Source organism: Zalophus californianus, chromosome 9 (assembly GCF_009762305.2).
Source record: "Zalophus californianus isolate mZalCal1 chromosome 9, mZalCal1.pri.v2, whole genome shotgun sequence".
Classification (NCBI taxonomy): domain Eukaryota; kingdom Metazoa; phylum Chordata; class Mammalia; order Carnivora; family Otariidae; genus Zalophus; species Zalophus californianus.
In genome coordinates this window covers 64,602,177-64,665,437 of record NC_045603.1, presented here as the reverse complement: position 1 = coordinate 64,665,437, position 63,261 = coordinate 64,602,177, and the positions used below count along the sequence as shown (strand labels likewise).

Genomic DNA, 63,261 nt, shown 5'->3' with positions numbered 1-63,261 from the left:
CACATTCAGTTGATGTCATGCTGATAGCTTGAAATTGGCCATGGTGTGGGTGTACTGGTAAATTATTAACAACCAGCTATCCAGAAAATTATTGTATCTGTATTTATACATACATAATTTCAAACATGAACTTACTGATATAAAGGATGTGTAGCACACATTTATAAAAAATATACAATCTTTATTATAAATTTCGTATAGCCAGTTGATTCTCATAGAATGCTTTTGCTCAGTTTTGCCAACTTCTTGATTCAATAACCAACCTGTGATTGCATTTGACAAATGAGAATAGTTTTTTTTTTCAAAGATTTATTTATTTATTTGAGAAAGGGAGAGCATACAAAGGAGGAGCAGAGGGAAAGAAAGAGGGAGAGAACCCCAAGCAGACTTCCTACTGAGCGCGGAGCCCCATGCAGAGCTCGATCTCAAGATCCTGAGATCATATATGACCTGAGCCGAAATCAAGAGTCAGGTGCTTAACAGACTGAGCTACCCAGGCACCCCAGCAAATGAGAATAGTTTTGATTGTTGGTTGACATTTTCATTTGCATTAATCAGTAAGATAAAAGTGAAACAATAAGGGGCCAAGCATGGAGCCTGCTTAAGATTCTCTCTCCCTCTCCCTTTGCCCCTCCCCTCTCCAAAAAAAAGTGAAACAGTGAGACTTAAGTTGGAACTTATTTGTCAGTGATTGAGCAACATCTTTGCTGAATTGGATAATAGTTTTTGAAAACCGGAAGAACCTTTCAATTTTTTGTGCTCTTGACAATGTAATGGGCATAGACACAACATACTTTTAAACTTAATCTACATTATTTACATACTAAGTCAAGCTTTTGTTTGCAGCATTTACCATTTCTGTAGTCTAAATTCTCCCGTTATGGCCAGTTTCAAGCTACCAACATGACATCACCGAGCATGGACTTGGGAAGAGATGAACACACCATCACATAATATTTCCTCCATATAGATAAAATAGACAGGGACTTCTGGTTTCCAGTCTGATATGTAAAGAGCTTGGAAGTCATTGCTTCTGTTCTTATAACAACAACAACAAACCTGAATAAACTGAAAATCATCAACCCTTGTTAGATCGAGCAGAGAATTAAGGGGACAGGGCAAACCTCTACCACAAAACCTGGAGAGACAGGCAGAATCAGAAGAGGCAGAACAGAGACCCATGGCTTACTGAGAGCAAAAACTACTATTGAAACCAGCAACTGATAGGAATACATAAAAGGCAATTGACTAATTGCTGGAGACTGAACTTGGCCTAGATTGAGAGACTAAAAGCAAACAAACAAAAAAAACCTTTTGAGGGCCCCCACACTTTCATGAGTTTTACTTCCAGGAGCCCCATAGGTCTTAACTATGAAGATTGGAGAAAAATCCCCTTGTCCTTCTGGGAGGGAAAGGGAAAAAAGAGCTACTTAGACCCAGAGAATTCAGTTGTCCTTAACAAAAACCTGTCCTCAGTGGAAGCTACTTAACAGAGCCTAACCAATGTAGGAAAAGGAAAATAACCAACTCCAGCATTTGTAAGGGTCACAGTCTGGAGGGGACAAGCTCACTAAAAAACTGAGACCTGATATGATTATAAAGCACTTTCCTCACCTGTCCCCCTTAACACTTCAATAGATCTCCTATATAATAACGGGATTACAACAGAAAGAACTACAAACTCAGACCCATTTAAGGAGTGTGTAAGGAAACCCATAGACAACAGGGGAGACAAAGACGTCAGAGGAAATTTTAGCCTCTGATACCTACAGCCATAGCAAACAGTTAACACCAACCAAACCCGCAAACAGTTAACAGCAACCAAACTCACAAACAGGAAACAGCAACCAAACTCCCAAACAGATAAACGTAAAACATCTATTCCTTTTACCCAATATGTCATGTCTAGCTTCCTGCAAAAAAAAAATTATAAGGCACGCTAAAAGGCAAAAAATACAGTCTCAAGAGACAAAGCAAGTATCAGAACCAGAGTCATGGCAGAAATTTTTGAATTGTCAAACTGGGAATTTAACTGATTAATATGCTAAGAACTCTAATGGAAAAAGTGGACAACATGCAAGAATAGATGAGTAATGAAGCAGAGAGATGAAAACTAAGAATAAAAAGGAAATGTTAGAAATAAAAAACCCAGGGGCGCCTGGGTGGCTCAGTTGGTTAAGCGACTGCCTTCGGTTCAGGTCATGATCCTGGAGTCCCTGGATCGAGTCCCGCATCGGGCTCCCTGCTCAGCAGGGAGTCTGCTTCTCCCTCTGACCCTCCCCCCAAATCATGTGCTTTCTCTCTCATTCTGTCTCTCAAATAAATAAAATCTTTTAAAAAAAAAAAAAATCTAAAAAAAAAAAAAAGAAATAAAAAACCCATAACAGGGTTGCCTGGCTGGCTCAGTCAGTAGAACATGTGTGACTCTTGATCTTGGAGTCGTGAGTTCAAGCCCCAGGTTGGGCCTAGAGCTTACTTTAAAAAAAAAAAAAAAGCCCACTTGGAAGGAAATGAATGCCATTGATGGGCTTATCAATACACTGGACACAACCAAGGAAAGAATCAGTGAGTTTGAAGATATATTAATCATTTGGGAAGACAACTTCCCAAACTGAAAAGTAAAGAGAAAAAAGAATAAAAACAGCAGAATATACACATACAATAGATATAACTTCATGAGCATAGATAATAGTAAAATGTAGTAAAATAATTAGAAAGAGATGAGCTTTTAGTATTTACTACTTTTATTTTTCATATTTATTCAATTGTAAGTTTAGATAATTTTAAATAATGCCTTGTTTAACAACCAGCTTGCAAAATTCCTGAAAATTTAAGAGGCAGCTCAAAAATCAGTATGAACTGATTCAACACACCACTGCTTGAAATAACTTAAAGACTCATCGGAAGTACTATATTCACATTTAAATACTGTTTATGTTTCCATTATATGCTGAACACTATGCTAAGGAAATTTGCATACATTATCATTTAATTCTTATGACTCTGAAATAGATACCATTGCCATTTTTTAAAAAGGCTTAACCTATTCAAACTCAGATACTGAGAATATGGCAAAACTAATACTTGAGCCCAGGTCAGTGCTCTTTCTATTCACTGCCTTCTGAAACTTACGGTATAAAAAAGACTGGGGCAAGAAAAAGGGTAACTGGCACTTGATACCCACGTTTTTCCAAAGTTATTTAGCCCACTCCCACTCTAGCTCTGCTGTGAACCCATAAATCCTGTGTCTCCTTAGACAAAGGGAGTGTTAGTCATAGTAATTCTTTAGGGCATTACCATGGTTACCAAACACAGAGTCCAGTGCTCCAGCCTGAATGTTCCAGAAGAGGACGGGGAAGAGTTGAGATGGCCTTCTTCAACTTGTATCTGTTGGGATATCAAAATTCCTTTCGGAACAAGAAAAGGGACACAACTGAAGAAACAAGTAAGGGGAATATAGGGTAGAGGATTAGAAGAGCTTCTTGGCCATTTCCTTTTCTACCTTGAGTTAGAGCTTTATCGCCCATAATTAACAATTACACCGGTCACCAGTTAAAATTATGGAGTAGGGAGATTATCCATTGAGTTTCCCTCTTCTGTCATTTAATATCCATATTAAGACATTCAATCTGTTTAACTGAATAAATGTTCATTATTATTCATTTGCTCATTTAGTTAACATTTACTAAATACAGTTTTGTGCCAGGCTTTCTGTTGGTGACTGGGGATGGATGGGATAAGATCGCTGCCATACAGTGGCTATTGGATAAAGATAAATATGCAAACAAAAAATTTGCAATATAGTCTGAATAAATTAAATATGGTAAATTAAATATGGAATGATGTGGGACCACAAAAGAGGAAGTACCTGATACTATTGGATTTGAATGAGCACAGGAGAATCCTTTAGAAAAGACTTCACACAATGCTGCCAGGATGATGGGAGTTCGCCAAGTAGACAAAAAGGGAATATTGCACAGACCAAGGAACAGAAGGTTGAGAAAGAGCCATATTCATTGAACTCCAAGTCCTTGGGTACAGATAAAGTGTAAAGAAGACAGGTGCTGGGAAGTAAGCCTTGTAAATTTGGCAGGGGCCAGAAAATTGATGCTATTAGCCATGCTAAGCATTTTAATTTTATAGGGAACCACTGAAGGATTTTTAATAGGCAGTGAGTAAATATCTGATTGTATTATACCCACAATGCCTAGCAGTGCCTAATACATAATGCTCTAATGCTCTAATACATAGAGATTTAATATATACTTGTAGGTAAAAAATTAATAAATGATATTTGAATGACTAAAACAGGAAGTTAGAGGAGGCTTTGGAGGAGATGTGACAATTGGTTAAGGTCTTAAAAGATAAATTGTTTGAAAGCACAGAAATAGAGGAGAAAGGGTATTTCCAACAGAATGGAGAACATATGTGAAGGAAAAAAAGTGTAGGCAGGTACTAAAGCAAAGTTTTATTGGGATGAGGGTAGGGGGTAACTGGTAAGTATAAAACACAAAGTTAAGATTGAGAGAGACTAATATTGTATAAGACTCTATCAGGCACTTTCTATCCTTTTTCTAATGACAACAAAGCTCTGTTTTACATATCCAGCTTTCAGGTAAGGTTTGTATAAAGGGTCCCACTGGTGGACCCTAGAAATCCCCCTAATAGCCCCACACCAGCCCTCCCCCGTTGGCCCCCACCTGTCCTAGCATTATGCCATGGGGCTGCTATTGTCTCCAAATAAGAAGCTCTTCACCCTCTCTCAGAGAAACACACTTGACCTACTCCATAAATTTTCCTTGTTTCAAGAATAGGCCTCTCCTGGCTGTTCCAACCCTGCCTGCCCCTACCAGATGGGACTTCTCACTATGAGAGAACTGAGCACCAAGCCTGGGGTTTTCCTACCCAGTTCGCTACCTAAACTCTAGTAAACAAGACTTGGTACCAATCCAAAGAGGTCTGAGTCTCATTTCTAATTAATTTCATTGTAGGCTGGGCAGAGAAAGACTTCACTTTATTAAAGTATGGGGCAGGGGCACCTGGGTGGCTTAGTAGGTTGAGCGCCCAACTCTTGATTTCGGTTCAGGTCATGCTCTCAGGGTCGTGAGATCAAGCCCCATATCAGGCTCTGTTCTCAGTGAAGAGTCTGCTTGAGATTCTCTGCCTCTCCCTCTGCCCCTTACACTCACTTGCACATGATCTCTCTCTGTTCTCTCTCTTCAAAATAAATAAATAAAATCTTTAATAAAAAATTAAAAAAAATAAAACTATGGGGTAATAGGAAATATCCTGATATCATCTGCTTGCCCAATTTTTTTTCATTCCAGCGGCAGGCTATCAGAGGCTGGAGGTTTGGCCAAACTGTTGGCCTAAAATGTAAGGTTAGAAGGAAGACTGGACATCAAATTTGTCACCCCTACAAACTGTTCCCCCTCCTCCCTCAATTATACCCTCTGCTTACTTCAAGATTTGGACAGAGGAGGTCCACTTGCTGACTTCTATTTAAAATCCCTAATTTTGGGGCGCCTGAGTGGCTCAGTCGTTAAGCGTCTGCCTTCGGCTCAGGTCATGATCCCAGGGTCCTGGGATCAAGCCCCGCATCGGGCTCCCTGCTTGGCAGGAGGCCTGCTTCTCCCTTTCACACTCCCCCTGCTTGTGTTCCCTCTCTTGCTGTCTCTCTCTGTCAAATAAATAAAATCTTTAAAAAAAATAAAATAAAATTCCTAATTTTGTTGGTTCAAGCACTTAATAATATGAAGCTATCTATTTAGTATGTAACTGTATGCCAGGCATTGTGCTGAGCATTCCACATGCATGATTCCATTTAATTCTCTCAACATGCCTGTGAGGTAGGTATTACTAGTCCCTTTTTACCAATAAAAGGCTCAAACAGGTTAACACAAGGTCAGTGATAGAGCCAGAATTTGACTCCACATTACTGCTTGTGCTCACTTTTAAACGGTAATGGGGGGGGGGGGGCGCCTGGGTGGCTCAGTCGTTAAGCGTCTGCCTTTGGCTCAGGTCATGATCCCAGGGTCCTGGGATCTAGCCCCGCATCGGGCTTCCTGCTCAGCGGGAAGCCTGCTTCTCCCTCTCCCACTCCCCCTGCTTGTATTCCTGCTCTCGCTCTCTCTCTCTGTCAAATAAATAAAATCTTGAAAAAAAACAAAACAGTAATGGGGACAAATGACACAGGTCTTTTGCTGTGAGCAGGGCACTATACAAGTGATTGATGATCAGCCTTTCTAGGAAAATCTGTTAACTCCTAAACCCTGAATTTGAATGTCAGGTGGGCTTTATGTAAAGTTGTTCACTATTCCCTAACAGGTGGTTCTCAAGATTCCCAGGAGCCCACCATTCACTGAAACTGAATGGTAACTTTTTGCTCAGCTAATGGGGAGAATTGTTGACTTGGGAACTCTTCCATGGAGTCAGTGTCTTATAACCTTCTCTCATAGCCTCTGGACAACTTCCCAAGAAAGTTAAAATTCTCCAGCCTCAGAGTGGTGTTCTGCAAGCATGGGAAAAAGTAACTGGGTGGGTTCCTCCTTCTCTTTGTCCCTCAGGCACACACATCACAGAGTCGTCATTATGTGGTCTATTATCTGCAGATATCAAAACAATAGTTTGATGTTTTCTGTGCTTAAAACTCAAACTTTGCTGGAGTTACTGGTGAAACCCAGTGCTAGAAGTTTATCCACATCTTATTGCTCCATAGAAAACTAGGAAGTTTCACTTCTGGGACAAGAATTTAGTGAAACCACCATTTGACAAGGCAACTACTACACTGATTCCATCATTCCAAGAGGCATCTGACCCTGGAGTGTGGCTAACCTAATCAACACCCATAAACTCCTGACCACCAACTACAAATCCCTGGCATAAAGGGCATAAACCTGCTAATAGATATCAAGCTAGCAAGTTCAGATCAGTTAATAAGTACTATATAATGCAAGTTGAATATAATTACAGTTGACCCTTGAACAAAACGGGTTAGGGGCACTGACCCCCCCCAGTCAAAAATCTGCATGTAACTTTTGACTCCCCCAAATTTTTTTTTAAAGATTTTATTTATTCATGAGAGACGGAGAGAGAGAGAAGCAGAGGGAGAAGCAGGCTCCCAAGAAGCAGGGAGCCCGATGCGGGACTCGATCCCAGGACCCTGGGATCATGACCTGAGCCGAAGGCAGACGCTTAACCATCTGAGCCACCCAGGCGCCTGACTCCCCAAAATTTAACTACTAATAACCTACTGTTGACCAGAAGTTTTACCAAGAACATAAATTGTCCAATTAACACATATTTTGTATATTTTTGTATGTTCTTACAGTAAAGGTAGAAAAAAGAAAATGTTATTAAGAAAATAATTAAGAGGGGGCACCTGGGTGGCTCAGTCAGTTAAGCCTCTGACTTCAGCTCAGGTCATGATCTCAGGGTCCTGGGATCGAGCCCTGTGTCAGGCTCCCCACTCAGCGGGGAGCCTGCTTCTCCTTCTCCCTCTGCCCCTCCAGCCATTCAAGCTCGCTCTCCCTCTCTCTCAAATAAAATCTTTAAAAAAAAAAATCATAAGAGAAATTACATTTACAATATTTAATTTTCTTTTGTTGTAGTGTATTTATCAAAAAAACTCCACATAGGGATGCCTGGGTGGCTCAATCAGTTAAGTGTCTGCCTTCGGCTCAGGTCATGATCCCAGGGTCCTGGGATCGAGTCCCACATTGGGCCCCTTACTCAGCAGGGAGCCTGCTTCTCCCTTTCTCTCTCTGTTGTACAGTAGACTCTTAGATAGTTGGTCAAAGATTACATTGTAAATTGGGAAATCAAGAAAAGATACATACCTTATACATTTTAGTTTCACTTAATATGTGTAACTGTAGATTCACCAGTTTTATATGGTGCCAATTCCATTTCTTTGAAAATGTGTCTATTGATGAGTACCATGACCTCTTTTGCCCCCACAGTGCATCATGTATAATTTCCGTTTGAGTCTATTTAAAGTGGAGTCAAGCATTTGCAAAGCAAACTTATTTTTCAAACCTTTTAGTTATTTTCTTCATGTCTAATCAGAAGTATTTAAAAGTTATTTATAATTCTTGGGGCACCTGGGTGTCTCAGTTGGTTAAGTGTCTGACTCTTGGTTTTGGCTGAGGTGGTCATCTCAGGGTCATGGGATCAAGCCCCACACTGGGCTCTGCACTCAGCCCAGAGTCTGCTTGTCCCTTTCGCTCCCCCTCTGCCTCTTCCCCAGACATGTGCACATGCTTTTTCTCTCTCTAAAAAACAAATAAAATCTTTAATAAAGAGTAATCTTTGTAATTCTTTTTCAAAATATTAAATGTAATAGTGCTAAAAAGCTAATAATGAAAAACGAGTCCCCTACCCCAATCCTCTCACCTCCACTCTCCAGAGACAAATTTTCAACTCTTCTAGTTGTTTCTTTTGGTACTTAACCTTCCTACTTCTAAAGAAAATGCTCATATGATATGCAGTGATTTATCCATTTTTGGCTATTATATATTGCCTTCCTCTTTTGACAATTGAGAATTTAGCTTTCTTATGCCATACATACCCTGTGCTTCTCCTCTCCCACCCTGATTTTTCCAGTATAGTTATATCACAATTTTAGGTTTGTGGTAGGCAAAATTCTAAGAATGACCCACAATGAACTTTGCCTCTGTATAATCCCCTCCCTTTTGAGTGTGGGTGGAACCGCTGAATATTATGGATAACACTCTTGATTGTTACTTTATATGGAGAAAGGGAGATTATCTGAGTGGGCCTAATCTAATCACACAAGCCCTTTAAAAGCAGAGTGTTTTCTCTGCCCAGCCAGCAGCAAGAGAGGAATTCAGAGATTGGAAGCATGAGTGGAATTTGACACATCAGTGCTGGCTTTGAAGATGGAGGGGGCCACATGCCAAAGAATGTGGGTGGCATTTAGGAGCTGAGAGTGGCCTGGCTGACAAGCCAGCAAGGGCTCAGCCCTATAACTGTAAGAAACTGAATTCTGCCAACAACCTGAATAAGCCTGAAAATGGATTCTTCTTTAGAGCCTCCACATAAGACCCCAACACAGACAACACCTTAGTTTCAGCCTTATGAGATTAAGCAGAGGACCCAGTCAAGCCTGCCCAGAATTCTGACTTACAGAACTGTGAGGTAATAAAAGAATGTTTTAAGCCACTAAATTTGTGATGCAGCAATAAAACATAAAAAAAGTTTAAGTCAAGTCTTGTAGTCTTAAAAATATGTAAAAATTGTTCCCTGATGGGGCACCTGGGTAGCTCAGTCAGGAAAGTTTCTGACTCTTGGTTTCAGCTCAGGTCATGATCTCAGGGTCATGAGAGCAAGCCCTGCATCAGGCTCCATGTTCAGTGTGGAGTCTGCTTGAGATCCTCTGCCTCTCTCTCTAAAATAAATAAATAAAATCTTCAAAAAAATTCTTCACTGCTAGACCAAATAATGTCACAATGATAACTTTTGTTCAACCTTTTCCTTACCTCTAGAGTTAAGAATTGCTAACTATTATTACTTTTTCCCCCAAATATTTCAACAGCTCTGTCAAATGCCCAATATATTTTTTTTCAATCACCCAAAATAATAAATCCATTCTATTTTTTTCCCAACTGCCTCTCTCCTACTCCGTCTGGACTGTTCACTGTCTAAACCTGGTGCATAGCTCTTGTCTATAGAATTTGCTTTTGCCTCTTTCCAAGGTTTTATTCCCTATTTCCTGGATCCCATGTTTTCTTTCTTGGTTTACTCCCTCCCTTTCCTGGAATATATCCTTGAATAGCTTTCTAAGAATGTGTAGGAGGTATATTTTTGAAGCCAAAATGGTTTTATTCTGCCCTCACACTTGATTGTCAGTTTTTCCAGATGTGAAATTCTAGGTTGGAAATTCTCATTTTCTGAGAATTTTGAAGGTATGTTTTTATTGTCCTCTAGCTTCCAGTTGGATTCTTTTGTATGTGACTTATTTCTCTCTGGAAGCTTCTAATTTTTTGTTATTGTTCCTTGGTGTTCTGAAATTTCATAATGATGGAATTTGCTGTAGGTCTTTTTTCATTCACTTCAGTAGATACTGCATGAACTTTTTCAATCTGGAAATTTGTGCCCTTCATTTCTGAGAAATTTCCTTTAATATATATTAATTTATTCTATTTTCTCTCCTCTCTTTTTGGAGCTTCTGTTTTAGGGATGCCTAGGTGGCTCAGTCAGTTAAGCCTCTGCCTTCTGCTCAGGTCATGATCCCAGGGTCCTGGGATCAAGTCTCACATCAGGCTCCTTCTTCAGCAGAGAACCTGCTTCTCCCTCTGCCTGCTGCTCCCCCTGCTTGTGAGCTCTCTGTTGCTATCTCTCTCTGGCAAATAATAAAGTCTTAAAAAAAACAAACAAACTTCTGTTTTGTCAGCTATAAAACCTGAGATGATCCTCTAACTTAACTAATATTTCTTTTTATTTTCTTTGGGTTTTTAAAAATGCATTCTTTGGGAGATTGCCCAACTTTATCTTCATATTTTCTGTATTAATTATCTACTGCTGTGTAACAAAGTATCCTAAAACAAAGGCTTAACAAACATTTATTACCTCACAGTTTCTGTGAATCAGGAATCCAAGGAACAACTTAGCTAGGTAGTTCTGGCTCAGGGTTTCTCATGTGGTTGAAAACAGGATGTTAGCAGCAGCTTCAGTCATCTGATGGCTGGAGGCCTCTCTGGCTGTTGATAAGACACCTCAGCTTCACATCACATGGGCCTCTCCATAAAGCTGCTTCAGTGTTCTCACATGTCAGCTAACTTCAGAGCAGATGGTCCAAGAGACAAGGAAGCCACAATGCCTTTTTATGACCTAGTCTCAGAAGTGACTGTCACTGGGCGCCTGGGTGGCTCAGTTGGTTGGGTGACTGCCTTCGGCTCAGGTCATGATCCTGGAGTCCTGGGATCGAGTCCCGCATCGGGCTCCCTGCTCCGTGGGGAGTCTGCTTCTCCCTCTGACCCTCCTCCCTCTCATGCTCTCTCTCATTCTCTCTCTCACAAATAAATAAAATCTTAAAAAAAAAAAGTGACTGTCACTTCCACCTTATTCTGTTTGTTAAAAGAGAGTCACTAAATGCAGCCCACATTCAAGGGGAGGGGAAATAAGCTCTACTTCTTCAAGAAATATCTAAGAAGTTGTAGATATATGTGAAAAACACCACACCTTTGTATCAGAACATTTTATTTTGCTTACTTTGTTTAAGTTCCAAGGACTATTTTTGGTCCTCTGGCTTTTCTTGTCCATATCTTCTCTCTTTTCTTCATGGATATTATACTTTACTTGAAGTTCTGTTCCCTGCATTAGTTCTATCTCCTCTGTGCTCTTTTTCCTATGAGTTTATTTTGGTCTCTTTCTCACGATGACTGTTGTCAAACAACTGGTGATCCTTGGCTCTCCACTATAAGAGTGAGGAACTAAAAGCCTATGTGCGGGAGTCCATTGTGGGCTTCACTGGGAGCTTTCCTCTGGATATTTACAATTTTTCCGGGGAAGGGATCCTATAATTGTTTCCCTGGGGATTGGTTAGATGCTTGTCTGCTAGCATACTAGGACCAGGATAGGAGAATGGGGTATTGAGAGTCACACTTTTGAGGATCTCGATTTTCACTTAATCATCAGATTTTTAGTCCTGCACCATATGCCATCCCTGTGAATCCTTGCTAGGAGTGGAGTGCCTGTTAGATTCAGTTCCTCCAAAGAAGTCCCTTTTTCCAGTTTTATTGAGTTGTAATTGACATATAACATGTAAATTTAAGGTGTACAACATGTTGATTTGATATACTTATGTATTGCAAAATGATTACCACCATAGTGTTAGCTAACACCTCCATCTCATCACATAATTACCTTTTCTTTTCTGTGGTAAGAACATTTAAGATCTACTCTCTTAACACCTTTCAAATATATAAAACAGTATTATTAACTATAATCACTATGCTATACATTAGATCCCCAGAACTTATTCATCTTAAACTGGAAATTTGTACCTTTTGACCGACATTTCTTCATTTCCCTCACCCCACGTCCTTGATAACCACCATTCTACTCTCTGTTCTTATGAGTTCAGCTTTTTTAGATTCCACATGAGATCATACAGTATTTGTCTTTCTCTGTCCAACTTACCTGACAGTGTAATACCTTCAGGATCCATCTGTGTTGTTGCAAATGGCAAGATTTCCTTCTTTCTTGTGGCTAAGTAATATTTCACTGTGTATATATATACCACATCTTCTTTATTCATTAGTCCATTGACAGACACTTAAGTTTCTACATCTTGGCTATTGTGAATTGCTGGAATGAAAATGAGAGTGAAGATAACTCTTCAAGATCCTGTTTTCATTTCCTTTGGATATATACCCAGAAGCGGGATTGCTGGACAGAGAAATCTTTTATATCTTTGTTGGGGCAGTGGTTTGTCTGCTTGCGCTACATGTTCTGTAGACAGAGTTTCAGTATCCACCTTCCTGTTCTCAGACATATTTTTTTTTTTTTAAAGATTTTATTTATTTGACAGAGTGAGAGAGGGAACACAAGCAGGGGGAGTGGGAGAGGGAGAAACAGGCTTCCCGTGGAGCAGGGAGCCCGATGCGGGGCTTGATCCCAGGACCTTGGGATCACGACCCGAGCCGAAGGCAGACACTTAATGACTGAGCCACGCAGGCGCCCCCTCAGACATATTCTTTACTCCTGCCTTCTATGGTACCTGTTACATTCTAAGGTTTTTACCTCTCAGATGAATTAGCCCAATTCTAGTTCTATCCTCTACTGCAGAAACTTAGAACTTTTTGCATTCTGAAAGGTTACTACCCCTCTGTCCACTTTCTATTTTCTAAAAGATATTTCTCCTGAAATGCATCATCTGCTCTTGTATCCTTTCTCTGTCTGTCTTTGCCCTTGAAGGTTAATGCCATTGTTGTTATTTTGGCATTTGGCAAATTTGGGAGAGGAAGAAAACTTATATGGTCAACTATTTTTTAAAAACTTTATTTGGTGATATAATTTCAAAGTTATAGAAAAGTTGTAAGATTAGTACAAACAAAGAAATTCCCTACACTGTTTACCTAAATTAGCCAATTGTATTTGGCCACATTTGCTTTCCCTCTCCCTCTCATTCTCTCTCCAAATATATATATGTATGTATATATCAACAGATATATTTCTCAGTTGAGAATAAATTGCTCATATTATATTCCTATACCCCCAAATATTTAAATTTGTATTTCTTTAGAATAAGAACATTTTCTTAGATAACAACCCACAAGATAGGTATTAAACTCAGCAAATTTTAATAGTGACACAATACTATTATCTAATTATCTATAGTCTACATTACAATTTTGTCAGTTGTCCCATTAATGTCCTTTAGAGCAAAACTTTTCCTTCCAGAATCTGATGAAGGATGAGCATTGCAGGGCGCCTGGGTGGCTCAGTAGGTTAAGCGACTGCCTTCAGCTCAGGTCATGATCCTGGAGTTCCAGGATCGAGTCCAGCATCAGGCTCCCTGCTCAGCAGGGAGTCTGCTTCTCCCTCTGACCCTCCCCGCTCTCATGTGCTCTCTCTCTCTCAAATAAATAAATAAAATCTTAAAGGAAAAAAAAAAGGATGCGCATTGCATTTAGTTGGCATACCTCTTCAGTCTCCTTTAATCTGGGAAAATTCCTCTGTTCCTTTGTGTTTCATGACATTGACATTTTTTTAATAGTACATACAAGACATTTTATAGAATTTTCTTTAATATGGGTTTGTCTGATGTTTCTCATAATTAGTTTGGGTATAAATATTTTTGGCAGGAATAAGCAGCAGTATGTCTTCAGTAGGTCACATCAGGAGGTTCATAATGTCATCTTGTCCCATTACTGGTGATGTTGACATTGGCCTTTTGATTAAGGTGGTGTTTGCCAGTTTTCTCCACTGTCAAGTTATTATTTTTGTGTTGTAATTTGTCAAGTTATTATTTTTGTTTTGTAATTTGTAATCACTTCTAGGAAGATACTTGAAAAAATGTAAATACCCTATTCTTCATCAAATTTTTACCCACTAGTTTTAGTATCTGTTGATGGTTCTGAGTAATATTATTTCTGTGATAGCTGCAAAATGGTAATTTTCCAACTCAAATCTATTTTACTCAAGGTTTACAGTAATTTGTTACATTTTGAGTTTTTCTAAAACATTGGACTCAGTTTTTATACACATCACTGCTCTTTTAAACATAATCTATTAGTTTAATATTTAAATTGCAAAATTGTAATCACAAAGTAACCTAGCATAAATTGTTTGGGGAAAAAAAAACACGACACTACAGACTCTTGGTAACCATGCAGTTTAATTTGTGAGAGCAGAAGTATGCAGGTATGCTGAAGAGTAGCTCTCAGCAGCAACTGGAATGTTGCAGGCATCTTTTAATGTTTTTCAGAGGAAATGAAGAACATTAACTAACCTAGCAAGCCTATTCAGTGGAGCTTCTACTATTTATAATAGTGAGCTATTCACATTTAATGTTCTAAAATACATGAAGAAATTAAAGCATCTTAAAAATTACTTACTAATAGAAACTTAGATAACCTTGTCCGGACCAAGTTAGAGATGCCTAATGTTTGCCAAATTCAATATGTGAGTTAGGATGTAGGAGAGGGATAAGTTTGAGATCCCTTTCTAGATGCAATTTAGATTCTTAGAATTCTTTGTGCTGACATATCATCCAAAGGTAATGGTTCCTGGCAAAAATTGACAAGATTTCCTGAATTTCAGGAAATACAAAGGACCTGGAATAATCAAAGCAATCTTGAAAAATAACAGTGTTGGAGGACACACTTCCTAATTTCAAATCTTCTACAAAGCTGCAGTAATCAAGACAATGTGGTACTAGCATAAGAATTGACATATATAGATAGATCAATGGAATAGAATTGAGAGTCTAGAAATAAACACTTATAGTTATAATCAATAGACTTTCAACAAGAATGCCAAGACAGGAACGCTGGGAGGGGGCTCAGTCAGTTAAGCGTCTGCCTTCAGCTCAGATCATGATCCCGGGGTCCTGGGATCAAGGCCTGCATTGTGCTCCCTACTCAGTGGGGAGCCTGCTTCTCCCTCTCCCTCTGCCTGCCATTCCCCCTGCTTGTGCTCTCTCTCCGACAAATAAATAAATTTAAAAAAAAAGAATGCCAAGACAATTTAATAGAAAAAGAATTGCTTTTTCAACAAATGGTGCTACAAAAACTGGAAATTCACATGCAGAAGAATGAAATTGGACCCCACGTCACACCATATATAAAAGTTAACTTAAAATAGATCATAGACCATAAATGTAAGAGCTAAAACTTTAAAACTGTTATAAGAAAAATCTTCATGACCTTAGATTAGGCAGTGGTTTCTAAGATATGACACCAAAAGCCTAAGTGACAGATAAATTGGATTTCCTCAAAATTACAAACTTTGTGCTTCAAAGAACACTATCAAGAAATTGAAAAGTTTGTGGAGTTTTGTTTTGTTTTGTTTTTGGTAAATGTTTGGATTACAAGACATTTAAAATAAATAAGTATGGGGCGCCTAGGTGGCTCAGTCAGTTAAGCTCCTGACTATTAATTCTGTCTCAGGTGATGATCTCAGGGTCATGAGATCAAGCCCCGCCTCAAGCCCCACATTGGGCTCTGCACTCAGCAGGGAGTCTGTTTGAGATTCTCTCTCTCTCTCCTTCTCTCCCACTCTCTAAAATAAATCTTTAAAAAAAATAAAGTATAAACCCATGTTAAATCACTGACCACAAGAGAAAAACTTACTAAATAGTTGCTTGGAAAAAAGGCTGTGTGCAGTTTTGTTTTGTTTTTTAAGATTTTATTTATTTATTTGACAGAGAGAGACAGCGAAAGAGGGAATACAAGCAGGGGGAATGGGAGAGGGAGAAGCAGGCCTCCTGCAGAGCAGGGAGCCTGATGCAGGGCTCGATCCCAGGACATGACCTGAGCCAAAGGCAGACAATTAACGACTGAGCCACCCAGGCACCCCTGTGTGTGCATTTTTTTTATAAATTTTTTTTTTTAAGGATTGTTATTTATTTATTGAGAGAGAGAATGATAGAGAGCATGAGAGGGAGGAGGGTCAGAGGGAGAAGCAGACTCCCTGCTGAGCAGGGAGCCTGATGTGGGACTAGATCCCAGGACTCCAGGATCATGACCTGAGCCGAAGGCAGTCGCTCAACCAACTGAGCCACCCATGCGCCTGGTGTGTGCAATTTTCATAGGGAATTTTTTCAAAATTTTGAGACATAATGTTAAGACATAATTCCATTTTTAAAAGCACAAAAATCAGTGAAAATAATTCTGTAATACTAACACAAAACTGATAAAATAACATAAAACATACTATAGAATACAGTACAAAAGAGGAACCCATAGACCAATGTAAGTATAAATGGACAAATCCCACTATCAGATCAAATTCAAGAATATATTAAAGATAATCATCTACCATCAAGTAGGACTTATTCCAGGAATACAATGACTTAATATTGGAAGAGATTAATACATAATACCTACGTCAAATTAAAAGATAATGTATAACTATCTCACTAGAAACGAGAAAGGTAGTGGCGCCTGGGTGGCTCAGTCTAAGTGTCTGCCTTCGGCTCAGGTCATGGTCCCAGGGTCCTGGGATCTAGCCCTGCATTGGGCTCCCTGATCAGCGGGAAGCCTGCTTCTCCCTCTCCCACTCACCCTGCTTGTGTTCCCTCTCTCGCTGTGTCTCTCTCTGTAAAATAAATAAAATCTTTTAAAAAAGAAAGAAAAAGAAACTAGAAAGGTATTTGGGTTTGGGGTTTTTTTTTAAGAGAGCACACAAGCTGTGGGGGGTGCAAAGGACCCAAGCCAAGATCAAGAGTCAGACACTCAACAGACTGAGTCATCCAGGTACCCCTGCTCTTGCTATTTAAAAAAACAAACAAAAAAAAAACACACTTCGTAGGGACGTCTGGGTGGCTCAGTTGAGCATCTGCCTTCAGCTCAGGTCAAGATGTCAGGGCCCTGGGATGGGGTCCCACATCGGGCTCCTTGCTCAGTGGGGAGTCTGCTTCTCCCTCTGCCTGCCACCCACCTGCTTGTGCTCTCTCTTTCTCTCTCCCTCTCCCTCTGACAAAATCTTTAAAAAAAAAAAACACTTTTAAATTAAGAATGAAATCATAATAAGGACCTCCCACTTCACATCATACATAAAAATAAATTGCAGATGGATTAAAGAGGTAAATATATAAAACAAAACTATAGAAATATTAGAGGGAAACAATATTTTTACAATCTTAGGGTGGTTTTGGAAAACTTTTTTCATAAAACCAGGAAGCCTAAAAATCAGGACATAAAACCAGGAAGCCTAAAACGATTGACAATTTGTACTAAATAAAAAATTGTAAATTGTGTAACAAAAAACATTATAAAGTTAAAAGGCAAGAAAGAGACTGAAAGAAAATATTAGCCATATATAGATGTGTGTATATATGAATACATATATACATACATATCCTCATGTATATAATTCATATGCATAATAATATTCAAAATATATAAAAACCTCCCAAGTAAGGCACCCATCCAGACTCTCCTTCTCATCCAACATCAGACATTTATTTATTAGGAACTGACTATGCGGGGCACCTGGGTGGCTCAGTCATTAAGCATCTGCCTTCGGCTCCAGTCGTGGTCCCAGGGTCCTGAGATCAAGCCCCACATCAGGCTCCCTGCTCAGCGGGAAACCTGCTTCTCCCTCTCCCACTCCCCCTGCTTGTGTTCCTGCTCTCACTATCTCTCTCTCTCTGTCAAATAAATAATAAATAAAATCTTAGGAAAAAAAAAAAAGGAACTGACTGTGCCAAGTACTGTGTTAAGCACTGGAAACACAACAGTGACTAACAGACAATAAATAAGTAAGTAAGATTCACAGATGATAACAAGTGCTGGGAAGGAAATAAGGGGAGGGTAATGCAATAGATCAGAAGTTGTAAACTGTTGACCAAAGGGCCAGATTCAGCCTGCAGTGTTCTTTTCTTAAAAATTTGGACCAACATTTAAAAATTAGGAGATTTTATGTAAAACCCACATGTCTGACCTCTTAAAAAAGTTAGAACTGGTCACACTGGCCCTAAATTCCCACATAATCACAAACAGCAAAATAGCAGCTGCCCCTTTAGATGGAACAGGTTTCTTACTGTTTGCTTTACTCATAAACATTATCTGCCTGGCTCTTACAGGCAACTGAGTTTGCAGATCCCAAAATGGAAAGTAACTAGGAAAGGCCCACTTAAAACAGAGTAATCCAGGAGGTAATGTTTGAGCTACACCCTAAAGAATGAGAATGACCCAGCCATGCATAGAGCTGAAGCTAGAGCTTTATCTTCATAGCAAATTTTAAAATCGAGATGCAATTCAAAGCCAAAACTAGCAAAGCACCTGCAACCCCCACTTTGATCAGAGACTGCTTTCACTGCATCCCAGCCAGAAGCCTGCAAGCCATCTTTCACTTCTGAAAAGCCATTTTAATCATGTATACCCTGAAGTATCTATGCACTCTGCCCATTGTTCATGACCTCATAACAAAAGGAAACTTAGAACAATATTTCTGGTACTACTACCCTTTCCACAAAGACATTTGGACAATGTGGTTGCCCTCTGCCAAGTTTGGCTTCAACCATGTCATTCAGACTTCTACCTAAAATTCCATTCAATAGTAATTATATTCTACTTCTAGTACTTCCTTGAAGCCTTTTGAGCTGCCCCAGGGCTGAAGTCTAGGCCCACATGGCCAAGGTCTGGGGCACATAGACTGACTCTAGGAGCAGGAAGTTGGGAGTGTTGAGCTCCAGAGAAACCTATCAAGACAAAGATGCATATATTTGGCTCTCCACCTAGGCCATTAATCTTCTTAGAATAATTAGTACCATCACCACAAATCTCAGGTGGGCACTCAGGACTGCCTGACAAGCCTATTATGTTTCTCTGGTCACTCTCCTACTCAAGACAATTATTTCACATCTCTCCCTGAGTCTCTAAAACCTCTCTCCCGTCCTCACTCTGAGCTAATAACTTCCTTGCTCCTTATTTCACTAAGAAAACAGAAGCAATCAGAAGAGGCTTCCCATCATCACATCTAACATTCCACTGCATGTATAACTTCCCTCTGGCACAGTGAGTCGAATGACCATTTGTGCGCTGGAGCTGCCCCCTTCTCACCTATTCGAGGATTCTGCTCCTGAAATTATACCCTTCTCCCTCAGTTTTTCCTCCTCCTAAGTCACTTCCATCACTATACAAATGTGCTGCAACCTTTTCTATCTGGGGGGAAAAAGGAAGGAAGGAAGGCCCACCCCCTTGACCTTCAAACTACTGTTCCCATTTCTTTCTCCATTCTCTCCCCCTTCCCACCCCGATTATACCACAACTTCTAGAAGGAGGAGTTTTCACTCATCAAGTAGAGAAAAACAACCATGCTGAGAGGTCTCACTAATGATCACTAAACTCAGGTGGACCTTATGGCTGCCCAGAAGTCAGACATTCCCTTGTTCCATGCACTCTTTCGCTCTCCTGGAGGCCTCATCATACCTTCTCTTTCCTTAGACCTCCAACATCCTCAATCCTCACTTCCAGGTAATGACTTGTTGTTGTTGTTGTTTAAGATTTTTTTTTTATTTGAGAGAGTGAGCCAGAGAGAGAGCACCACTGGGAGGGGCAAAGGGAGTGGGAGAAGCACACTCTTCCGCTGAGCAGGGAGCCCCAGGCCACAGGGGGCTCCATCCCGGGACTCCCGGATCATGACTTGAGCCCAAAGCAGACACTTAACCAACTGAGCCACCCAGGGGCCCCAGCTTGCTTTCCTACTTAATAGTTTTCATTGTGAAAACGGAAATAACTAGATTATTTCTATAACCTCTCACAAACCACATCTATCCATCTATCTGTATCAGCGCCCACGTGTCTTATTAAATGAATGAATGGTCCACAACCTATTAACACCAACACCTCCACCTGTGCATCAGCTCCCATCTTTTTGCCTATTCAAGGACACTACTACTCCAATATTATTTATACTCTATTGCATCAATTTTTCCATCTCTGACCATTCCTATTTACATACATGCATGCTACAATTTCTTTCATCTTAAAGCCCTACATTTCCTATTTCCCTGCCCCCTATACAGAAAAATTCTTCAAAAGACAAGGTTGTTGTCTCCATTTCTTCTCCTCCCAGTCTCTTGCCAGAATTCATGCCAGTCAGGCTCTTGCCCCAATCACTCCACTGAAACTACTTATATCTAGTCACCAATGCTCATATCCACTTACCATGTCGCTAAGCTCTTAGCTCTCATTTTCAGCAGATCAACAGAAAAGTACAACAGAGCTCAGATTGTTCTGACCCCTGCTACTGCTGAGGTTGCTTGCAATGTATGATTAGCTAGGAGAGGTTTGGGCCTGTGGACCACCATAATGGGGAACTTGCCTCATACATTTCTATTCTAGAACTGGTTTGGGAAATTAACAAGGAGGGGGCAGGAAGGATATGGGTAAAATACAGCATTCTATTCGGCTCCTAGCAAGCCCACATCCACCTTGCTTGCCCCAGTCTTCCTAATCCCAGTTGCTACATCCATTAATTCAAGGAACCCACAGTTCATGACTCTGCTCACCCTCAGTTCCACAATCCAAATGATCTTGCAGGACTCTGATTTGTAATCCACACTTGTCTTTAGAATGATTCTCTGGCTGATTTCACCTTTCAACACATTCATTCAAGTGGCTTCAAGGCACTTCAGCCTGTTTTCCATGCTCAAATTAGCCACAATCTTAACCTTGCCCTTCAGCAAGGGCTTTAACAGCAACCATAAAAATGAACCTATTAATATTAACACTTTTTCATTCTTAACACTTACTATAATGATATTTTTAAATCATTCACAATTTTTCTTTGAAGAAAGATAGGGTTTTTTTCCTCCTAGTAGGTGTGAGTATATTAACATACTACCTTGAGGGCCCACTCAAGCTTTCCATATCATAATGAAAACTCATAGAGGTGAGTCAACACATGTAACCAAATATTCTGCAAGTCTCTGCCTCCTTCCTTTCTTTTCCTTCTGATAAAGAACCAAAATAGATAAACCAAAGAGGAAAACAGGGTGTGGAGAGCATACTTTGGTCTGTCCTTGACTTCATAAACTCAGCTTTATCAGGTACCCAAAGTTGTTCAGATTCAGGGGGCTAATTCACACTAAGCAAATTCAGAGTGCCTCAGTTTCCTTGCCTGCAAATGGAGATAATAATGCCTTATAGATTTGTTGTGGAGATTAAATGAAATTACGTATGTAAAGCACCTAAGACCTAGCACATAAAACTGTACAATAGATAATTGCAGGAAAACTTATAAACCATAATATATGTTACTATATACATGTGGAATATATACCTTTCCTATGACTGAAATATCGTTGTTCACTTCTCAAGACATGCTTGCCAGGATAGGATACCTGGAAAGCAATATTTTTAACTATTAAGTTTCCTTGAGAAGCAGAAAATACTGGTGGACTTCAAAGGATTTTTCATCCAGTTACAGCTATCCACAGAAGAGCACCCCTCACCCATGACCAGAACTTACATGTCCACCAATCATAGATTCCTGCCCTCCCAGACTCACCTTTCCTGTTTGTAATACTGATGGCCCCTGCAGGTTCAGTCCAGCTTCCAGAGTTTGTTCACCTTATGCTCTGGTCTCTTGAACGTCTAAGCTTTCTCTTCTCTGTCCTCTCCTGGCGAACTTGGCCCTATATCTGTCCTTTCCTTTGCAGACTCTATCTCACCACCTGCTTTGAACTCTGCTTTCCTAAGCTTCGTATCTAGACAGTCCTCTTAGTCCAGATTGTCATGGTCTTGATTTCAGACAAATTAACTCTTATTTGGCCCTTTGCTGAGACAATTCCCTTGCCCTGTTATATGAAAACCCTAGGTGAGGCTAAACCTCATCGTAACACAAATATACACTCAGGACATTTCCCACTGATAAGAGTCTCAGAGGCAAGTTGATGGGGATGGTGGTAGGAAAAGATTATGCTTGTTTTTGTCTTGAGACAAATGACGTTTCCCTGCCAGACTCTTTAGCAACTGCCCTCTCACCACAGACACAATGACGTCCAAGCTCCGCACATCTTCCTTCACTGCTGCTTTTATCATTCCTCTTCCCAAGAGAAATGCACAGAGTCCTCAGAGTTGCTCTTCCAGTTCTAAATGAATCTCTTCAAAGAAAGACTAAATCTCGAGTATATGGTAATGTGGTAAAAGTTGAGCATGTCTCACTTGCATTCTCATTTTCTGGATCCTGTCAGAAGATATAACAGATGGTTTTCCCCACCCTGCTCGAATGTTCTTTGCTCAATCTTCTAGGTCTTCTGATCTCTCTGAACTGCCTGTTTGGTGACCCACCTGTTAGGAAACAGCTGGGGATGCCATTCTTAGGCTCCAGCAGAGGGCACTATAGTCCTGGCTTTTCAAACAGGAGCCTGAATGGCACAATTCAGCCGAGAATGAACTGGCCCAAGCCTTTAAGCCCCTCCGCCTTTCCAAATGGATAAACCTACTGAAGTTATAGAAATGTATCTTGGGGCGCCTGGGTAGCTCAGTCGGTTAAGCGTCTGCCTTTGGCTCCGGTCATGATCCCGGGGTCCTGGGATGGAGCCCTGCACCAGGCTCCTCCCTGCTTCTTCCTCTCCTGCTCCCCTGGCTTGTGCTCTCTCTTTCTCTCTCTCTCTCTCTCTAATAAAAAAAAAATAAAAAATAAAAATAAAAAATAAAAAGGAAAGGAAATGTATCTTGGAAACAACCCATATGTCTTTAGCTGCTACAGACCATCATCCCCTATCCACCTGAAATTAGAGGAGAAAAGATACTCAAGCTACTCGTAGCTTCAGTCTGCCAAAGTCTAAGGAATAGGCACCTCCAAGATGAGTGACTATGTCTATAGAGCAGCAAATAGGCCACTTTTTCTATGGAGGCTCCGCCTTTCCCCACTAGTTTTCCCCACTGAGAGTGGTCCAATCTACAGCAGAGTGGCCCACTCGGTTCAGTCCTTTCTGTTGCCCCAGTGCTGGACATAGGAAATGATACTCCACATTTCAGTGGAGTTCAAGGAGGCAGGGATCTGCCTCTGGAACAAGGTAATGGATATCATATGCCCCACCGAACTCCAGGCTGCTTCCAAGGTGAGCAGACACCTTTGACAGGACTCCCATTGAGCTGCACACAAGGGATTCCAGCAAAAGGCTAGTTCTATCAGTTTACATTTTCCCATAGTCCTTTGTCTTGCCTGGAAGCCGTGATTAGATGATTTCAAGAACAGGTTAGTGTGGTAGTTAAGATCATGGGCTCTGGAGCCAAACTGCCTGAGTTAAATTCATGCTTCTGTCATATGCTAGTTTAGTGAACTTGGGCAAATGACTAAACTTCTCCAGGACTCTGTTTCCCTATTTGTAAAATAAGATAATAATAATAGTACCTACCTTTTAGAGTTGTGCTGAGTGCATTCACTAAGTATTAGCTTGATTTATCGTTATCATCCCTAGAAGATCCATGTAGCCCCTTTTACATCAGCAGTCTGCAGCCAACACTAGGTTCTCTGTTATCCCGTGCCCCATCTACTTCCCATGTGTTCAGAATCCTGAACAAGTGCACCACTTTGAGGAAGATATTTTTGGACACAAAGGCAAAGGAACTGCCCCCATATGTAAAATGTGCCCTAGTTCCCTGGGCTCATGCTCCTGTCCACTCCTTCCCAATGCACTGACAATTTCCTTGTGCCGGGGAAGACAATAAATGCAAGACAGCCTTCCAAACATGTTTCAGCTAATTTCACTCTATGTTATTGCTCCAGCAAACTTCAAGGGATTAATGCCCAGCATCTAATAGGAAATCCTAGATAGGAGTCATTTTTTATGTACAATACCACATTTTCTCTCAAACTGATCTTGTGTGAATTTCTAGTCAGGGTGGTATTACTCTGCTTGTGGCAACATCAACTTGCAAGTAATGTGTGTTAGATATTATCACCATTATGTACTAAGCATTTAGAACAGTCAGGCAAGTATCCTAACCTAGAAGTCAGAATTCTGGGAGCCATTGAGGTAGACCCATTCTAAAAATTCTTCAACCTGAAAACATCGTGGCCTGTCAGTCCCACTTACAACTAACCAGAGGCAATAGGCACAGTAGTGGATAAGGAAGATTTTGTGACCACCCCAGTGGTCCTAAGAAGCCGGTAGTATTGAAAAATCTGCAACATTAATTTGAGGGCGCCTGGGTGGCTCAGTTGGTTAAGCGACTTCCTTCAGCTCAGGTCATGATCCTGGAGTCCTGGTATCGAATCCCACATCGGGCTCCCAGCTCAGCGGGGAGCCTGCTTCTCTCTCTGACCCTCTCCCCTCTCATGGTGTTTCTCTCTCTCTTGCTCTCAAATAAATAAATAAGTAAATAAATAAATCTTTAAAAAAAAAAACAAAAAACATTGAGTAAGTGGAAGATCCACCCAAGTACTTTTGCACCACTCCAATGTCCTTCATAGAACATTCAAAGTATTAGATGTGGTCTTATGCAACTCCCAATTTATGGCCCAGTTCTAGAAGAAACGGTCAGGGCCCTTTGTATCTATTTACCACCAAAAACTATATGGAGCATAGCATTAACTGGGTGGATGAAGAACCTCTGTTATACTATCTACCCACAAAATGGTGAGTTCATCTACCTCGCCACAGTGTAGTTTGCTTATAAAGGGCTCGTTGCCTTCCTCTACCCGGGACATGCCCATTCACAGTAGCTGTGGCATGATTTTTACCTACAGCTCACCACTCTTCACCTCAAGTGGCTTCTAAAACTTGGCAGCTGGGGGAAACTATGGGCTACCAAAAGTATCTTCTAGCTTGCCAAAAATCAATCCAAAGAGTATGCCAACTGGTGCTTGATTCAGGAGGAAGGCATCCAAATGGGTGATACTGTCCAGCACATCTCCAAGTACACAGTAACCATTTATATGGGAAGCTGGGAGCCTACTACTTAGAAACTGAGATAATAGAGAACATCACCTGGCTGTACCCTTACAGACAATCAGTCTGAGGCCTCAGAACCAGACAAAGAGCTTGTACAGTTACCTGCACCCAGACCAGTAATTACTTGCAGTCAAGGTCCCATTGCCCACTTAGAATATGCTCTTACTCTTTCTCCTCAGAACATATCTACTTGGCCACAGACATTCTGGCACCTCCACCTTGCCCAAAGTCAAATGACACTGCTTCCAGGAACTGGCCCCTCATTGCTATAACCTGTGATGAAGTACAAATCAGCCCCCTGATTCAGTTCAGGTTTCCAGAACTGTATATTCTGTCACCTGTCCAAATCTTCCAACTCTCAAAGGAAGGGTTTCAAACAGTGCTCCTCTCTGGCAGGATCATTCTCAAAGAAGGTGAAAGGAGATTTCCCCTGGAGTGCAAAGGTGGGGAAGGAGGGACAGAAATGAATGAGTGGGGTCAAGCCAGAATGAAGGGGAAAAGCAGGAGCTGGGGAAATACTCCAGAAGAGAAGTGGCATTCCCGTTCTCCACCAGAGGTGAGTGTGTGATCACAACAATTTCTGGAGAATGGCAGACTTTGATCCAGTTCCTGACAAGCTCAGGATTCTGAGATGCAAGTCAAATCTAGCCTATTTAAGCAGAACGTGAATTTATAAAAAGAATATTGGTGGGATAACATCAAACTAAACAACTCTGCACAGCAAAGGAAACAATCAACAAAATGAAAAGGCAGCCTACAGAATGGGGGAAAATAGTTGCAAACCATATATCTGATAAAGGACTACTATCCAAAATACATGAGAAACTCCTATAATTCAAAAGAAAAAAAAACGATTAAAAATTGGCATAAGATCTGAGTAGACATTTCTCCAAAGAAGACACACCTATCAATAGGTATATTAAAAGATGCTCAACATCACTAATCTTCAGGGAAATTAAAACCACAATGAGATACCACCTCACACCTGCAAAAAAATGGCTGCTATCGAAAAAAAAAAGAAAAGAAAAAGAAAAGACATGTTGGTGAGAATGTGGTGAAAAGGGGGAACCTTTATATACTATTGATAGGAACATACACCGGTGCAGCCATTATGGAAAACAGTATGGCGGTTCCTCAAAAAAGTAAAAATAGGGGCGCCTGGGTGGCTCAGTCGTTAAGCGTCTGCCTTTGGCTCGGGTCATGATCCCAGGGTCCTGGGACCGAGCCCCGCATCGGGCTCCCTGCTCAGCGGGAAGCCTGCTTCTCCCTCTCCCACTCCCCCTGCTAGTGTTCCCTCTCTCACTGTGTCTCTCTCTGTCAAATAAATAAAATCTTTAAAAAAAAAAGAAAGTAAAAGTAAATCCTATTTCTGGGTATGTATCCAAAGAAATTGAAATTATGATCTCAAAGAGATATCTGCACTTCCATGTTCCTTGCAGCATTATTCACAGTAGCAACATAAATGTCCATCAATGCATAAATGGATAAACAAATGTCATATATACACACACATACAATGGAATATTATTCAGCCTTAAAATTAAGAAGGAAGTCCTGCCATTTGCAACAACATGGTGAACCTGGAAGACGTGCTAGGTGAAATAAGCCAAAGAAAGACAAATACTATATCACCATTTATATGAAGAATCTAAAGTAATCAAACTTGTAGAAGCAGTAGACTGGTGGTTGTCAGAGGCTCGGCAGGGGGGAAGAAATGGAGGGGCAGTAGTCAAAGAATACAAAGTCGCCGTTATATAAGATGAATAAATCCTAGAGATCTACTGTACATTACAGAACCTGTAGTTAATACTGTATTATACACTTAAAATTTTCCTAAGAGCATAGATCTTCTATTAAATGTTCTTACCACAAAATAAATAATAACAATAAAGAGGGTGGGAGGAAATTTTTGGAAGGGACGGATGTTTATGACCTAGATTGTGGTGATGGTTTCACAGGTGTACACTTACCTCCAAACTCATTAAGTCATATATATTAAATACGTACAACTACTTGTATGCCAATTTTACAATAAAGTTTAAAAAAAAATATTGGGAAGTACATAAAAGCTGTAAAAGGAACAGAGAAGCAAGTTTGGTGGACAGTAACCGAATCATGCTGCAGGCCTGGTTGGGCACAGACACTGTGTTCAGGACTGTGGCAGGCACTGTTGCCACCAAGGACCCCGGGCTCTGAATGTGCTGCTAGAAATAAGACGCGGCTTCACTGCTGGCACTTCCCATTAGTAGAAGACGACTACATAGCCCCTGCTTCTCTGCAACCTTCCTCTTTGGTTCAGAATCTGAAGCAGTTGTCTGGCCTAGCCCAAACTCTTTGCCCATGCCCTAGCTGCAAGAGAGCCTGGCATCTTGGTCCATTTGGACAGCTGTCACAGAATGCCATAGACTGGGGGACTTATAAACAACAGAAATTTACTTCTCACAGTTGTGGAGGCTGGAAGTCTGACATCAGTGCATCAGCGTGGTCCGATGAGGGCCCTCTTTCAGGTTGCAGACTTCTCATTGTGCCTTCATGTGGTGGAAGGGGCGAGGGAGCTCTCTGAGGCCTCTTAGAAGGACACGAATTCCATTCATAAGGGCTCTACCCTTATGACCTAATCACCCCCTAAAGGCCCCACCTCCAAATACTGTCACCTTGGGAACTGGGTTTTCAACATACGAATTTAGGGGGAACACAAACATTCAGACCTGGGTAAGGAAGCTCTGGTCTTTTCAGCCTCCATAGTGAGATTCCAGTTTTGCTTTGGAGGGGATTCCCAAACCCCCATAAGAATGCTAGGTCTAGGGGCACCTGGGTGGCTGAGTCAGTTAAGCGTCTGCCTTCAGCTCAGGTCATGATCCCTCGGTCCTGGGATCGAGCCCCACACTGGGTTTCCTTTCCCTCTGCCCCTCGCCCCATCCATTCTCTCTCTCTCAAATAAATAAAATCTTAAAAAAAAAGAATGCTAGGTCTACACTGCCCTACTCTACCCTACACCTATCCTTACCCTACTCTACACTACTTTTCCAGCCCCTTCCCTGCCCCCTCCACTTTACCTTGCACTAATCAGGCTCCAAATCAATAGCAAGCTGAAACCTCTCTACTGCTTGTCTTCTACACACTTGCTATCCTGCTGCCTGAAATGCTCTTCCTGATACCACTATGTCCCATGGACTCCTTCTTATCCTCCAAGACTTAGCTCAAACGTAACTTCCCTATTAGACCAATTAAAGTTCTGCAAATATGCCAATTCCAGGAAATGAGTGTCCATCCAGATAAAGGACCTTTTTCACCTGCACTAACCCTAAGTATCTGTCAATATCCTGATTCCAGTAGGAGGCCACTCAAAACCCAGGAGTCAGAGAGGAGCAAGAGAATGGTGAGGGAGGTCTCATGATCACTGGGTTCTCCCTCCCTCCCTCCTGACACAGGCATTGTAATTTGACATCTGAGATCCTAGGATCAGATTTGAGTGGTGAGGAGGGATCCCTGCCCTGTGCCTGGTTGGCATGGAGACTAGAGACTCAGAAAATCAAATAGCCCTATTTGCTAAGTACTCATAACAAGTCTGCTCTTGTTTCAGACCAGGAGGAGCTGGCGCCCACTAGGCTTCCCCCTATTATCCCAGAAGATGCGAATTATTCTGTGCACCAGAATAGCCACAAAAGTTACCACGAAGCTGTAAAGAAGGTGTTGTTAAAGACATGTAAGTATTGAGTCTGGGGGGCTCAGTCAGTTACGCTTCTGCCTTTGGCTTGGGTCATGATCTGGGGCTCCTGGGATCGAGCCCCGGTCTGGCTTCCAGCTCAGTGGGAAGCCTGCTTCTCCCTCTCCCTCTGCTGTTCCCCCTGCTGGTGCTCTCTCTCAAATAAAATCTTTAAAAAAAAAAAAAAAGACATGAAAGTATCCTGGAGTGGGCACCATGCTAGGCACAGAATAGATATGCCTGAGTTTGTAAAGAATGGTTGGGCTGTAATGGGGCATGGTTATAGGGCAGGGGGAAGAAAACAGCCAAAAAGGGAAACCGAGAAAAAGGAGGGTGAAAGTAGACTTGAATGGTAGCATGAGCGAGATAAAACAAACTGAATCAGACCCGGAAGCAGAAGCTCCGTACTGGAGTCATAGTTCTGCCTCTTTAAGTGTCTTACGTTGGGTAGCCACATATCTTCTATTAATCTTTCTCATTAAGAAAAAGAAAAGAAAATGCCTGCTCTACCAATCTTACAGAATTGTTGTGAGGATCACAACAAAATGAGACAATTTAGGACAGTACTTTGTATATTATGTGCTATGCCTGTGAGGAGTGGTAGACCAAGCACTGGCTTTGGAATTTGAGCTGAGTTTAAACTCCAAACAAATTGTGTGACCTTGGGCAAGTTCCTTTAACCACTCAACCTCTCTGAACCATCTGAAAATGGGAATCATACTCTAACATTGTTGTGAAAGTTAGAGAAAATGTACATTTAAAAAAGCATCACTACTGATACATGAGAGAACTTCTAGGAATCTTCAGGGAGTTATGCTATGCAAAGAAAGCCAGTCCCCAAAAGATCACATACTGTATGATGCCATTTATGTAACATTCTTAAATGACAAAATTATAGAAATGAACACCAACAGGGGCTAGGAGGGCATGGCTATAAAAGGGCAACTCCTAGGGCGCCTGGGTGGCTCAGTTGGTTAAGCGTCTGCCTTCGGCTCAGGTCATGATCCCGGAGTCCCGGGATCAAGTCCCACATCGGGCTCCCCACTCAGCAGGAAGCCTTGCTTCTCCCTCTCCCTCTGCCTGCCGCTCCCCCTACTTGTGCTCTGTCAAATAAATAAATAAAATCTTTTAAAAATGGGGGGGCAGCTCCCTTTCCCTGTTGGGGGAAATTGGGTAAAGCGTACACAGGAGCTATGTGTATCATTTCTTACAACTATGTGTGAATCCATAATTATCTCAAAATTAAAGTTTAATTTAAAAAACTAAGGTACTTTCAGAAACTTAAAAAGACATATGGATAGAGTATCTAAGAGTTATTCCTAATAGCAAATTCTTTTTAAGAGCTTATAATCAATCAATAGGGAAACAACTAAGTCAAAAACGTACCATCTACTCAATGGTATATTACAGATTTTTTAAAATAATGATTATAAAGACTATATAGCCAGAATATTAGGCTAATTCTAAGTGTAAAGAATATACAAATTTTATACAATGGTTTAATTAGATTTATCCACATCAAGAATAAAAACGCCAAAAAGCTAGGTAAGTCTGATACTATTTCAAAATCTTAAGAGCACCTAATACATTTAGAACATGATAGGCACTTGATAAATGAATCTATTAGCAGTACCTAAATATGAGGTGGTATCATTGCTTAGTTTCAGAGAATTACCTGGAATGAGAAAAGGAAGGGATTTTTTCAGATAAGAGGGAAGGGAAAGAGGAAGATTAAGCCTGGGGGATGGGGGTAGGGGAAGCCAGTAGAGTAGACCCATCTTGCACAATTCCCGAGTGGGTTGACCACCTGCTTTTCCACCATCTTAGCACTTGGGGAAAGCTCTCTTGGAGATGGGCTTAGTAGCAGCAGGAAGAACCAAGACTGATTCAACTGACCATGAAGGGTGTGAGCTGCTGGAATCCGGAAGTGAAGCTGGGTGTGGTGGCCAGATTCCCAGGACTTCTCAGTACAGGGTCGAGGCCCAGTTGCTAGGTTGGGCTTGTGCTGCCGTGAGGCACAAAAAGGGTTATCCAGTATCCACAAAAGATACTGGATAACCTGCCCTTCCCCAACCATTCAAGTCCCCAATCAGGTCTTCAGAGTCCCCTTGACTGATGCTCAGAACTTCAGCTTCTGGCGGTCCCGTGATCCAGGAGTGCGCCCAGAGGAAACCATGCCATGGATCCGAAGCCCCCGCCACTGCCTCATCAAAAGCCCAATGACCAGGTTAGGTTGGGATGGGTGAGGGTGAGGAGACTAAGGGAGGAACTCCCTCCACTTAAATCCTTAGAGACTGTTTCATCTCTTCTCAGTTAGAGAACAGAAGACAAAGTTGGCGTCTTACCAGGGATAGCTGGCCCCAGCACCTGGCATTCAAAAGAGCTAAAGCTTTGTTTCTATCTTTGTGTTTCGCCTTGTGGCTATGACTTCTGGCGCAAGCACAAGACAAGTGTCTATAGCTTTCCTAGGGGAGTCCAGGGATGTTTCTGCTCCCTTCATTGCGGCCTCCCACCCTCCAACCACCATTCACTGGCAGTAGCCATACTTCCTCATTACTGCCCCTGCCCTCTCTGCCCTGAGGCAGTCTTGGGAGATGTTTAAGGACACCACCACATATACACCAGCCTGGCCTGGCCGAATCTGAGACCCTGTCTCTCTTTTCCAGGTTCATGGATCACTCTGTTCTTAGTGACAGAAACTTCAGTCTGTATTGAGCAGGATGTGTTTGCAGAAGAGCAAGACGGACCGTGGAAACAGGGCAAAGAAAGAGAAAGTGGGAGAAGGTGTCCTGGTTCCACTGACTGACTAATGAGAGGAGGCGATCACAAAAGCAGAGTAAACAGATTGGACTAGAGTCACTTGTGTGTGCTGGAAGTGAGGCGGAGGGAAATTATTCCAATGCCCAAATTCCTGTGAGATCAGATGTATGGGGGCCAGAATTTGGTGTTTGGTTTGGGAGGAGCCAGGGTACAGAAAAGACCACCAAGGGGGTCTTGACCTCATGAATGGCAGGTGTCAGAGTAACAAGTCTGGGAAGACACACACTGGTTCTCATGATGCTGAAGGGTCTAGAGTAGTCATGCTCTCTGAAGACTGCAGCTTCACCTTCGCAGCGAGAAAACCAGAAGAAGCCCTCTAACCACAGAGGAAAAGAGGCTCAGAGCCCTCCAGCAAGAGGCTGCCTCCTGTACCCAGCTCTGCCACTTCTGACCCAACCCAGGGCCCAGAACATCTTCAGAGAGCTAGGAATTTTACAAAGAATTTGATTTTATTGATATTTAAATATATTAAATATTTCACTGAAATACATGATACACCACCCTCCCCCGCCCCACAGTGGTTACATTATAAAACCAAAGTCCATGGGCCTCCCATCCACTGACTTCCCCCATCACCTGGTGAGAAAGGGGGCGATGGTAGCCCAGGAGAAGGGCATGGCTGGCACTGTGGTATGGGGAGTGGGTGTGGACAGGCCCCTCCCACTTGGCAAGAAGCAAAGACAACTCACCGAAGACTGAGGTCTTCCCACTCTGGTCTCCTTACACCCTCACCCCCAACCCAGGGCTCCAAGCAGTCCCTTCCTATCCAGGGATATGGCTGGGGAAAGGAAGTTGATTTTCTGTCTGGACCAACTAGTCTTTTCCCCTCCTCCTAGCCATGGCTAATGAAGTGCCCGATGGCCCGTTTGGTTGATGCATGAAGATCCCCCAAGGGAGGCAATACGAGCCAGAAACCAGGCCTCTGCAAGGAGCTTGAGTCAGAAAGGGCACGAGAAGGGCAAGAGTACCACCTATCCCTTCCATTCCCCAAACCCAGCAACTCTGGGACCCTCTCTCCTCTGTCTCTCTCATCACCTCCAAGACAAAATGATGTTCAAGCAAGATTCAGGCTAATGCCTACTGACTTAAACCAAGGCACCAACTAATTCAGGCCTGAGGCAAGGAGGCTGCAAGGAAAGGAGTAAAAGGAAGGCAGAGATAGGAAGGGAATCTAGAGTCCAACCTTCCAACCCTCCTTCTAGGCCTTGCAGGCTTCATGGGGACTGGGGAGCCAGGAACACGCTAGACTGAGACTGAAGGCTGCGGAACGCCAAGTTTCAGGTTCCCTTGCCCTATCCCCTAGTACCGGAACCTGGGTCCTCAGAGAGATCCCATGCTACCTCGGTCCCAAAGTATACCACCAGCTGGGGAACCCAGGAAATTCCTGAGCCTCTGCCCACCAAACCCCAGACAGTTCAAGTGCACGGAGCACTGAGGCTCAAGCAGGCGCTTGGGTCCCTGCCCCAGGCAGGGAGACAGTCAGGCTGCACATGCGGCCCCCAAATGGCACTTAGGGATTTGGCACAAAAAGCGACTCCTCTCACCAGGGCCACCTTCCTCTTGCAACCACACCCCACGCCACTCCTGTGCAACCTAGGCATCTCTCTCCATCCCTTGAAATCAGAAGCCCTGCCTTATTCCCAAAAGACAGAGGCCCACAGGAGAGAGGCAACCCCGGGCAGAGAGCTGAGGAGGAGCACAAGGACACACACAGACCTGGGAAACAGCTGCACACACAAAGGCCAACATGCACACACATTACACAGACACACAGGCCCTCCCCAGGGCCAAAGACTTGGGAGGACGAGTTTGAGATCAGGGTCACTCTCCTCCGTGCCCTGACCCTTTTCTATTTGGCAACAGAATGGGTAGAGATGCTCTGTGTCCCCTTGCCAGCAGACAGCAAGAGAGCACGGGGGGGGGGGGCGGGGGGGGCGCACGGGGCAGAATGACCTGATCATGACCCCAGTGGGGCCCTCAGATCAAGAGTCTGGTACCACCCCGCTCCCTGGCTGGCCTGCTCTCTTTGGCACCTGCCCGTGAACTTTCAACTCCTGGTCTTCTGACATCCGCACACACCCACTTGCTCTCTGGCTGGGCATTTTCACAGTACCAATGAGGCCAGATGCCCCTTTCCCTGGAGCTGTGCAGGAACTGGGGCTAAATCTGAGCTGTCAAAAGTCCCTTTGTTCCCCTTTGGGGACAGATCATGGGACTAGGATTTGGCAAATGGAAACATTCCCCTGAAACATGGACAGAGCTGGGTCCCCAGGGCATCTCCCTCCTCTGCCCTGTGCCTAGGAGGGATAACTGACCGGGGTGGGGTACCCAAGGCCAGTGCTGGGGATGCAGGCATAGCAGAGGCAAGCATGGAATAGGCACTCCTCAGGCCTGCCCCAGTCTTTGTACAAAATATTCCCAGGAAAAAGAGGGAAAGGAAGGGCCCAGCCCTGAGTCTGTTGCCCAGACAAACAGGGAAAGGGTAGGCATGGCAAGCTGCCATTTTAATCCCTCAGGCAGGAGGTCTCCTTCCACCTCTACTGCTGCCCCCCTCCACCCCCCCACCGGCCCCCTGGCTCCCAAAAGCTGGAACAAAGAGGCAACAGCCCTATCCCAGTTGGAAAAGTAAAAGTCACTTGCATAATCCTCTTGGTATCCCTTGTGTTCACCAGCCTGAGGGCAGACGAGCATGATCCAAGCACAGCCTGCTGGTGTGCTCCCTTCTGTGGTCAGCAGGGTCTAGAGGCTTCGTGCCCCCTGCCATGGCTCCACCAAGCGAGCCCAGAGTCCACTCAGATGCCCACCTTGGTCCTGACAGCTGAATCTGTAGCTGGGCCCTGTTAACTGGGGGGGCCCCCGTTGAGGAAGTAGGTGGTCATCTCCCCTTTGCCCTTCACCTTGACCACCCCTCGACACTCCAGCTGGTAGCCTTTGGCAGCTAGAACCTGGTACAAGTCCGTGGTCACCTGGGGGATGAGAGGGGAACCCATTTAGCCTGGCATCCTTCCTACTGCATTTGTAGGGGTCCAGGGGTTCTCTGATCATGCTAGCCCCACCCCAAACCACACACCCCCCCAACCACAGAACACTGCCACCCTACCCCTGTCCTAGCTGACCTCAGAGAGGGACCTGCAGAAGCCCTCTAGACCCATACCCTTCCCAGCCTCTGCCCACATCCCCCTCACCTGGATTCGGTCAGGGACCCCCGTGCTGTCCATACGGCTAGAGACATTCACTGTGTTCCCCCAGATGTCATACTGCGGCTTCCGAGCCCCAATGACACCTGCCACGACTGGGCCCATGTTCAGCCCTGCGATGGGGACAGCAGGAAAAAACTGAGACTAATGACATTCCAGGGTCAGCCCAGGGAGTCATCCCACCTCCTGGAACCTTTAGAAGGACCCAGAGAAGAAAGTGACAAAGGGACAAGTGTCCTGGTTGTAAAAAATGGCAGATCTGGGCATGTCCTGAGGCGCTCCCCTGAGTGAAGACAGCCACTGCCATCACAGTAGCTAAATCCACTAAAAGCTCGCTCTGCGCCAACCCCTCCGGGAAGCATTTTGCATTCCATTACTTCATCCCCCCAACGGCCCTCAATGGTAGGTATCATGCCCCTTTTACAGATAGCCTTGGGGAGCTGAGAGGAATTGGGCAACGTGCTAAATAAGCCAGTAAGTGGAACAGCCAGAGTTCACACCAGAGTGACTCCAGAACCCACGCCGTTAACCGCTCCTCCCACCCACCAGCTCCCAGCTCATCTCAGAGGTGCCTCTCAGACTGGCCATACATAAGGACACAGGTACTGGAGTGTAAATTAACCTGGTTTTGAATCCCACTGCAGCCATCTACTAGCTGTTTGGCCGTGGCCAAGTTATTTTAATCTGAGAGTCAGTCTCTATCCGTAAAAGGGGATGACAACATGAAGATTAAAATGTCTAGGACAGGGCCTAGCACACAGTAGGCCCTCAACAAATGATCTCTGTTCTAAACGTGAGACGAGACAGGAGGTGGGAGAAAAGGACATCCCGCAGGATTCCTGATGGGGCGTCTGTGACGCCACCCCTAGGCTGCTTCCTTGGCCTCACCCAGAAGCAGCCCTGGGAAGAGCCCCCATGCAACCAGGCCATCTCACCAATCTTCATCTGGAAATTGTTGAAGGAGTGCTCATTGATGTGTTTCATCTGCTCCATGAGCCGCATGGCGTAGTCGGCCAGGGCGGTGATGTGGGAGCGGCCTGCCTGATCGTAGGTGCTGGCGTTCAGCCCTGAGGCCGCCATGTAGGTGCTACCGATGGTCTTGATCTTCTCCAGCTGCCGGAACCGCTCCTCGCTGATGATCTGGCCAGCACGGGGAGACCCGACTGTCAAGGCAGAGAGGCCAAACGCACGCACCCTGCCCGATGCTCACTCTTGCCCTGCCTCGGCCTCTCCCCGCTTCCCTATTTCAACAGCTCCCCTCCTTCGAGTGAGTGTGCCCCCGCCTTCCAGCTGTCGTTCTCAAGGCGGGACCGAGGAGCCGGAACACAGGGCTCCTTCGCCAGGCAGTCCGTCAGAACCCCAGGCCAGGACTTAACGCGTACAGCTTCAGCTCAGCTTCAAAAGCTCCCTCGCAGAATCCGGGACCACAGAAGGGATATTAGCCACCAGTTATTCTAACTGTCACTTTTTGGGAAACTGAGTGCCAGAGTGAAGAAGTGACTTGGCTCCAAAACAGTAAATGGCTCATTCCTGACCTGGATATTCAGGATACTTCCTCATGCTCGCTTCCATTTTCTCTATTCAGGGGCCCATCTTGCTTCCTTGGGCTCACATGGGGCTCTGTCCGCAGACCAGTGCTTTCGTATCCAGTGACACCCAGCTGATACCCATCCCGTCCCCCCCGCCCGAGCCTCCTGTCCTTTGCTCCCTGGCAGTGACGGCCCCGCCGCACTGAGGCCGAGCTCCTTGCTGCCTCGGACACCCCGGCGGGTCCTTGTCCTTGCCTCTGCTGTGCCCCCCCCCACTCCTACCCCGACATCTCAGGGTCCCATCCACCCTCCCTCCCCCGCCATCCAGCTACCCCTCCAAACCCAGCCTTCCCATCCGAAGTTCTCCCCACTCCCCCAGCCGCCCCCCGCAGCTGCTCGGCGGCAACAGCAACCAGACAAGCACCTCATCGAAGTCGGCGATGATCTCGTTGAGCAGCCGCAGGCACTCGACGCCCTCGTTGTTGGCCTCCAGCTCCACGTAAAACTCGGAGAAGTTGGCGATGGAGGCGAACATGACGGCCACGCACTCGCACGACTGATAGTAGAGCTCGTCGTTCCGGCGCTCCCGGGCCAGGAAGTGGGCAGCCACGTCCTTGGGCAGAATGTTGTGCAGCAGCCTTCGGTTGTAAGCCTGGAGTTCCTCCATCTCCTCCTTCTCCCCTGTTGCCTGTGGACACCACACCCATCACCCATGGCCCAACATTCACAAGGGGCGGGTACAGCGGCTGATGCCTGCAGACGGGCATCAGAGGGAATCACAGGGAAGAAGGCAGGCATGGCCGGATGGGACCTAAAGAACAGGCAGGGGTGAAGAGCAGGGACAGGATGACACAGGGGTGAGGGGGTGGGCGCAGAGAAGGCTCGGAGCCAGGGTGGGCTTGGGCGGCCCGAGCCTCGGCCAGCTAACAAGATGCATTTCTAGCTTGGCCCAGGTCCCGTCCCCAGGACCCTCCCCCTGCCCCAGAGGCCCGCGCTCGGTCACCTGCAGCTTCCAGAGAAAGTCCAGACGCGCAGTCGATTCCACCTGCTGGGCGTGCAGATACAGCGCCAGTGCGAAAACCAGCAGAATCACGGGGGTCATGTACTTGAGCGCCACCCTCCCCGCAGCTGGGCTGAGGGTAAGCAGAGGCAAGCTCAGGGTCTGAAAGAGGCACGGGGCAGCCTTACCCTTCCCCGGCCCGGAGCCCTCACTCACCAGTCCAGCCCATCGAAAGTCTCATTGGAAGAAGCCCTGGCAAGAAGATACAAGAAACAACGTCATCGGTTCTTCTTGGGTTGCTGGGTGGGGGCAGAGGGAAGGGGAGGCAGAAACTGCATTTACCGAGCACAGAGCATAAAATCAGGCACAGGGCCAGGGCCTTTGCTTACACGAACTCGTTAAGAGCAGAGGTTAAGAGAAGGTTCCACTCCTGGCTGCTCGACTTACCTGTCCTGTGACCCGGAACAAGTTGCTTAAGTCTAGGCCTGTTTCCTCAGCAGTAAAAGAGGGACGAGATCTAAATAACACGCACAAGAGGCCTAGCGCGGCACCTGGCGTGCAGGAAGGCTTCGACAAAGGTTAGTTACCATGATCTTTACAATCCCCTACGATACAGGTGCCACTGCCATTTTACAGATGAGGAAACTGAGGCTCAGACACGTTAACTCACCTGCCCAAGGTCACACAGCTAATGAGCAGCAGAGCGGGATTCAAACCCAAGTGGACTCCAGAGGCTTTTCCTACCACCACACCAAGCTATGGCCCCATATCACAAGGGGTGGGGTTTGCAGAGGAAAAGCCAGTGTGGTAACCCCGCCAAAGGCCCTAAGCAGGAGTCAGACGTTTTGATTCCCAGCCAGGGCTCTGCCACAAAGCAGCTGTGTGACCTACAGGTGGTTAAGAGAATGCGTACGAAGGAACCATGCAAATGAGAGAGGGAATTTTTTTAAATGTCTGGCCTAAAGATACAGGGACTTCCCAGGACTGGGGTTTCCTTGGGGTGACTGTGAAGTCACGTGCTGGGAGCTCCTCCCCTGCCTCCTTTTCCGCCACAGGTGAGGGGTGAGTGATAGCATTCCAAGGGCACAGAGGCCTGGGCACCAGAGAGACTCACAGTGACCAGCAGGGTCAGGAGGCTCCTAGGGAATGAAAGGGGTTGAGGATAAACTCACAAGCCATGGACACCAAGCAGCAGGTCATAGTTGTCAAAGATGGTGGCTGGGGGGCCCAGCAGAAGCAGCACCAAATAGATGAGCCCCAGGACAAAGATCATGGCCAACTTCCCGATGCTACTGATGTGCAGGAAGACAGAGCTGGCCAAGAGACTCAGCAGCATGTTCCCAACGAAGTACTGGGGGGGGAGGGGGCGATGGCAGAGGTGGTGTTGGATGAAGCCACGGCACCCCCGACCCCATGCAGGAAGAGCCCTGCACTCCCCTCCACAACCTCAAACCCAAAGCTCCTTCAGCCTCCACACCCCGCCCCCCAGCACACCAGGGCCCCTGGCTGCTTCTGCCGCAGGGACGCTGGTGAGACCTGGGCCCCCAGTGCCCATCGCCAGGCCTGACCCAGAGGAGTCGACAACTAGTACTGATTGGAACCCCAACCCAGTCCCGCCTGAGCATGGCTTGGACACCTCAGGGAAGCTGCAAGTGGGTGCGGTGCCCTCACACAGGGGAGCATCCAGGCCCAGAGAGTAATTGAGGTGCTGCAGGTGGCAGGCGGTGATGTCAGCGGGTGTTACATTCAGCATCCGGGCTGCGCAGGTCCGTATGGGGGTGTGGTTACAGGTAAACTGCAAAAGTTGGGGGAGACACATCAGGGTAAGCACGGAGGGGAGTGGTTACAAGGGCCATGCCCCCCTGCCTTATACCCTGGAGATCAAAGTTCTCACTGAGGGTGACAGAAGGTACAGAGAGCAAGGAGAAAGGGGGACGCGAGTTAACCTCATCCCCTCCTTTGGCATAACGAGCTCTAGGAGGGCAGGAAATGGGCCTTCTTCCTCTGCCTACCCCCAGGGCCCAGAGCAGTGCTTGGCACAGACGAAGGGAAGAAGAGTCCCCACTGGACCTTTACCATGTTGGCGATGGCAGAGGTGAACACAAGCAAGACTGAAAAGATGCCAACCACAGTGCTGTGTGCCCGAGAGCGGACAATGCTGCGGGAAAGACGTCGCAGGGCCTTGGGGAAGAGCTGCGGACAGGCCAGAGACCGGGAGTTAAAGACGGTGTCAGCCAAGGGGGAAGGCCAACCAAGGATGGGGCCCGGCGGGCGGGGGGAGGCCTGGCCTCCTCCTCCCTGTCCCCACGTGCCTTACCAGCCCAGCCCAGCCAGCGCCCGCCCCCACCAGCCCTGGAAGAACCCCCAACGTACAGAGCCGCAGGAGGGCACGGCACAGGTCAGCACGGTGGTCAGCAACAGCAGGAAGATACCGGCATAGATCCCAAGCAGCAGGGTTGAACTGCGGCAGAAGGGGGCCGGGAGGAACGTTACTCTGGGGTATCTGGGCGTCCTTGTCCCACTCCCCAGATGGGCAGGGTGCGGGCTCCACGGGCCGTAAGCTTGCAGGGCATGGGTGTCCGGGAAGGTTCTGGGAAGTGGTGGAGGGAAGAGAAGCAGAGTGAGGGGGGACAGGGCTCTCACTGTGGGAAGACGAGGAGCTGGATAAAGCAGATGAAGCAGAAGACCAGCAGCGCACAGGCCACGTAGGCTCCGAAGCGGGGGTCCACCTTCCGTGAGTACTGAGGGGGAGGAGGCTGAGCTGGGCGCTGGGCTCTGCCCTGGGGGAGGCAGGGCACTCCCCGGGGCCCCAAGGAGGGGAAGCAGTGGCCCCGGTGATAGGAATCCCCCCGTGCCCTGTGGTCGCGCCTCTCCCCCCATTCCCAAAATAACCTCTCCTGTTCCCTCACTTGTGCTCAGCCTTCCTGCCTGGACCTCCCCTCCTCACCCGGCCCTCGTCCCTCTGCCTCTCAAATCCCCCAAACCTTCTTTTCAAGATCCTCTCTCTGGAAGGTGAGCAGGAAGCGGCGCACATGGTCCTTCCGTAGCTGATCAATGCTGCGGGCATCGATGGCACGGCCCAGGAACTCATCTACCTCATCCTCGGGGTTCAGGGCATCTTGGGCACCCCGGCTGAGGGCAGGGGACATGGCTTCACCAGGGGCATGAGCAGTGCCATGTGAGAGGCAATGAGAAGGGAAGGGCATGGGCAACACCCAAGAACAGAGTGAGCGGGGGGTGTGGCCCTGGCTCCCCCATGACACACCTAAGGTCCAGGAAAGAGGGGGCCTCAGCTCCCCGCAGCCCTGTCCCAGGCTGCAAGTGCCTTCTCCCCTCCTCTTCCCCCCTCCTCGATAACCTGACTTACTTGTCTTTGCTGGAGTCATCAATGCCCTGGAGAAAGGGACAAAGTGTGCCAGTGAGGTGAAGGGCAGACCACCCTCACCTCCATCATCCCTTCCCCATCCCCAACGGTGCACTGAGGGATCCCCCCATGTACTCTGCGGGGCTCGGGACCCCTGGTATGAAGTCATTCCTCCTGCCCCCAATACCAGAAGTCGTACGTGGAGACGCAGGAGCCACAACAAGGAAGGCAGAAGAGAGAAGGGGGGGTACAGAGTGTCAGGCAAGTGAGGCCTCAGGTCCTAGTGCCGCGGGCCCCTCACCATCTGGCGGAAAGCCTTGGAGTCCTTGGTCCGGGAGTAGGCGCGGTCAGGCACCCAGCGGGGCATCAGCCCTTCCATGGAGTTGGCCCGTGTCCGCTGCAGCTTGGCCAGCATGGCCTTCTCCTCTTTCTGTGCAGGCAGCCGGGTGCAGGATCAGAAAAGGGGCCCGGAGAAGAAATCTGTCTGCTGCCCACATTTGCCCTCCTCCCTGCCTGCCTCCCCCCCCCCACGCCCCCACCCCGGCCTGACCCGTTTCTGGCTGGCTCCCAGGATGAGGAAGGTCTCAATGTGCTGCTCCTTGAGGTAGGCGTTACGCTCACCGCCGCGGCCTGGCTCCACCTCATAGTCCCCATTCAGGTACTGCAGCGTGGCCCGGGTGATATGGATTCGGCTGGGAGGGAACAGGAGGGTGAGGCCTGGGCTTGCCCACCTCATTCCCGTCCCCATCCCTCACCACCTGTACCCCACACTCACCCGGCCCGGCCCCCCGCCTCCATGTGGTTGGCCAGCGTCACGTCATTGGACCACACATCGAACTGCCACTTCCGCAGGCCAAGGACGCCACAGTGCACACGCCCGCTGTGGATGCCCACGCGCATGTTCACGTTCACACCGGTCACCTCACGTACCAGCCTGGGAGGAGGCGGCTCCGGTTCAGCTCCTGGCACGGTCCTCCCCACTCCCAGCCCAGAGCTCAGGCCCTTCACTCCCCTCGGAGCCGGACAGACAGGGACAGACCCAGATGCGGGGCACAGGAGCGCAGCCCTTGGCTGGACGTGGGCAAAAGGCTGCCTGGGTCTCAGAGACAAATGTTTGAGGACTATGTTCACCAGCCGTGGCCCTGCCGCATCCTGTGGAACTGAGCCAGAAAGGGGAGAGTCCCTGTTCTCCCCTCAGGCCAGCTCAGCTAGCACTTGCACCAGCCCAAATGCCCTCACGCTGGCTCCCCTACCCTGCCCGGCTGGCTGGGGCCTCAGCTGCACAGGCTGAAGAAATATGCACTCCCCTCCCTGGTGATGGGCCTCCAAGACAGAGAAATAGCCACAACTGAGGAAAAATCCTGAGGATATGTCAAAGGGTAGGAGTCGGTGGGGGCACCCTCGGTTCCAGGAGGCCTGGGAGGGGCACTGCTTACGAGATGGCCTCGATCATGTCCACCCCCATCTCCACACAGCAGTGGGCATGATCTGCCCGGGCCTCCGGCAGCCCCGACACACAGTAGTAACAGTCCCCTAAGATCTTGATCCTCAGGCAGTGATTTTCCTAAAGGGGAGAGTTGGGGAGAGTCGCTCTCACTCTCTTGCCCACCCAGCACCCTCACTGAGTCACCACCTGTCCCCACCGTGCCAGGCCGCCCCAGTAAGGCTATGCGCACGCCACCCCCAGCCCCAGCCCCCTCACCGCAGCCAGCTTGTCAAACCGGGCAAAGAGCTCGTTCAGGGTCATGACCAGCTCCTGTGCGGTGCACTGGGATGCCAGGCTGGTGAAGCCTTCAATATCTGCAAACAGGATGCTGTGGACAATGGCAGAAAATGGAAGGACCACGTGGCGCTCAAAGACTCCCCGGTCCCCCATTCCTCCCGGGCTCCTCCCCCTCCCCCCCTACCTGACATTGTCATGCTTCTGGATGTAGATCTTGTGGAACATCATGTCTTCCTTCTTTGTGTTGATATCTTCTTTCATCTCCATGGCAACATGCTGGGGCAACACGGACAGCAGCAGCCGTTCCTAGACCAGTGGTTTCAACGGGGCACCACTACCTTCTCGGCCTCACGCTGCAACTCCTCCTGATGCCTCCACCACCCCAGGGCCCTCCCAGACCCCTCTGGAGACCTGAGCTTCCCTTCTGGACCTCCCCCATGAGAGCGTACAGCAGATACACGCCCCAGCCCGCTCTGAGCACCCCCGTGCAACCCCTCACTGTGCTCCCATCTACCCTCTCCCACCCTCGGACAAGACAGGATCCCCAGCGTCACACAGCCGGTGTGATGCACGATCGGGGCGGGGGGGGGGGGGGGAACCATCCACACTTATTCCATGGAGTGGTACAAGGCAGCGGACCCAGTCTGTGGGTTCTTTGGGGGTGAGGACGGGAAAGGCCTCGGACAGGGAGAGCAGCCCCACCTGCTGCCGATTCTCATGCTGCAGGTGCAGCCGGGCCTGGATGTAACCACGGGTCTCCTGAAAGGCCTGGCGCTGAGACACCTCAGCCGGGTAGTGCGTGCAGATGCCGATGATGTTGGTGCAGATGAACAGCAACATGCTGGCACCCAGCTGCAAGAGGGCGGCAGTGGCAGACGCGTGACCACCCCCACCCCCACCCCGCGCAGGTGCAACTTGCTAGGCTCTCTGTGCATGCCTTCCCTCGGGGAGGAAGCCAGGATCCTGTGCCCTGTCTGTCCCCGAGCTGTCCCAACCCCTGTTAACACATCTCCCCCTTCTCCCACAGGACTCCGGCCCCCTCCCCAGATCACTCCACAGCTAGAAATGGGACCTTTTCACAACTCCTGGGAGCAGAAGCACCAACCAGGGCAAGGTGGGTCATGGGGCCTGTGCCCAGCACACTACGATTTCCTGCCCCACAGTCAGCGCAAACAAAAAACAAATGCTGCTTCTTCTGCATGTGGATCTCCTCACAGGACAACACCCAGGAGACTTGAGCTCTACAACCTCCTATCAATGCCCAGGACAAGTCACCTCATCTCTCTGGGCCTCTGTATGCTCATCTAGAACCTGGAGAGGGACAGTAAGAAGATTTCTAAGGTCCCTCCCTGCTCTGACATAACTTCATATAATAATTACGATAATTACTACTATTATTACTATTGGCTAATATGTTGGCTACCTCCTATTTAATATTCCTGATTTCTATAGCTGCCTCGTATACAGTAACTAACGGATTTCTCCTAACTCTATGAAACGGCTAACAGTATCTCATTTTAAAGGTAAGGCATTCCAGCACAGAGAAGCTAAGTAATGTGCCCAAAACCACACAGCTAATAGTGGCTGGTGTGGAACTTGAACCCAGGACAGTCAGACTCCAAAGCCTGTGTCCAAACCCTACTGCACGGTATTCCAGATTTCCAAGATTCCTACTCACTTCACTCACCCAAGCTCTTGAGGCCTAGCCTCAGAGACCAGGCTTGGGAATCATCAATTCTACTAACGTGGGACCTTCCCTTCCACCTGGGAAGAGTTGCCCACCATGCCCCGGCACTCCCAATTCTTGGCACAGCCAGGCCCCATGCCCTAGGACCCCGATCTGAGGACAGTCAGAACCTCCTCAGCATCAGTAGCACTCACCGGAGAGCAAGTCTAGGGAAAACTGGCCTCAGTGTTTCTGGAAATTCAGGGGTTAACCTGGCACCTGTGGCTCCGCCCCAGAGTTGGCTGGGGCAGGGTTCTGGTTTGGGGAGAAGGGAGGGAAAGAGCACCAACTGGAAGCCAGGAATTCTGGGCTTTCCCCAGAACCAGAACTAGTCCTGCAAACTTGGGCAGGTCACTTAATCTCTGGGGCCTCAGTTTCATGTTTCTTAGATGAAATGGAGCGGTAGGTTCAGCAAACCCCCAAGCCATTTCTCACTCTGACCCTCTAGGAACGGCCTCCTAGCTTCCCTTCCCAGTCCAGCTCACAAGGCCCCCCTTCCAGCAGCAGGGCTGAAGAGGGGGGCACACTATCTCCCTTAGGGGTTTCTAAGAATAGCCCCCAGTGGGGGAGAAAAAGGGGGGGTTAACCAGGCAACTTCCCTTCCTGGCCCCAGGAGCCCAAGAGGAAAAAGTGAGTCATGGGGGAGGGAAGGGGAAGGGGGACGAGAGACTGAAATAGATCTGTACGCAGGGCAGACCCCTATCGACTGTGAGAAAAAAGGGATGCCAGGGCACTCTAGGAGACTCCAGGAGGGGCCGCTGGGTGAAACTGCTCAGTGCATCTGAATGAGTGGGTCAGAGGAGAACGAAGGCTCCTTCCCATGAGCGTGAGCAGGGCTGGATCTGGAAAGGGGCTGTGCAAGGAGCCTAGAAAGGAGGCCATGGCCCCAAGCCATCCAGATTCGCATAGGTCAACTGGACACAGAGACTCAATCCTTCTCAGTTCAGAGAAGGGGTATGGGCAACCCTGGCTCTGGGGACGGGCACAGGGGCAGGGGTGACTTTCCCCACTCACCCTAAGAACGTGCCTGCTGCGGCCTACTGGGTCAGGCTGCAGCTGGGTGCCCCTGGGGAGGCAGGAGGCTGGCACAATCCTGGCCTCCACGGGGCTGCGCCTCCCCAATCAGGCCCTCGGCCTGGTTCTGGGCACCATGCCAGCTAAGAACAGAGAAGAGACACCCACCCACCCCTGGCCAGCCAGAGAGAAGGCGGGGAGGGGAGGTGAGGGGGGGGAGCTGGGGAGGCACCACCTCCAAGCTCCTCCTTCCCCAGGAGGGTAGTCCAACTCCAAAGCCCAGTGCGATAGCTATCCTGGTGAGAAGTGGGGGGCTAGCAGAGGCAGAAAGACCCTGGCTCTTTAAGAGGTCTGACTGCCCTGTGGGTGCGTGCTCCACAAACAAATGGGCTATAAAGTTACTTTTAAAAAGGTACATTCTGTTCCGGAGCACAAGCTGGGCGGAGAAGGGCATCATGCCAGAGCACCCAGCTTCTCACCCTGGAAGCCCCAGGCAACTTCCTCTTTGTGGGTGGGGCTAGGGTGGGCTACAGGCCACAAGCCCTAGGCAAGGCAGAGGCGGGACTCCCTCAAAACTTGAGCAAGACAGAGGACAGCACCCTCAAAATCAGGGTGCCAAGAAAGGGATCATGAGCTACGTTGGTTAGGGGCTATGCCCTGAAGGATCAGCTAGGCAAGATGTCCTGGTCTCTGCTCCCTGGTCAGGGGGATGACCCAAAACGGCAGACTCCCCAGGCTCTTGTCTCTCTGAAAGGGACTTCCAGGAAGGCCCTTCCCTGGGTACCATCCCCTACAGCACTCCCACACCTCCCTGTCCCCAGGTTCTACTCCACCCTGGGAGAGGGTGGGGCCCTAACAGCAACCTCCTGAGGTAGATACTATTTTTATCCCGGTTTTACCTACTGGGAAACTAAGGCTGGGAGAAGTGAGGTTCATTGTCTAAGATCTCACAGAGAAGAACTCAGCCCGTTGCACCAGCAGGTCTGCCCGCAGCCAAGCCATGATTTCTCCCTCAACATGGTGCTGTCAAGCCCCTCCCCACACACCACTCAGAACCCGGATACAGTAGCTGGCATGGACAGAGAACCTCAAGGCAGGGCTGCCGGAGCCCTGGTGCTCAGTGGGAGGACGGCAGGAAGAGATCCGACCCTGATGCCCCTCTTTTCTACAGTCCAACTCCACTCAAACCACGCCCAGCACCAGAGAAAACTGATCCCACTTGTCACCCTCCCTGTCCTCTCAGAGATGGCCTTGGTCCAGTAGAGAAGCAACTCCTCCCTTGCTCACTCCCTCCAAACCCTGCTTGATCCCTCCAGATCGCCACCTGGAGCTGCTTTTCAGGGATGGCACCAGGGCCTGAGTCTCAGGTTATCAACTTGGGGCCAGAGATGCCAAGGCCTGCTGTAGCCAACAGCGCCCTCTCGGTCCTGCCCGGGACCCTGGGGCTAGACATCACCTTCGTGGCTCCAGTGCTCCCTCACATCTATGGGCTACGCTGCTTCAAGGGCCTCAGGCTAAAGAGCTGCAGACTGGGGCCTGCAGAGCGCAGGCTTGGGTCCGGGGGCCCTCCCTCCCCTCAGCAGTGCCCTCAGCTCCAGATCCCAGATGCAGCCCACCCCTGAAACTTGGCCTCCCGTCATCTGCCCCTCCCCTTGGACACAGCCCCGCCCCCGGTATCCACCCATGACCCACACCCCTGCCACCCTCGATCACTACACCCCTTCTCATTCCTGGCCTGGGGTCCCAAGGCCCACCTCCCCGACCACCCACCTGCTTCCAGAGGAAGGCGTCGCCACGGTTGAGCTGCCAGGCCAAGATCAAATGCAGGGTGGACAGGCCCAGGCCACTGAAGACAGCTGCGCGCATGCGGATGGGTAGGAGCGTGTAGGTGATGTAGACAAAAAACACAGGGCACCAGAGGCCCACGGAGGGGCTGCGGGGGGTGGCTGCCAGGGCCCCCCCAACCTGCACAGCGGCCAGGATGCCCAGCACCACATAGCTCACCACCCACATGGAGTCCTGGCGGAAGCTGTGCCGGTTGCACAGCACCATGAGCGCCACGAACAGGGTGGCGGCGCCGGCCAGCAGGGCCACGTAGGCGGGCTGGGGGCGGGCGGGCGCCGCGTGGAAGGCGAGCAGCACGGCTGCCAGCAGCACCAGCACGGCCATCAGCAGCGTCAGGCTGCTCTGGTTCATCTGGAAGAAGTACCGCTGGTACAGGCGCTCCAGCTTGGCCGAGCGGAACTGCTTCGACTGGAACACCTGGGCCAGGCGCCGCCAGCAGGACCGCCGACGCCCGGCTGTCACGTCAAGGGCCACGGCGGCCGTCGCCTCCGGGTCCTCAAAGCCCAGGGCCACCGCTCGCAGCCCCAGCTCTGGGCCCTTGCCCGGGCCACCCCTCCGGACGAAGGCCTCGTCCTGCCAGGGGCACCGAGGGGGCGCTGCAGGGGTGGGACTGGGGGGCTGTGCATCCCGGAGGCAGCTCATATAGCGGGGCGTGCAGAAGCCACTGGTCCGAGTCCCACGGCGTGGACGCTTCTGCCCATTGCGCTCACCCCAGGCTGTTTTCCGTTCATCCACTTTGGGGACCAGGAGGCCACTAAACCACGACATGCTGCTGGGAGAAAGGAACGAGCTGGTATTAACACCACCATCACTCCCTACCACCACCAGTAGCTATCATAAACTGAGTACGTTCACGGCCAAACTAAGCCCTTCAGACAACATATCACTCAAATAAAATCCCGGAGGAAGACGACGGTGTCCCCCTTCAACAGGCCAGAAAACGGGAGACAGAGGGAGGGAGGTAACTGGCCCTAGATCAAGGAGCCACAGAGCCGTAAGAACCGAGATTCGAACCCAGATCTGCCTGACCTCCAAGTAGTACACTTACATGTTCACCTCTTCCCCAAAAAGCACTGATTCGTGGGCGGTGACAAACTCAAGTGCCTGTGTCAATGAGCAAAGCCCCCCCCACCCCGGCTTAGGAGATGTGGGAGGAACTACGGAGTGCCCCCCCCCCCCCGGGAACGGCAGGGGCACGCACCACCCCACACTAGTAGATAGCTGCCACTGGCATCCCAGCAGAGCCTGATCTTCTCATTTTCAACAGAAGCCGAAAAAAATGTACACTGTAATGTGACAGCTCCTGATTTTTAAATGTTGGCAAGTAATTCACATTTTTCAACACTGCAAGCCAAGTAAGTCACGTCTATGGAATGAATTCAGCCTGTGAGCTGCCAATCGGTGACCTCTATACAAAAGGGAATCTCTTTCCACATCATTCCCCATCACACTCACGCCACGCACACTTCACCAGGCCAAATTCAACTTCTTCCTCGGGTCACAGCTTAGAAGGAACTTCCTCAGGGAAGATGTCCCGGCTCCCCAACCCAGACTACATTTCGTCCCATTTACCGTCTGTGTGTTTCCTCTATAGTACTTACCACAATTATAATTAAATTGCCCCTTGTTCAATGTGTGTCCCCACCCCTCCGACTATAAACTTTGTGAGGGGTAGGGATTATCACTATTTTGCTCAGCACTTTATCCTTAGCACCAAGTACTCAGCCCAGCTTAGGGTAAGGACTCAAGAAATATGCTGAGGGGCTCCTGGGTGGCTCAGTCGTTAAGCATCTGCCTTCGGCTCAGGTCATGATCCCAGGGTCCTGGGACTGAGCCCCGCATCGGGCTCCCTGCTCAGCGGGAAGCCTGCTTCTCCCTCCCACTCCCCCTGCTTGTGTTCCCTCTCTTGCTATCTCTCTCTCTGTCAAATAAATAAATAAAATCTTAAAAAAAAAAAAAAAGAAATACGTTGAAAAGACAGAAAGCTCAAGATGGGATGTCTGGGTGGCTCAGTCGGTTAAGTGTCTGACTCTTGGTTTCAGCTCAGGTCATGATCTCAGGGTGGTGAGATCGAGCCCCGTGTCAGCTGCACCCTCAGTGCACAGTCTGCTTGGGATTCTCTCCCTTTCCCTCTCCCTCTCCCTCCCACTCTGTCCCTCTGCTCTCCCCCCTCCCAGCACTCTCTCTCTCTCTCTCAAATAAATAAACAAAATCTTAAAAAAAAAAAAGCAACCTCAAGGGCATTTGCATTGAGCAGCTAATGTGAAATAAAAACAAACAGTGATAATCCTATGACTCTTCATCTTCCTCCCTGCACTCCAGTCCTATGAGCCTCCTTGCTGTTCCCCAACACACCGTGCATAGGCCGGCCTGGGACTGTGGTGCTCGCCGCCGTGTCCTCTGCCGCTACAGGAGCTCCTCCAGGTCACAGCTCAAATGTCTCCTTATCAGTGAGTCTTTCTCTGACCGTTCTATTAAAATAGCAACCCCCTTTCCTGGAGCTCCCTATCTCTCTTCCCAGCTTTATGCTTTATTTCTCTCCATAGCTCTTATCAGCAACTGCCATTCTATATATTTTCCTTATTTGCTCATTGTCTCTCCTCACTGGAATGTGAGCTCCATGAAGGCAGGGATTTGGGCCCGTTTTGCTCACTGCCCTGTCTGCCACACCTAGTAGAATCTAAGTAAGTGTTCCTAAAATGGCTCCGTAGACAATGCTTTCTCTGTGCTTTAAACTTTTCAAGGTCCTCTCACATGCCTAATTCCATCTGATCTTCACCAAAACCCTGTGTAGCTGCTTCTGTGGCCACCTGGAGCACAGATTTGACAGGGGGGAAAAAAAGAAAAAGAAAAAAAGAAAGGAAAACAAGGTGCATAGCAGCTTTATGTGGCTGGCCCAAGTCACAGAGATCCCGGGCCACTGAATCAGACCCAAATCTCAGGTCTCCTCGAGGGTAGCGCCTTGAGCCAGGATGGGGAGGACTCCAGGGCAACACCCTCAGCGTGCCCCACGTGCGTGCCTCCTAGCAATGAGAGCACTGTCATCCTCCTCCATGCCCACAGGGCACCCTGGGGCTCCTTGTACTTAAACCTTCAGAGCTAGCAGCCTTGACATTTGTACTCACTAGGGGACACGGTGGGGAGGGCAGACATGTGGTGCTTCAAGCAGACACCCAGAGGCCCACAAAAGAGAAGGCAGACTGGGGACCTCTCTGCATGCTGGAAACCCCCATCCCTAGTTCACCCTCAGCCCACTTCTCTCAGCATCCCTTCTCCCATACCCCACAGAGCAGCATGCCCTTCAACCCCTTCACACCACCAACAGCACCCTCTGGAGGGACAGATCAGAAATCCAAGACTTTGGGTCAGGTTGGCATTTGGAAAAAGTCACCAAAGGAAGCCTGGCTCTTCAAACTACTTCACTGGAAGCATGATCTTTGGAGCAAGACCAGGCTTCAAACCTGAGAGTAATTATGTGCTAGCCCACAGCCCTGAACACGTTACTATGTCCCTGCATCAGTTTCTTCATCTGTAAAATGGGAATAGTAGTAGCTGTGAGAAAAGAATCCAACAGTATCTGTCACATAGTACACACTCGATAAATGAGTTCTTCTCCCCCACCCTATTACCACTTTGGACCCAAAACTCTGCCCCTGTCCAAGAAATGGAAAGACAGAAAAGTCATAAGCAAGACCACACATCTCCCCAGCCAGTCAGACACCTGGTTCCATCAGTCCCGGTGTCCTCGGCTGTCAGCCCCCAGAGCTGCTGGAGACATAGCCCAGAGTGAGCAGGTTTCCCACCACCCCCACCATGACATTTTACTTCATTCAGCCTTCCTCCTACTCGCCAGTCCCCTGCCCTATATTTACCACACACACCCCCCAAATGGCCCAGACCTCTGTTCCCAAAGGACCTGTTTCTGGCTGTGTTCCCAGCCTCCTGGAAGCACATCCTAGTATCTGGCTCATACCCACAGAGGAAGGGGCAGACACTGTCCAAAAGAATGCATGACTGTCCCCAGGACACTCTGATCTCCCAGAGGGGATAGTTTCAGAGCTGTGTAACTGTCCAACTAACTGCACCCATCCCATCTGGAGCTCCACTCCAGACATCGCCCACCTTGGAGAACTCACCAGGCTCCCAGCACTCCTGGCACCCCACACTAGGTTGGTATGACAAGGAACAGGGGAGGGCACTGTTCAAAGCCACAAAACTTCCCTACATGGTCCCCCAACCCTCACTGTCCAAAACAACGCATCACTGTTAACCACAGACCACCTCCCTCTTCCCTAGGGACAGGCTCCTGAGCCTGTGCCTCTGACCTCCTCCTCCCCTGGGTCCCGGTCCTTGCTCTCTCTCACAGATCTGCAGCTCCAGGCACCGCTGGCTCCCACAGCCGGAGCCATATCCATTTAGCTTGGCAGCTGGAGGCCCAGTGCCTCCCAGATCTCAAGTCCCTCCCAACCCTGATTCTCCAGCCTGAGACCCAGAGTCTGAGGCAAGCCAAGGCCCAGCCCCAAGGATAGCTCTGCCCACTGCTTCTCCCAAACCCTCTTCCTGGCCACCTCGGTCTGTCCCTGCCCCTGCCCTCCTTGGCAGAAGGAGGCTCCAGGGGATTTAAAACGACTTCAGAAAGTTCATGGTAGAAGGCGCTGCCCAGGCAGGGCCCTTCAAGTGCCAGCACCGCCCACCATGCTGGGAAGTGGGCCTCGATTCCAGGCCTTTCCAGATGTAGAGGAGCCTCCCCCAGGGCCTGTATCTGGACGTCCAGGACTGCCTTCTCCTCCCTTCCCCGATCCTTGGTCTCCCTGAAGACTGCAGAAGGCTCCCACTTCCACGCCCAACCACACAACACCCCCCCACACCCAGGTTTTTCCACCTCACAGGGGTGTTCTGGTAAGGGGAGGGCATGGGGAGAGAGTCCCCACCGCCTGCTTCCACGTCTAGGTTTCCAGTCAGGCCCCGCTGAGAATCAAGTCTGCTCCCCCCTGCAGCGGGCCCTAGACACCACCCTTTTCATTGCCAAGGTCTGGGGCTAGGGGAGTGGAGGGAACTCTTGCAGGCAGAGGGCATCCCTCCTCCCAGCCTGCCCCCCTCCCCTAAACACAATCACACTCTACCCCAAACTCAGAGGCTCACCCCACAGCCCCGCTGCAAAAACCTCAGCCAGCCCCTCCCCCAGTACAAGCCTTTCCCCCGGGTCCCAGCAAGCTGGGCACGCGCTTCGGGTGGAGGAAGGGAGTGAAGGGTGGGAGCCTTGAGCCCCCCATCTCCGCCCTGATTTCTCTCTCCAGTCCCAACGGCCTCAAGCTCCCCTCCAAACACTATCGAGCCTCCCCACATCGCGCGATTCTGTGCCCGCAACAACAACAACAACAACAACAAAAACTCTCGGGAGCGGCGCGGGAGTCTTCACGCCCCCCGAGACCCGAGCGCCCCAGCGCCGCCGCTCCCCCTACCGCTTCTCGGCGCGGGCTCACCTGCCGGCCGGGCTCCGCGCCTCCCCCGCGCCCCCGCCCCGCCGCCCCCGCGGGCTCCGGCCGGCCGGCCGGCCGTCCCGCGGTGCTGCTCCGTGCCCGCGCGTCCCGGCCGCGTCCCTCCCGCCGTCCGCAGTCCGCCCGGCCCGCGCCCCCTCCTTGCTGGCCAGCGCAGCCGCCCTCTACCCCGGATCCAGAAGTCCCCTCCCCGCCGGCTCCCGGACTCCCCGCCTTAAAGGCACAAGCTCCTATTGTCTGGGCGCCCCCTCCCCCTCCGCCTCCCGGGCCCCGCGCAGGGGCCCACTCCCCTTCTGAGGAGCCGGGTAGGGGTGGGGGAGCCCGAGCAGCGCCCCTCCCTCCGCGCGCCCCCTCCTCTCTCCCGCCGCTCCCTCCCCCAGTCCTGGGAAAACAAGCGGCTTCTGTTCTGGGATCAAGACCCCGAGGGAGGGGGCCGTCCCGCCCGCTGCCCCTTCCCTCCACCCCCCTGCTGCCTCCTGCGGCGTTCTCCGCCCACCCTCACCCAGGGGTCCCCGGGCGCGCCGGCAAACGCACTCTGTCTCTCGGCGACTAGCCCCTGCCGGGAGCACAGGGGGTCGGCTTCCTTCCGGCCGGGGTCCCCCGAGGCTGAACCGGCGCCCTGCGCCCACTCCTCACTCCTCCACCCTTCCTCCCTCCCCCGGCCCCCACCCTCCATTCCCGCCCAGCCGCCACGGGCTCGCTCCCTCCCGCGGGAACTCAGTTTAATAATTAATTAAGATTTCATTCCACCGGGCGCCAGGTGTGCGCGGCCTGCTTTCCCACACGCCACTTGTTTCCTCCTCCCCCAACCCTCTGGGGCACCTGCCAGTCGCGAACCTGCTGCACCCAGAGCCCAAGAGGGGGACTGAAGGAAGGGGCGCCCCCCGCCCCCGCCCACTGGGTCCTCTCCCTCTCCCTCTCCCTCTCCCTCTCCCTCTCTCTCTCTCTCTCTCTCTCTCTCTCTCTCACTCCCCCCTTCCCTCTCTGGGCAGCCCCTCCCCCGCACCTGCCAATGTGCAGAGCCCCTCCCCCGGGCACCTTTTACCCAACGGGTTGTGCTTCCCTGTTGAGGGTGGGGGTGAAGGGGGGGTGCATGGCTAGGTGCACATACTGAAAAATTGTTTGGGACTTCTATTTATTTCCCATGTTTTCTTGCACAAAGCAGCAACCCAAGTTACCTGGGTGATGGGAAAATCACGTGGAAGCCGCTTTAACCCTTAAAGGGTTTGAAACATGGGATAGCCAGAAAGGGGAAGGGAGTTAATTCCCAAAATGTAGGCGAGTCTGACTTTGGAATGAGTGCCATTGCCCCAGAGCTGGGAAGAGGGCAGCCTGCCTGGCTTCCCCTGGAGGCCTGGTCAGAGGTTCCCTCGACCGCACCTGTAGCTCCTTCTTCCTTTGGCAGCCTCTTCCGCACCCTGAGGTCCCACTTCAGCTCACGCCTCAGCGCGCCTGCAACGTTCTAGTCCTTCAAAGCCCAACCCTTGTCCATATCAAATCCCCACTTGGATTCCTAAACCCAGGACAGAGCTTGAGGCAAGGAAGAGAGGGGAGGAATTAGGAAAATTGGTTTCCATCACTTATCAGCCATATATAATTACAAATTATGTACTTTGGTAAATTGTTACTCTCTTGGAGCCTCATCTATAAAATGGGAATTTTATTTTTTTAAGATTTTTTTTTTTTAAGGGGCACCTGGGCGGCTCAGTCCCTTAACCGTCTGCCTTTGGCTCAGGTCATGATCTTGGAGTCCCTGGATCCAGCCGGCCTCTGCGCCCTGCTCAGCAGGGAATCTGCTTCTCCCTCTCCCTCTGCTCCTCCCCTACTACCCCCACCTCCACCCCCCGCTTGTGGGCGCTCTCTCTCACGCTTTCAAATAAATAATTAAAATGTAAAACACAGAAACTTTTGGGGCATCTGGTTGGCTCAGTCGTTGAGTGCTGCCTTTGGCTCAGGTCATGATCCCAGGATCTTGGGAACAAGTCCTGCATCGGGTGCCCTGCTCCGCGGGAAGCCTGCTTCTCCCTCTCCCACTCCCCCTGCTTGTGTTCCCTCTCTCACTGTCTCTCTCAGTCAAATAAATAAATAAAATCTTTAAAAAAAAATAAAAATAAAAAACAAAACCATTTTTTAAAAAGATTTATTTATTTGAGAGAGAGAGATCACGGGCGCATGGGCAGACCAAATAGGGGGGTGCAGAGGGAGAGAGAACCCTCAAGCCAACTCCCCACTGAGTGGGGAGCCCATGCAGGGCTCTATCCCAGGACCCTGAGATCATGACCTGAGCTGAAATCAAGTCAGCAGCTCAACCACTGAGCTACCTAGGTACGCCTTTAAGATTTTACTTTTAAGGGGTGCCTGGGTGGCTCAGTTGTTAAGCGTCTGCCTTCGGCTCAGGTCATGGTCCCAGGGTCCTGGGATGGAGCCCCGCAACAGCCCCTTCCTGTTCGGTGGGAAGCCTGCTTCTCCCTCTCCCACTCCCCCTGCCTGTGTTCCCTCTCTTGCTGTGTCTCTCTCTGTCAACTAAATAAATGAAATCTTAAAAAAAAAAAAAAGATTTTATTTTTAAGTAATCTCTGCACCCAGAGTGGGGCTTGAATCCACAACCCTGAAATCAAGAGTGGCACTCCCTACCCACTGAGCCAGCCAGTTGCCCCTAAAATGGTAATTTTAAAATACTCTACTAAAACAAAATTAAAATAAAATATAAAAAATAAAATAGTAATAAAATTATCTGCCTTGTCTTTCTTACAGGATTTTAAGGCTCAGATAGAGCAATGTTCAAAAATGGGAAATGAGAAAGGGACAGATTATTCTGCCAGGTATGATTCTCGGTTATGCCAGCCTGGCCTATTATTTGACCTTTGGGGCCTCTTCACCCGACTTCTCCCTTTAAGTAGCCAATGTTCTCACCACTATCAAAATTTCCTCTCCCGGGGCGCCTGGGTGGCTCAGTCGGTTCACTGGCTGCCTTTGGCTCTGGTCATGATCCCCAGACCCTGGGATCAGGCCGCGTGGGGCTCCCTGCTCTGCGGGGAGCCTGCTTCTTCTCCCCCACTTGTGCTCTCTAGTAAATAAAATGTCTCAAGTAAATAAAATCTTAAAAACAAAAATTTCCTCTCCAACCTGAAGCCAGTATCTGCAGTTTATCCCTTAGAATAGTATGTTCATTGGTCATATAGTGAAAATACAAAAAATAATTAAGGAAAAGAAATTAATGAAATTTTGAAATTTGTATTTAAAAAAGCAGGGCAGGGGGGCACCTGGGTGGCTCAGTCGTTAAGCAAGCATCTGCCTTCCACTCAGGTCATGATCCCAGGGTCCTGGGATCCAGTCCTGCTCCGTGGGGAGTCTGCTTCTCCCTCTGCCCCTCCTCCCACTCATTCTCTCAATCTCTCTCTCTCTCTCAAATAAATAAATAAAGTCTTTTTTAAAAAAATATTTGAAATTTATATGCATCTCTGTGCATTATAAATTTTTATATTTTGGGGGTGCCTGGGTGGCTTAGTTGGTTGGGCGACTGCCTTCAGCTCAGGTCATGATCCTGGAGTCCCAGGATCGAGTCCCACATCGGGCTCCCTGCTCAGCAGGGAGTCTGCTTCTCCCTCTGACCCTCTTCCCTCTCGTGCTCTCTATCTCTCATTCTCTCTCTCCCAAATAAATAAATAAAATCTTAAAAAAAAATTTTTATATTTTGGAATGGAAGGCTTTGTCCCTCGTTTTATTTTGGAACGGAAACAAACTTGGACACCAACCAAGTAAGCTGGAGAAATGTGCTAAGGGTCCATCTCTGGGTACATTCAGTCCCGCAGGCCTCCTCCACCCTTGTGTATGGCTGGTGTGTCACTACTCCAGCCTCCTGAATGCCACTGCCCATTGCCGGAGGGCAGAGGCACCATTAGCCGCGCCCCCTCCCACCCCCACCCCCCCCCCGCAGCATTTTTTTTTTCTGCTCCTCAGCATTAGCACCTTACACATAGGATCTCTTCTAGCTAGGTAGACTGTCTGGTCCTTAAAAATGATTCCAGGCTCTTATTCCATAGGTAGGAAACATGAGCTAGTGCTAGGCACATGGGAAATACTCAATTCTTGAATTTTTAAACTTGTAAGACATCAGAGCAGGAAGGGGTCATAAAGGTGATCTAATTCAGCTACTATCCTTTTAGTAATTTTAACAGCAAGCACTTATACAGCATTTACTATGTGCCACGTTTTCTTCAAAGCCCTTACCATAAAATAACTCATCAATCCTCATAAAACTTCTTGATGCTATTATTATCATGCTCACCTCAGACATGGGGAAAATCGAGGCACAGAGAGGTCCAATAATGGAGTCTCTAAGACAGTGGTTCTCAGACTTACTCTCAGCCCCAGGAAGAAATGATACCCTTAGCAGCACATGATAAAATAATAACATATTAAATAAGTACACAGTTTGTGCTCTGCCAGATCTGACAGAGCCTAGAATCACGGGCACCAAAGATTGAGGGGGGAAAATTTTGGAAAAACCTTAAAGGTGAGAAAATGCTACCAATTTTTTTTTTCTTTGAACTAGGACAAGATGGCTATTACTGAATTTTCATGACAGAACACCTTGATCCAACTTGCGGGACACCAGCCCAGCTGAGCCTAGTTTGAGAATGGAGACAGTAAGTAAAATATTCAGAAAGGACCTCCCTGGGATGAGAGGCAGGCAGCAGACATGGACTGTGTCTATTTCTCCAAGTCTAGCTTGGTCTCAGTGACCTTGGTTTTTCTAATACAGACCACAGTCACCGTGATATCGCTGCAACCTCTCATTTTCAGGAAGAAGAAATTCCTGCAAGGAGAGTGTATTACATGTAAATGCAAGTTTCATATAGCCATAAGTGTATCTGGACTACACTTTATAAATACCCCGTGTTGAAAATACCCTGTAACAAAACTAATGGATGGGCTGGAGTCCCCTGAGCCTTCCCCTGGCTATTTGGGAAAGAGCTAAGCGAGCCTCTGCCTACTTCCTTTTACAAAGCATGGATTCCCTTTACAGTGCAAATAACCATTCCCTGACTTCTCCGCTTAAAGATCAGATTTCTGCACATTGCATCTTCCAAAAGTAAGAAAGATGTGTAAAGAAAACCCACATTCAGGGGCGCCTGGGTGGCTCAGTCATTGGGCGTCTGCCTTCGGCTCAGGTCATGATCCCAGGGTCCTGGGATCGAGCCCCGCGTCGGGCTCCCTGCTCCGCGGGAAGCCTGCTTCTCCCTCTCCCACTCCCCCTGCTTCGGTTCCCTCTCTCGCTGTGTCTCTCTCTGTCAAATAAATAAATAAAATCTTTAAAAAAGAAAAGAAAACCCACATTCATTCAAGTCAGCAAATAGACCCTGCCGGCTTCACCACCCCCTAGCCTGACTGCAACTACCACCAGCACCCCAAAGACTCTGGCTTCCTCTAGGTCTCAGGGTTGGAGGAGGCCTTGGCCACCACCAGTCCCACAGCCACGACCACCCACAGAAACGAAATGATTGCCTGTAGACTCCAAGAGGGATACAGACTTCCCTTGCCCATTCCTTAGCTCCCCCACCGTTCATTCGTTCAGATATTCCCTGCACAAATATTTACTGAGTGCCTACTATGGCCAGGTCCCGTTCTATTAGTAGGCGCTGGGGATACAGGAAGCAGACTGGCTCTCAATCCTCATGGAGTTGCCTTCTAGTGGGAGAAGTCAAGAAACCAAGGGACAGATGAAAAGGTAGTTGACGGTGATCGGTGCCATGATGACAATTAAATGGGGATGGGTAGGAAGTGACCGAAGGGGAAACCTAGGCTGGATCGTCTGTGGCCTCTCTGAGGAAGTGATATTCACCCAGAGACCGGAATGACAAGGAATCAGCCATGCAAAGAATCTGGGTGAAGAGCATTCCAGGCAGCAAAAGTCCTAAGGCAATAGCAAACTCAGTGTGTCCAAGAAATAGAAAATCAGTGAGGCTGAAGGCCAGTGTCCTGGAGGAAGAGAGTGCAAGATGAGGTCAGAGAGGGAGGCATGCCCTAGCTAGTATAGAAGCTCATAGGCCGGGATAAGGAGTTTAGATTTCATTCAAAGTGTAATGAGAAGCCTTTGGAAGATGTTAAGCTGAGACAGGGCATGATCTGATTTACGGTTTTAAAAGATCATTGGCTGGTGGGTACAGAATAAATCAAGGGATCAAGAGATGCAAGGGAAACCACTTAAGAAGCAATCATAGTGGTACAGGGAGAAAGAGCAGTGGCTTGGACAAGGATGGCAATAGTGGGCTGTTGAGAAGCGAAAGGACTCGGGAAAACTTTCAGAGTTAGAGTACCCTCAGAGCCTGCCTTGGTTCCCTCTGCACGTTTATTCATGCCAAATAATTATCAACAACCAACAAATATTTATTGAGCACCTACTCTATGCCAGGCACGGTGCTAGGAACGGGAAGTCACTGTCCAGAGGAGAAGACAAACTACCTCCTCCGGCCCTATTACCATAGAAAGCTCTAGGCGGAGAAAGTTACTGCCCATCCCAACCCTGCCCCATTTTCAGGGCCAGAGGCACACCTCTCACCCCACCCCTGCACTCTCCTCCAGTGTTGACCTGGGGTTGATGGGGTGCGGGGAGTGTTTACGGTTGGAGAATTGATGCCATAAAAATGGGTCCAAAGTTCTCCCAAGATCTCAGAGCAAAAACCAGGGGAGCCCAAAGCCCCAACAGTAGGGAGAGGGTGCGCAGCCAGGGCCACGAGGGCAAGAGAAACCTGTTGGCACCCACACCACTGCTCCTTCTTCTCTGGGACCCCAGAGCCCAGCCTGCAGAGAGCCCCAGCCAAGGCTCACTTCCTCAGCCTTCTCCACCATTCCGTACAATTCTGGGGCCCCAATAACCTCGTGCTCCCTTAGTAGATTTCTGAGTCTCATGTGCCCTCTGGTGGTAGGTTTCTGACACTGCAACCCATAGTTTTTTTTCACTACTCAATCTACAGTCTTCTCTGGCTACCTGCTCCCTGGGGGGCAGTATGGGAAATTCAGAAATCCCGGGAGGGGCTGGGAATGTCAGAGCATTAAAGCAAAGGGTCATAGCAGTTTCTGAGAGAAATGTGCTAAGGGTCCATCTCTGGGTACGCTCAGTCCCGCGGGCCTCCTCCACCCTTGTGTATGGCTGGTGTGTTACTCCAGCCTCCTGAATGCCACTGCCCATTGCCGGAGGGCAGAGCCACCATTAGAGGAGAAACCACTTAAGAAGAGGCATGGACCAGTCTTCCACCTAGGGCCAGATTTGTCTTTTGTTTATAAACTGAATGAAGTATTTTTGAGCACTGACTGTGAGCTGATCCCAAGTACCAACATGTACAAAGCTGACCCAAGATCAGGCACTCCCACTAAGGACTTGAGTCTGGAGCTAGTGATGTGAAGAAGCTAGAGCAGTTTAGAATCTATTCTGCTCTCAGCAGCAGTGCATCCAGTGACAGTGGCAGGAGCCTCCAAAACCAGACCCTTCCATGGTTCCTGCTGCCTAATTTCCCTCTGTTCCTGCCTGTTTTTAAAGCCTGGCTAGTACTCTGGCCTTTCCATCAATTCTGTGAGCAAGTTATTCCCTACCCTTCTAATGAATGTCTTTTCTGCTCACATTACTTGGAATCTGTTTCTGGTTTTGCAACCAAGGAGATGACTGGTACATTGGACAATCCTCTCTGAGCTTTCGTTTCCTCCTCAGTAAAAAAGGATGAGAACAATGACTTCCATATGCAGGGCTGTTTTATTAAATGTGTGTATTAGTTACATATTGCTACATAACAGATTATCACACATTTGGCATCTTAAAACAACACATTTATTATCTCATAGTTTCTGTAGATCAGGACTCGGGACATGTCTTAGCTGTATGCTCTAGACGTCAGGATCTCACAAAGATGCAAAGTGTCAGCTGGGGCCGCAGTCTCATCTGAGGCTCAAATGAGAAAGAATCCAACTCCAGTTCAGGAGGTGGCTGATAGGACTCCGTTCCTTCAGGTTGTTGGATGGGCTGCGTGGGCCACTCCGACATGACAGCTTGCTTCATCAAAGCCAGCAAAGGAAAGAGTCTGCTAGCAAGATGGAAGTCATAATCTCTGATAGCCTAATCACAAAAGTGCCATCCCAGCACTTTTGCTGTGTTCTACAACCTAGGAGCAAATGGCTAGGCCAGCCCATACATAAGAGGGGGGATTACGCAAAGGCATGAATACCAGAATATGGGGATCATTTGGGGGCCATCTTGGAGTTGTCCTGCCACAATGAGGTAGCTGTTAGTCATCCTTCAGGGCCTTGTTCAAAATCCCACTTCCTTCTCGAGGGCTTTTCAAACCCATCAAAAGTTAATTCAAAATTCCCCTCTTACAAACAGAGAAACTTGAAGATGTACCAGGTATTTGATGGAATTCTCTTTAATTGTGTTAAGAGGGATAATGTTATTTGGTATTGTAAGAAAATGTTCTTTTTGAGAAAGACTACTGAAGTATTTGGAGATGGAATATCATAATGCCCACACTTTTCCTTAAAAATTTTTAGAGTAGTAAGGAGAGAGTCAGAAGGTCATTCTCCCTCTGTTTCCCAATCTCCCTGACTAAGCAGTTACCATGGAAAAAGTTGCTTTGGCTTGCGCCAGAAATGGTCCAGGAAGCCAGGTTTATATATGTGTGTAAGAGGTGAGAATATATTTAATAATACAGTCTCTTAAAGGAATACTATTTAACAAGTATCAAACTTCCTCATCTCACAAGCCCCAGAGGGCTCCCACGTTAGGGTGCGAACATACACTCACAGATATATACAAACTCACTAGAATTCTTCCTTTCAATCCTGAACAAAAGAACGTAGAGTGCAGATGGTTGTCACTGATATTGTTAATAGATATTGTCGTCAATAAAAAAGCGGTATTCAGCCTATGGAACGTCCCCTTCTGCATTGCGCCTGATCTTTCAGATCAGGAAGAGAAAGGATACTGGAGAAAACCCAGGGTGGAGAACCAACGTGCAGAAATCAGTTATCACCCTGCTCATTGTCAGTGCCGTCACACAGATGTGGAAGGCAGACCCTCGGGACAAGTATCCTCTTTTGATTTGGTTTTGACCCAGTGGATCTCAGCCCTTAGCTCAGGACATGTCCTCAGGGGAAGAGAAGGGAGGGGAAGAAGATGCTCAGCATGACTCGGGCTGGATCCATGGCTCACAACCTCTGCAGCAAGGGGCAGGAAGCACCCTAGTCACTTCATGTAGCCTCGGCCCTGGGAAAATGATGAACCACCGTGGGGTTTCCCTTTTAGGTCTCTTCTCTGGTCTCCTCTCTTCCTCCTTTCAGTTCCCCTCATTTCTCTCCTCCTCTCTAAGGTGACATCCTCCCTGAATAAGAAAAAAGCCGGGAACATCACTTTAACCAAGTGATCAAATTTAACACTATCAAAATTGGGACAAACTGACATCATATGCCCCCAGTGGGATGCACTGGGAAGGACACAATGTCACCTAATGTAGTATTCTTACCAAAAATGTTTACACTAAATCTGACCACAAGGAAACAAATTGAGGTATATTTCTAAAGCATTTGGCCTGTTCTATTCAAAAATATCAGTATTATAGAAGAAAAAACCTAGCTGGGAAGCTGTCACAGTTTTAAGGAAACTAGAGAGACATAACTAACCTGGATCCCAGATTTTTTTTTTTTTAAGTCATCAGGACGTTGTTGGGACAATTGCGAAAATTTGAAATGGACTATACATTAGATAATATTGTAACAATGTTCAATTTCCTGAGTGTGATAAGATTTTGTGGTTATGTAGAAATGTCTGTTCTTGGTAAGCACATGATGAAGTATTTAGGAATGGAGTTGATGGTTTCTGCAATCAACTCTCAAATGGTTCAGCAAAAACACCTAACAAATATGGGGAATTGTTAACAACCGGTGAATCTAGGTGAAATTGGATTACTCCTGCAACTCTAAACCTACAGAAAGGTTAAAAATTTTTCCAGATAACAATGTGGGGAAGGGCACCTGGCTGGCTCAGTCGGAAGAGCATGCTACTCTTGATCTCGGGGTCATGAGTTTGAGCCCCACATTGGTAAATAAATAAACTTTAAAAAAAAAAAAAAGGGGGCACCTGGGTGGCTCAGTCGTTAAGCGTCTGCCTTCGGCTCAGGTCATGATCCCAGGGTCCTGGGATCGAGTCCCACATCGGGCTCCCTGCTCGGCGGGAAGCCTGCTTCTCCCTCTTCCACTCCCCCTGCTTGTGTTCCTGCTCTCGCTATCTCTCTCTCTGTCAAATAAACAAATAAAATCTTAAAAAAAAAAAAAGAACTTCATTCCTCTTTAAAAAAAAAAAAATAAAAATAAAAATTTGGGGAAATGCCAGTTCAGAGTTTTAATGCCCGCAGGAAAGTACTCCAAATGAGGAAAGTGACACTGTTCCGTGGTTCCTCTAAATTTCATGTTTCCCACAGAGGTGGGGGTAGGGAGTGGGCAACAGTGAATATTTACTCAATAGGCCCATTGAGTGCTAGGTGCCGGCCCAGCAGATGCACTGAAAAATATTTATTTAGAAATAATTTGAGGGGCGCCTGGGTGGCTCAGTTGGTTAAGCCGCCAATTCTTGACTTCAGCTCAGGTCATGATCTCAGGGTCCTGATATGGAGCCCCCATGTCAGGCTCCCCACTCAGCGGAGTCTGCTTGTCCCTCTTCCTCTGCCCCTCCCCCTGCTTGTGCTCTCTCTCCCA

At 48.0% G+C, this 63,261-nt stretch overlaps 2 protein-coding genes across 10 annotated transcripts; one reads left to right on the top strand and one right to left on the bottom strand.

Annotated features, from left to right (window-relative positions):
• The first annotated feature begins 3,283 nt into the window (after positions 1-3,283).
• Positions 3,284-32,048, top strand: TEX49 (testis expressed 49). 2 transcript variants are annotated; one of them, XM_027594202.2, is made up of 4 exons: positions 3,284-3,445; positions 28,688-28,805; positions 30,888-31,032; positions 31,472-32,048. In XM_027594202.2, the coding sequence occupies exons 1-4, from the start codon at positions 3,299-3,301 to the stop codon at positions 31,518-31,520; spliced, it is 459 nt and encodes a 152-aa protein (XP_027450003.1). In that variant the 5' UTR covers positions 3,284-3,298; the 3' UTR covers positions 31,521-32,048. The 2 variants fall into 2 exon arrangements, with proteins under 2 accessions (XP_027450003.1, XP_027450005.1); XM_027594204.1 differs by having other exon boundaries at positions 3,307-3,445; positions 28,683-28,805; positions 31,472-32,029.
• A 12-nt stretch (positions 32,049-32,060) lies between these two features.
• ADCY6 (adenylate cyclase 6) lies at positions 32,061-53,196 on the bottom strand. 8 transcript variants are annotated; one of them, XM_027594193.2, is made up of 22 exons: positions 53,056-53,196; positions 46,949-47,792; positions 43,141-43,290; positions 42,623-42,744; positions 42,418-42,529; positions 42,152-42,279; positions 41,491-41,649; positions 41,266-41,407; positions 41,017-41,145; positions 40,719-40,744; positions 40,336-40,483; positions 39,995-40,092; positions 39,725-39,812; positions 39,428-39,544; positions 38,988-39,146; positions 38,524-38,702; positions 37,568-37,603; positions 37,355-37,484; positions 36,776-37,039; positions 35,758-35,962; positions 34,811-34,935; positions 32,061-34,591 (listed from the first exon to the last, which is right to left on the bottom strand). In XM_027594193.2, exons 2-22 carry the CDS (start codon positions 47,789-47,791, stop codon positions 34,466-34,468), a joined length of 3,486 nt encoding a protein of 1,161 aa, XP_027449994.1. In that variant the 5' UTR covers position 47,792; positions 53,056-53,196; the 3' UTR covers positions 32,061-34,465. The 8 variants fall into 8 exon arrangements, with proteins under 8 accessions (XP_027449994.1, XP_027449996.1, XP_027449998.1 ...); XM_027594195.2 differs by lacking the exon at positions 53,056-53,196 and adding an exon at positions 52,507-52,644; XM_027594197.2 differs by lacking the exon at positions 53,056-53,196 and adding an exon at positions 52,507-52,525 and having other exon boundaries at positions 46,949-47,795.
• Between the last annotated feature and the right edge of the window lie 10,065 nt (positions 53,197-63,261).

Coding starts and splice junctions, on each gene's coding strand:
- TEX49 (XM_027594202.2), top strand. CDS start 3,299: ATGGTTACCAAACACAGAGTCCAGTGCTCCAGCCTGAATGTTCCAGAA. Junction 3,446..28,687: donor GGACACAACTGAAGAAACAA/GTAAGGGGAATA, acceptor GTTTCAGACCAG/GAGGAGCTGGCGCCCACTAG. Junction 28,806..30,887: donor GAAGGTGTTGTTAAAGACAT/GTAAGTATTGAG, acceptor CAACCATTCAAG/TCCCCAATCAGGTCTTCAGA.
- ADCY6 (XM_027594193.2), bottom strand. CDS start 47,791: ATGTCGTGGTTTAGTGGCCTCCTGGTCCCCAAAGTGGATGAACGGAAA. Junction 42,745..43,140: donor AGCATGAGAATCGGCAGCAG/GTGGGGCTGCTC, acceptor CCACTGGTCTAG/GAACGGCTGCTGCTGTCCGT. Junction 40,484..40,718: donor GATGACTCCAGCAAAGACAA/GTAAGTCAGGTT, acceptor CCCTGCCCTCAG/CCGGGGTGCCCAAGATGCCC.